This window comes from Haliotis rubra, unplaced genomic scaffold (genome assembly GCF_003918875.1).
Source record: "Haliotis rubra isolate DU_JTF1 unplaced genomic scaffold, ASM391887v1 Scf1806, whole genome shotgun sequence".
In the NCBI taxonomy this organism is placed as follows: domain Eukaryota; kingdom Metazoa; phylum Mollusca; class Gastropoda; order Lepetellida; family Haliotidae; genus Haliotis; species Haliotis rubra.
The window spans coordinates 40,456-109,360 of NW_025765788.1; the positions used below are offsets into that span (position 1 = coordinate 40,456).

General features: G+C 42.4%; 3 protein-coding genes and 2 long non-coding RNA genes across 5 annotated transcripts; 2 read left to right on the forward strand and 3 right to left on the reverse strand.

Moving 5' to 3' along the window:
* Positions 1 to 15,980: 15,980 nt before the first annotated feature.
* On the forward strand, positions 15,981 to 18,100 carry LOC124273467. The gene is made up of 4 exons (XR_006897659.1): positions 15,981 to 16,023; positions 16,337 to 16,558; positions 17,344 to 17,385; positions 17,915 to 18,100. It is a non-coding gene; the product is annotated as an uncharacterized LOC124273467 (long non-coding RNA).
* Positions 18,101 to 18,557: 457 nt separating this feature from the next.
* On the forward strand, positions 18,558 to 21,505 carry LOC124273466. Its single transcript, XR_006897658.1, has 3 exons — positions 18,558 to 18,735; positions 18,968 to 19,159; positions 21,429 to 21,505. It is a non-coding gene; the product is annotated as an uncharacterized LOC124273466 (long non-coding RNA).
* Positions 21,506 to 30,714: 9,209 nt separating this feature from the next.
* On the reverse strand, positions 30,715 to 45,452 carry LOC124273468 (flocculation protein FLO11-like; the record flags this gene model as incomplete). Its single annotated transcript, XM_046708739.1, has 7 exons — positions 30,715 to 30,732; positions 42,539 to 42,942; positions 43,362 to 43,447; positions 43,806 to 43,831; positions 44,160 to 44,305; positions 44,526 to 44,581; positions 44,713 to 45,452. Coding segments are annotated over 7 exons (1,476 nt in total), but the record flags the coding sequence as incomplete, so codon positions are not given.
* Positions 45,453 to 45,879: 427 nt separating this feature from the next.
* Positions 45,880 to 48,673, reverse strand: LOC124273469 (integumentary mucin C.1-like; the record flags this gene model as incomplete). Its single annotated transcript, XM_046708740.1, has 3 exons — positions 45,880 to 45,958; positions 47,194 to 47,513; positions 48,593 to 48,673. Coding segments are annotated over 3 exons (480 nt in total), but the record flags the coding sequence as incomplete, so codon positions are not given.
* Positions 48,674 to 50,494: 1,821 nt separating this feature from the next.
* Positions 50,495 to 52,936, reverse strand: LOC124273470 (cell wall protein DAN4-like). Its single transcript, XM_046708741.1, has 5 exons — positions 52,785 to 52,936; positions 52,536 to 52,728; positions 52,115 to 52,363; positions 51,209 to 51,772; positions 50,495 to 50,677 (listed from the first exon to the last, which is right to left on the reverse strand). The coding sequence occupies exons 1-5, from the start codon at positions 52,934 to 52,936 to the stop codon at positions 50,495 to 50,497; spliced, it is 1,341 nt and encodes a 446-aa protein (XP_046564697.1).
* Between the last annotated feature and the right edge of the window lie 15,969 nt (positions 52,937 to 68,905).

A 68,905-nucleotide genomic window follows, 5' to 3' on the forward strand; every position in this document is an offset into this window, starting at 1 on the left:
CATCCTCATCCTCCTCACACCACCACCACACCACACATAATACTGACACACAAAGACACAGACACACATGGAGGACACACAGAACACACTGGAGGTGAGCACAGCTGAAACAGACAGGAAACGAAAAGACCGAGAGGCACACATAAACACAACACACAGAGCTGGAGACCACACAGACAGACACACACAGGAAACACACACACGAGACACACATCACACACACACACACACAGACACAGACACACACAACACGCACCACACAGACACACAGAACACACAGACAGCCCACAGACACCACAGAGGACCACAGACACACACACACAGACAAAGAAAGGACACACGAACAGAGACACATGGCCACACACACAGACAGACCACAGACACACACACGAGAAAGGACAGACAGACAGCACAGACAGAGACACACACAAGGAAAGGACATGACAGACAGTGAACGGACCACACACACCACATATGGAGGTGAACCACACACAGAGACAACAAAGAAATGACAGCCACATGGACACAGAGACAGAAAGAAATGACACACAGACAGAACCACACACACCCAGACACAAACATAGACACCCCACAGAGCCACATGGAGACACAGACACATACAGGGAAACAGTGGACGCACGGAGACAAATGGACCACAGTCTGGACTGTGGCCAGGGACTTGGAGACAAGGAACACCAGAGCCCAGCAAATAGAACATAATGGAATGGAAAGAAATGGATAGAAAGAAGGAACAGAATGGAAACTTGGAACACATCTGAAGAAGGACACACACACAAATATAAAGGAAATGAACATACAGGAAAAGGAAAGACAGGAAAGCCAGTGGAAATGGAGACACGAAATGAGACAGTGAAAATAATGGAATGAAGAAAAGAGAAAGAAACAGGAAGTGAAGAAATGGAAATGGAATAAAAAGGGACGAAGACATAAAGATGAATAGATTATGAAGGATATTAAGAAAGATGGAAAGAAATAGAAGGAAGGATGGAAAGGAGGGACAGGAAGAGAAGAAAGAAAGGAAAAGAGAATGGACACATGGATAATAGAAAGAATATATAGAGAAGAATATGGACAGGAATATGGAAGAGTATGGATAAGAGGACATGAAGAAAGAAGGAGGAGGGACAAGGAAAGAAAGGAAGAAGGAAGGAATGGAAGGAAGAAGGGTGGACAAATAGGAAAATAGACACAGGAAGGAAAGAATGGATGGATAAGAAAGGAAGGACATGGAAGAGGTAGTGGAGGAAAGAGTGGTGGAAGATGGCCTGAAGGATGGGGCTGAAAGGAAGGGATGGAGGGAAGGGACAGTATTTAGCAATTCGATCCCCGATTTAGCATGAGCATTAACAATAACGTGAATGAATACAACCGAATAAAAATCTGAAACCATCACGACCGAAACAGTTTATCCGTGACATTTTCGAAAATATGAGAACGCATACTCCAGTCAATCGATGATGAGTCTTCAGCAAGCAGAGAGAGTTTTCAGGTGTTCCATGTATGCCGTTCAGTTCGACGTTCCGAATTGGTGTCAAAGCTCGATAGCCCGATGGCAGAGGAGCAGTGGAGTCGAAACAACGAAAACATCAAACATTAGCGCACGACGTCTATCAAAGCCACTCGTTAAAACAAGGTAAAAATTTAAACACTTAAACGCTATTGCAATGTTTAACGATACGCTTCGCGTTAATATCAATACTATGGGGTTGTCACGGTAAAAGCCGGTTAATATACGACCAGCAGCATCTATGATTGTGACAGAAATATATACCGTTTGTAATGTTTGCTCAATCACGACCGTCATCCGAATAGCATGTTCATCGTGCGACCACCATCGTTTCACCGTGATCCAGCCACTGCGACCAATGCAAATTCCACCACAACAGCATCAAGAGGTAACAGCAGGGTATCACAGACTTCAGCCAGCAGATAGACCGAATCCGTCCATCAGCCTGAAGAAATTTTGATCCAGAAGAACCATTACACCAATAATAAATAATTGAAGCCGCAGCTGAAATCATCATTGCGTTCAATACATCGGGTCTGGTCGGCGTTCGTGAATATCGGTCATCAACGTCAGCAGTACGGAAGCTGGCGAACAAAGATGTATTCGCGGTTGAACTGGCAACGTCATTTTACTGGTTAGCGACAGCGTTGTTACCGAAGCAGCTTCAGATCAACTTCGGGAATAATGAATATCTATGTGAATTTCTTCCAGCAGCGAAATGAACACGACAGTTGATATCCATTCATAATCAACGAATCGGTCTCGAGCCGTCAGAAGGAAACCCGAACGAAAAGATGCCATGATTTCGACCTTGTTCTGTTCGTTATTATTTCAGACGCAATAATGTAGAAGTTAGCGCGTACGATCGACGCCTGACCATCAAGATAGAGACTCGAGGTTTCGATTGGCGACGATTGTTCTCAAGACGACCAGCGACTCAGTCAAGAAGCCGAACGAATTATACATAATGACATAGTATATCGCACAAACATTGCCATAGCCATATCAGTGATATGCCGATTTAGGACAGGGATGAGTCATCCGTTGAGCCCAGACCTATCGGTCTTCGCCGTCAGATTAAAATGACGCATGTTCATCAGCAGTGGAGGGCGATTTAAGCGGTTATATTTGCCTTCAGCTTTACAATATTCCGTTAATGGCGACGACGAAACGGGTTTTCGTCAGTTATGCCACGTACGAGTCATCGTCAGTAACCCCACCATATCCTTCACACGATAGGCAAAATGATGTAATGATAAACCAACGTGATTGTGACTTAGACAAACAGCGCGATAGTTTGATCGGTAGAATTTTATTAAACTTAGGCTTCGGTTAAGACGAAGTGCGCTCGCAACATTATTTATGGTTACGTATCATTGACGAAGTTTGAAGTCTGGCGCGGCATTAGGTCGTCTATAAGACTTTTGAGAAACTGAAAATGACCGAGCCTATCCTCAATACGCAAAGTTTCATCGCCCTCTCAGTCCTTCATACATCGTCTTCGATCCTTCGCTGATTTCGGCTTCGAACACCTTCATCCGTCGTCCAACCCGATTTAGCACCGTAAAGTTTAATGCAATAACATATTGAGTCTTCGAAAAGTCTCCTCAGAATTGCAAAATGACTATGGGCTTATCGTCTTCAAAGCCGAACGGTAAGCCGGTGAAGACGTCAACACGCCGTACAACGGTCTTCGACGGCGTTCAACAGCCAGCAGCGTTACTCCATCGTTATCAGGTAATGGCGAGAAATATTTGCGACCACGTTTGTTCTTAAAACACGACAGAAAGCGGAACATGCGATTTACGTCGTTCGTAAACATTATTGCGCACGTCAATTTATTCGTTATTGATGCGTAAGACCGCAAGAATGAAGAATTCGCCCAGCCGCTGTACCACACCGGTGATGATCATTAAACGGTTTCAGTTTGCGACACCAAAGCGTTCACGTTCTGGATCATTATCCAGTCGGAAAGAACCGTTTGACCGGTTATCACGTACCAGATAGCAGAAAGCAAAATCAATCGATGTTCATTTCGCCGAACGAACTTTCATAACAGAGATTACGAAATAACAGCGAACGTTCGAAGATTCGAACGAAACCGGAATCGCTCTTTATCGGACAAACGAATTTCTTATAGAAGAGGGCGATTCATCCTCTGACTCCTTTGAGTCTTGATCGTATAGGGCGTTGATTCATCGCGCCTGTGCCATTTTCATGACGACAGTTTGAATTTGTCCAGAAATACCAGTTGTGTATAACCGGTTCGTGGTCAATTGAAATCAGACAAGAGTCAGCGATCATCGTAATTCGAACAGCCAGTACATTTATTCCGATTTCTCCACCAGCAGAGTCGAAGGGCTCGTCGTCGATTTATATACCGACGTTGAAGATTGGATTCTATATGGCTTGCCGGTTTTTGATGACAACCATATTGATTCGAAGTGAACAACAGCTGTTCGGTGCGATTGCATTGTCGACGAACAGTCGTTTTGCGTCATCATTGAATTGGTTTATCGTTCGAATCGACGCGATGATGAGCTTAGTTAACGCACCGTTAATATTCCGTTATATCAGCAATATCGCAAACACCTCTGAAATCATCTAAATTTTCATTGCAACATGTCGATAATATGAAACACAAGATGACTCATTGAAATTCGTTATGATAAAATAACAGTGATTCTCAACAAATAAACATCATCGTTAACGCATTGATCACGAGGCGTGCTGACGACCACACAAATGCCCAATAAAATATACCGTTCATAGATTGATGCATATTACATAGCCCCTCTGACCATAAGATAAATGCATATTTCAAGCTCTCATTCATACGATAAATGCATATTATACACGGCTCTCATAAGACAAATGCATATTTACACCGGGCCTCTTCGTCTCGAAGATAAATGATTACGACTGCCTTCAAACCATGAAGATGCTTACATCGTTCTCCAAACCATAAGATAAAATGCATTATTTGCCCTCTGTTCTCATAAGATAAATGTATTTAGCTCCATTGCAAGATAAACAATATTTACACGGCCCTCTCTATTCACATACAAATGCTTCCCTGTTCATAAGATAGACGTATATTTACATTTACCTCACAAGATAAATGCATTGTCGCTCCTTCAACCATAAGATAAATGTATATTTCATTACGTTCTTCAATCCTCATAAGATAAATGATGGCTCTTCGTTCATATTTACATCGCCTTCATAAGATAAAATGGGAAGATACCATTAAGTACAAACGTATTTAAAGTCAGGAAACACATTTCGACTCAAATATCCACGAAGGTTAAAATCAGTGACTTTGTAGGATTTATAAAGCTATTGTCAAAACGTATTATGCAATCATATGACGTTCATCATTAATAGCCCAGGTACTGCCCTGCCCCCAACGATGAGGAACAATCTTTGATTGAAGTATGGCGTCTTCAGCAATATTCGATACAATTAAAAGAAACATTAAAATATCCCGTCAGATGAGGAATATTATATCCAGAGTGAAATTTAAGGGCGACATACGAGTGTTTCCCATATTGGTTATTCAGTAACACAGTCGCGGTGCACAAGCAGGATAGTGATCAACCGTAACCATAATGTTAAGACCAGCTAAGGTCGAATTTCGTAATGGTGAGTTCGCTTGGTATTTCGATAATTGAATCATTACCTCATAGCCCGTTCAACAATGCCGTAAGTTGTTCGAGGTGACATAGAGGTTCGAAGCTGCGTGAAAGTTATGAAGACAATATGTACTGGAAGATCACGGCATTGAACGAAGAAATACATTTATCGTCGACTCTGACTGTCATTTTGAACGCAAGATAGATACCTGAGTCCTCGTATTGCGGTCTACGGGGAAACAAGGCTTAACGAAGTCTTAATAGCCGACAATAACAACGTTACCTATAGTTACGTCGCATCTCATTAAGCTTCCAGAGAGCGCATCTTCATGTATCATTGGGGACAAATGAATTAAACAAGCGTGAATGGCCCGAAGAAATACCACAGTGCAGCGCTTCTGGTAAACACGGGTTACTTTCCATAAGGCCTTCGTTTTAACAACAGTTTAATTTGGCGATTCCAAACGCTTCAGATTCAGTGCATCAGCAATGGATTGGCCTGGTCTGAGACCATTTACAGATCGTCGACATATGTTGAATATCGCCGAACGGCGTAACCAAACTGACTGACCACAAAGACGTGACGACTACATCGCTATAGCTCCACACACCGAGTGCTCGTCTAGCATCAAAAGGGCGAACGCTTATCTGGTCAAAACTAAAGCAGACCAGTTTGAACCTGCACAATATACACCATTGGTGATGAACTGATTGAGGCACGATGCAAGCTGGTTATGAGCCGTTACGACAGTTTCGTACGGCGATCAAACCGACTACTGCACCAGGCCTGGTAGGATTCGTCATCATTGGTGACTGTCTTCTCCTCGACCATTGTCCGGCAGTGATTCAATTCGCTCGACCACCATTCGGTGATCAATAAGTTCGCTCGACTGTGTTATCACTGGTCTCGGCAGGATCAATACTGGCCCGTTCATTGTATCATCACTATTCGGCAGGATTCGTTCACCCGACTGTTGTTCATCGTTCGGTAGGGTTCAATGTTCTGTTCGATTCACAGGGCTTATCACTATCCGGCAGGGACTGTTCACTGTTCGGTAGACCAATAAAGCTCACCGACTATTGCATCGACCCGGTGATCACTACCCCAGCAGTATCATCACCACCGGCAGAATAAAGCAAATGTCCAGAATACCATATGTTCAACGAGCGACGCTTTATTTCATGCGCAGGCGACAACCGGAGCTCGTCGGCACACCCCGAATAATCCATCACGCCGCACACCGCGCAGTACCACCACGTTTTCAATATTGATTTCGATTGCCAGTAAGCTTCATCGACATTCCGCGACATTGTGGATATCCCGACAAACGCCGACTGAGCCCCGACCTGCAAGTTCATATTAAAGTCAGTATCATTGAGTTTTATGATATTCGTCATCAGTACGGATGTTCATCAGATAAAGTCGTACGACAAGCTGTGGGTCGCATCAACCAATTTGTTAAGCCATTTATTCATAAATCATGATATTGGTGCTTTCAGTCGGGATGAAAGCACTATTACGTATCAGTTAGGCGGAGGTTATATTAATTATTAGGGCGGATCGAGCAAATCCCACAATGCCGAACATAGCGACTTCATCATCTTCAAATGAAATTGACGTAAGCGAATCAGCCAATCAAGTCGCAAGAAATGGACGATTAGCTCACAAATGAAGGCAACATCCATGTTCAGCAGCTGAAAATGAAAATCATCAAAGCTCGACGATACCAACATAGTTTACCAATAACGAGATTTATCGTCATCAGTAGTTCAGTAGTTCGTGCAGTTCAATAATATGCGAGCCGGGGTTACGCGGTGTTTCCAGAAATCACGGGGAACAACATCACACAACCACTGCGTGCGTGTGTGTGTGTGTGTGCGTACGAGGTATGCGCGCGCGCGCAATATACAACATATATGCATATTGCGAGTACCGCAGTCTTCCGTTCATTTGGCATGAGGTATCGCCATAAGTGGTAGAATATATCAATATCGGGTACAGACAAACAATAACACATATGCACGCTATCACGTTCGTCTTCAATACACACGTCACGCGTCTTCGTCTTCATCAATAATATATATTAAACAGTCTTCAATCTTCAACTTGTTGATGGTACACGTCAAAGTCACATACGAACAATGTTCCTCCTCTTCTCCTCTCTTCTCTTCTTCTTCTTCCTTCTTCTCTTCTCTTCAATATACACGTGTCACACGTATGCCTTCACAGACATAACGCCAATATCATCACGCAAATCTTCCTCTCTTCCTCTCTTCTTCTCTCTCTAATCAATAATAATATAACAATATCATTAGCCACATAGTCAATACGTTACGTCTTCCTTTCAATAAACATATTAATATCAATATCATTGACAACGCGTTCGTTCTTCAATACGCATAAGCGTCAATATTAAACAATACCTTCAACCACGAATAAATGTTTATTATCACGTTCAAATCAATATATATACGTTCGGAGTTCACGCATCATATTTGTCGTTGTAATAATGTCACGTCATTGTCATCATTAGCGCTAGTGTGTTGCTGGCGAGAATGCTGCGACGCGTTATGTTTGCATTATTCGTCAAACTATTGACTGTTATTCTTTCTGTTCGATTTCGTGGTCAGGGTAACCGATGTGACATTGTCCTGGTGCACCAGGTTCATACAAGGGATTGATACAGCTAAAGGGACATGGATTGAAGCTCCAATGAGTAAAATAGCATCCGTGAAGAGCAGGTGCAGAAATATCGAAGGCAGGATGCCTTCGCATGCGTTTGTTGATATAGGTTCGTAGGCGATGCCCGTGCATAACAAAGAAAGCGAGTAAAATGAAGAAAACAGATATTACATCATGTCCAGCCTTCATAAACAGAACAGAGCAAATATAGACGCTCGTTATGAATCAGTTTAAAACTCACCGGAACGTTGTTAAATGATTCCGCGTAATTCTGTGTTACGAAATCGTCTTAGGTTAAAGGGAACTACTGCTTCGAACCGAAGCGAGATCAATCACAGGTTACATCCTGCCACCACGATTCACGTACCAGATCACCGTATTCATTACCAAAATAACAATATCACCGTATTACAGCATCTGTACACAGATCATCGCATTTTCGCAGATGTGTTCTTCATTGAGTCACCGTATCCTTACGATTCGTGCATCACAGATCACCAAAATATCAGATCGTCAAACAGATCGCATAGTAGCCTCGAGTCAAAATCAATACATCACTGCAATCATTGGCATCGTCGTACCGTTTATCAATTTACCACAGGTACCATCACCAGTATCGGTCATATCACTGCAATCAATATAACACGTACCCCCATCTACCGTACCGCCGGTACCACAGATCACGTACCACATACCGTAGTCAATGCATCACGGTACCACGTATCACCAATATCATCGCGTTCACATTACGGTAGTCGTACCAATATCGTCAAAATACCTTCGTTACATCGCCGTATCACAGAACGTTTCTACCGTTACCGTATCGTCATCGTACCGTCGAATCGTCAGATCACCGTATTTTCGCCGAATCACTTCATCATTAGTATCGCATCATATCACTGTACCAATATTAACACTGTAATAAATGTCATCAAGATTGTTTCGCCGAACATTGCGAAGATTCGTCGCATCAATAGCATTCATCATACCAATAGATCAATAAAATTGCCGAACACGTCAATATCATGCGTTTCGCAGACGTATCTACAGATCATTGTATCGCCGCAATTGTTGTTCACCGTACCGCAGATCGCCGCACGCTCTCATCGTCGTACCGCAGACGTCGTACGCAGTATCACGTACCAGATCAATGCATCATCGTAACGCGTAACAATAAGATTCATCAATATATCATCGTGTTTCACAAGATCATCAGCCGCAGACGTACCCGCCGCATATCGTACCGCAGATCACCGTACTTTACAGATCGTATTTTCGCAAGATCATTAATAGCATCACGTCATTATATCAATGTACCGCAGATCGTCGTACCATATCGACGTACCGCCGAATAACAGCATCTATCAAAATTGTCGATACCGAATATCGTTTACGCGATTCGTATCACGATCGAATGGAATACCAATAGCATCGGTACCAATATCACGTACCGTTTCAGCATCGACGGTATTCGCAGCATCACGTATCAATACCGTAACAATAGTATCGTCGTATCATAGTAATCGTCAGTAGTCCAGTTACTAAGTCTCGCCTAGTCTTCACAGAATGCCGAACACGCCATTGCCTTTACAACGGTCCAACAGTCGTCACGGTGCCGATGATAAGCGTATGGAGCAGAATACAATGACACGTATTAATAGCCTTCGTCAGTCGAGATTCATATGGCGACCGAAGACCAATAAAGCAGGCAATGCCCGTTCCGTCAACCGGTAGATGTCCTCTGCGGTTGACAGTCATCAGTGTTTCAGTTCGCCGTCGGGCGGTTGTTCGATAGACCATACAGCCGCAGGCGCTGCGAGAGGGTGATCAGATCGTCAATGCGTCAGTTACGTTCAACCAGTAAGTTCACGATACGCAGAAATTGTTCATGACGAGTTCTCGTCGTCGACATGCTCTCCAAAGCCGAATAGCCTTTGTTCGACAAAACGTAAACATTTCACGCGTCATGGTTCATGGTATCGTTGTACCATATTGGTCAGGGTTAATCTGATATTTCAGTTCAGATCGAAGAAATTGTTGCGGGTTCTGGCGAATTACCGTCCGCGTTTCGACGCTCGAATGACAGGCAGAAGTTTAACTTCAGCGTACTGCGAGAAAGAGACTTCGGTAAGTCGATATTACTCATGGCATTGATGAATCGTTCTGGCCCTGTGTTCATCAGCGAGTTCCGAAGATGCTGTGGAGACCCGGCGATGTTACCGAATCGCGAATTACCAGATATTAAAGTAAAATGAAGATAGCGTTCGTTAGTATGACGCCATACTCGAATCATCGACTTCAATAAACCGGACTGTACCGTTGACGGTGAGGACGTTGCCAGTTGGCATATCTTCCGGTTCAATACGTCGCCAACGTTTTTCTCCATTAACGGAATAGACCACCGACAAATGTTCCCCGAATGCGTAGATTCGCAACGACTGTGGAAGTTGGTAGACAGTCACCACGTTGCGCGAAGCCATTGTCAGAAGCCGACAAAGCCATATATCGATGAATTCAATTATCAACCTTCTCCGAAAAACAAGAACCACCAACTGGTTATCGGCAATGGAACGGTGACAACGCCGGCATCTTCAAGATTTCAGAGCGAAAGCGGGGCACAGTCTTATCAGTCCAATCGCCTCCCGGAGAACTCACGATAAGACTGTGCCGGTTAACGCATCGAAATGGTCGGCATAGTACCGGACAAAGCATCTTACAGCGAACCGCGCATACGAGCATAAAATTATCAACGCAGCGGTCAAGATACACGATGTAATAAAACAACAAGATGAAAGTGCCGAGCATATCCAATATTGGTTACGTGACCACCGATACTACTATCGTTCGTTTTCAAGTCGACAGTTACGAGCGAGTCTAGGACGAACGAAGAATAACAGAACAACAATACATGTTTAGACAGCGCATGTACAGCAGCATTAAACCCATACATCGCGCTCAACAGTCCGATTGGCATGAAGATGCCGACGCAACGAGTATGTCTCGCCCATCATCTAATATATGAAAGCCGACAGATTCCATGACAAACGATCAATATCAGATGTTGATGACCAGCATCAAACATCATGTTCATCATAGGAACTACGGTACTTTGAACGGTTTCACGCGCAACAGCGAGCATGAAAGTATACACGTTTGATCAGTCCGTCATCACGATGTGACAGAAATGGGTCAAAACATTGCACAGCAGAATCGAACCTTCGGTTATTACAAGACGCCAATAATTATCAACTTCGCGAAAACACGCGCGAGCGGTTAAGATGCTTCACATTGCCTACGAATACAATACGGACGCCAGTTTCCAGTCAAAAGGCGTCACCGGTCGCGACGCTGGCGTCGGCGGCTGATTCGTCATTATCATCACTGAATGGCTGGCCAAACATTCCAGTAGCAAACACGTCATCTTCTTCGATAATGTCAAATCATCAGACCGGTGAAACTGGTTTATAACACAGAAAGACTTACTTCCGAGTTCAGTGAGCGTTAAAGCCACCAGTTCGCTTCAACGAGTTCACATCATCGAAGAGTAGTTTGAAGAGGTAACGATGTGCCGACTAAAGACCTTTCGAGGCGTCGTCAGTTCGTCATAGCAGGTGTTCAGCATCTTCACGGCGAATCTAGCGTACAATCGTGAATATCGGCGTAAAAGTTTCTATGACGGCCGGAAGTCAATTCGATATGAAATATCCACGCCGTATAGCGATGCCACCGTACTTAAATCAGTTTAAGAAGCGGCGAATTAAAGATAAACAGCTTTATACCGTTCGTTCCTACGAGTAGTTAAAACCATGAATCGGGCCGACGGACAGCTCAGCCAATTATTAATGCGTATCCGGTACCGAGTCCATGTCGTCATCATCAATACCGCAAATCTTCGGCCTGAGATGACGATGAAAATAAAACAGCATCAGCCATAGTCAGGACACAGCGAAATTTCCTCATGCGCAACAAGAACATATATCGTTTTTACGTCAAAGCAGTGCATGACGCAACATACCGTACACCAATGAGAAGGCAGTACTCATCGGTGCAACAAGCTGATCTATTCGCCGAACACTTAGTGGAACTCCACCATTCGGGAAAAGATACGGGTCCAACATACCAGTTGAACCGCACGCATGTCGGTCATTGTTTTCGAATTCCGGAAGGGGGTTATGCCGAAACGCCAGGTTTATTTACGTTCATTGATGAACATGGTCGCAGTATTGTATCATTGCGTCTGGACCATGCGATTAAGACGATAGCCGTTCGTGTTTAGTTCCTGCCCGTTCAAAGACTTTAATGGTTATTGCAAGATTAAATCATTTGAGACGTCCTTACAGTAATATTAGATGTTCCAGTTGGTTATTGAAAACATAATGTAACGGGCCGAACTCGACAAGATCTGCCAGACTGAGTCATTCGTAGTGGGTATCACCGTCTCGAGCCAACACCTTCGGGGAAAACGAAGCAGTTGGCGATTTCGGCGATGTTATTTTCGGCAGGTCCACGCAATATGTCGACAATGCCGGGAAGCTGTTCAGGTTCAATCGCGCCAGTGATGATCATTCGTTACAGTAAATGACAGCCAGCCTGACTTCATTCGTTCATAATATTTCTTCAGGTTGTCGAGAATAGCGATGGAACAACGACTTCGGTTAATCGCCGACTCGAAATGAATAATAGCTGGTGATTTTCGTAAAGCCCACGAATGACGAAGCCGATGAATGAACATACCGAGTTGAGCAACGAATGCAATGTCACCGGGTTGTTCAGTCGTTTTTTACCTGTCATCAAAGTATCTTTCAAAAAGATATACGATCGCATCTTCTCGACCGACTGGTCGTCCGACAAGTTTTCTCGAAGAACGATAACATAGGCCGAAAATATTGAACTCTGAAGAATATTCAGGTCGGTTTGCCACGCGTATGCCATTAACGATACGACAAATAGCATCGAAACCGAGGACGCAAACAGCTTCGAACCGTAATCATAGTGAAAGAAAGACAGGTTTTGTTTGCGTCAGATATGGTCAACGAATTAAGGCGAAATATTCAAAAATTTAGACACTCACCAGTATTAAAGTTCATTGTTCATATTACGATTCATATCATGGTTTCAACATGAAGCCGCGAGATGTAAAGTTCCTTAACCTTTGCCGATATTAAGCTCAATGGTAATTTTCTGGAATCAAGTACCGAGGGCTGCTTTATCGCTGTTAACGATAGCGGTACCGGTGATGGTACAGAAGATTGTCACGATGTTTGTGTTATTACGCTGAAGTTAATAGTAACATTATATATTAATAAAACGTGGGGATGATGGCAACAGCGAAGACGAATCGAACAATACGAAGAATGTTAAGGATATGGAATTTTATTCAATACATTGAGCGACGTTAAAAGAACAGTGACGTTTGACATTATTGTAAAATTAAGTCACGTCGGCAAATCCCCATCTGTTGGCCAAACAGGCACGGGTCCGACGTGGCATACCTCTGCGAGGCGTCGCAGGTCATTTTGATTGAGAATATTCCACTTTTCTCTTGGCAAATGCAGCAGCAAGTTCTGGATAGTAGTGGGTCGTTGTTGACGTCGTCGTAAGCGCTGTCCAAACATGTCTCAGACATGCTCGATGGGCGAAAGGTCTGGACTTAAGGCTGACCATGGTATCTGGGTGACATCCTGCGGCTGGAAGAACGGACTAACATGTTGTTGCTGGACGTCACAGGTCAGTACTACCGGGACAACATCCTGGCAGCCCGTGTTGTTATATGCTCGATGCCATGGTCAGCCGTTTCATTTTCCGAAGATGATAACGCCAGATGTCACAAGGCCAAGATTGTCACCGAATACCTCCAACCGCAGAATATCGTCGGATTACCATGGTCAGCCTTAAGTCCAGACCTTGCGATTCATCGAGCATGCCTGAGACATGCTTGGACAGCGGCTACGACGACGTCAATAACGACCCACCATTATCCAAGAACTTGTTGCCATGCATTGCAAGAAGATTGGAATATTCTCAATCAAGAATGACTTGGCGACGTCTCATAAGGAGTATGCCAATGCCGGATCCGTGCCTGTTTGGCCAACAGATGGGGATTTACTCCATTATTGACTTGGTTTCTACCGTATGGTAAATTTGCAGCTTGACCCTTGGTGTAGTTTGGATCCCATACCACAGAATGTCCTTGTTTCTTTGGCATTGGGTCAAATGTATTGAATAAAAATTCCATAAGGTCCCTTTTAACATCCTTCATTATTTGTTCCGCTCTCGTCGTTCACTGTTATTCCCCTCATCAAAAGCCATCAAAGTCCGATATCCCCTTACGTTTTTCTTGATAGTATATGTGTATTACTAAGCAACCAACTTCAACATTGATAACACAAAACATCGTATTGTGTAATGCCATGCCAGTTACGTCTATCGTTTGCTTGAAAGGTATGAATTTCGAATACTCGGCTCCGAGTCGAAAGTTAGACCTCCTCGAGTACTTGATTCCAAGAAAAATTGACTCGTTGGAAACCTCTAATACTCAACCAAAAAGTTAAGGAACATCTCATATTTCATATTTAATAATGATATAGATCATAATATGAACTATTAAGGACTTTTACTACTGAAAAATTTGGCTGGTCCCAAATTTTTGGATGCGGCAATGAACTCCCCCATACCGTTAGGGCCTACGTTGACCATATATTCGGCCTCAAACAAAACCTGTCGCTTTTAGCCCACTATGATTACAGTTCAAGTGACGCTATGGACGTGCCTGTTTGTGTGCTGTAGTCGTTCGCTGCTATAATACACGTGTCGGGAAAAGACCGAAAATAGTGACACCTGAATATTCTTAAGAGGTTCAATACTTATTTACGATATGGCCTCATTGCTCGAGAAGGCGTATTGTGGACATTAGTCAGTCAGAGATCAGCGGTCGGTATATATCTTTTAAAGAGAATACTTTGTTGGCAAGGTAAAAAACTGACTAGACATACAGGTGAGCTACATTGCATTCACGACACGCCTCCAACTCGAATATAGGCGAATACATTCATCAGCCTAAAGTAGCGATTCCGTTACTGTCGACTGCTTTTGAAAATCACCAGAATAACTTCTACCAAATATTATTCCTTCAAGTCAACAGTGTAAGTCATTGTAATGACTACACCATGCTATTATATCGGCAACACCATGAAGGAATAGTATGACGAATAGAGAGAGTCAAAGAGTAACACTGTCATTTACTGTAAGCTTTGGGTGAGTCTTATCACAAATACACGATTAGATACAGACAACTGCAACATTGTCGACATATTATATGGACCGTATCACTGTCGAAATGCTGCTTAAACGCCAAGAAATCATAACTGCTTGTTTTCCCAAGGTGTCAACTTCAGAGGTAGTGATACCCACTACAGGTAATAATAGTCTAACCAGTCTGTGTCCTTTGTCAGGTTCAGCTTACGTTGCATATGTATATGTAATAATTACTGCTACAACATCTAATAATTACTGCTAGGACGTCTTAAATGAAATTTAATCTTGCAATAAACCATTAAGTCTTGATTGGTGGGGCATGAAGCAAAACAGACCTTTATCATCTTAATGTTCATAATTCTCAACACACATGTGTATGCATGCGGAGGATCACCATGTTCATGGTGTTCATGACATAAACCAGTAACAGTTTCAACAACCCTATGTCCAGAATTCAAGAAAACATATGTATGCATGCGAGTTCTAACATTTTCATGTTGGACCCATAGCTGTCCTTTTCCCGAAATGGTTAAGGTTCAGTTCTGCTATATTTTCACTATATTTTCTCTTGTTCAGGGCTGTGGGTCGGACACTTATGGACTTCCAACAAATATTACACGAAATCACATGTCCGTCCCATGCAATAATGTGAGATGAGGAATTCCCTTCGTGTTCGAATTGGGTCGTCAAACTTGTTACACAAATTGTGGAAGAGAGTACCTGGTTGCTTCTCAGTCTCTGTTGATATGTACAGTATGACTGCGTCATACGCCTTTGATAAGAAACAAGGAGCGTTTTCCAGGTTAAATAAAACGATACCAAATGTGCAGTGTGCTGTTGCGCATGGGAACTACCATGTTGTCCTGGTTATATGATATGAAGCTGATACTGTTTTTGTCCACTGCTCATCAGTCTCATCTCAGGTGAGGTTTGCAATTGTTCATAAGGATCGGTGTGTGCGGTATAGGCGTGGAGCTCAAGAAATCCTGATGCACATTGGCTATGAATTAGCTGAGCTGTCCCACGTCAGTTTACGATTCATGGTTTTTAATACTCGTAAGAACTATGTTTTGAGCAATACAATTATAAAGCTGTTTATGCTAATTGTTCATGCTTCTTAAGCTGATTTAATTTTACAACAGTAGCATGTATACATGTGGATGTCTCCTCCACTGCATATAGACAACTTCCAGCCATCATAAGAAACTTTTTGCCGATGTTCACATTGTACTCTAGATTCACCATGAAGGTCCTCGTCTTCGTTGCTGTTGCCTTTGTCTGCTGTCTGGAGCCAATGGAGCTGGCTTTCTTGACACCCTCAAGGGTCTTGGGACTAGCATCGGTGACCTCTTCAAAACCTCTTCAACGATCTGAAGACTCCACTAGCAAACGTTACCAACGCCTTAGTGGAAAGCCTGAAGACTGCGGGTACACAGCTGCTAGCCACTGGAGCTCAGAGTGAAGTCCTTTCTGTGTTATAAATACCCAGTTTCACCGTCCACGCTGAGTGGTTGGCATTATCAGAGAAAGATGACGATGTTTATACTTTCGTCTTTGGCCAGCCCCTGATTCAAGGTGTGCTGCTTTAGACCTTGCCAGAGGAAATGTAACAAATCATACACCGTTAAGCATAGCGTCTCCTTGTTCCCAGTACCGAAGTGACTTACCTTTTAACTAAAACTATCATCCATGTTATATGTCCGTAAAACATGTAAAACGTCTAACCATACAAAACGTGTTTTCACTGGAACGGGGTTGTGGAAATGCCTAATTGTTAAAGCGTCTGGCTTGCCAAGCTGAAACCCCGGGTTCGATTCCCCACTTTGTGTACAATGTTTGAAGCCCATTTCTGGTGTCCCGCGTCGTGGTATTGTTGGACTATTGCTGAAGTCGGCGTAAAACCATACTCACTCACCACATACTCACTGGTACGCGTAAATTGTTGTTCAGGAATACCATGGATCCCTATGATGCTAAGACATGATGTTTGATACTTTGAAAGTCATCTTATCTGATGTGAAATCGACTGTCATAGAATCTGTCAACTTCTGTGCCCTTGACAAATGTTATAATAGATGATGACGAGGTCTCTTACAACGATGCATTACTTCGACACGTCAACATCTTCATACCAATCGGATGTTGGAAGCGATATTGATAATATAGGTTTAATATCTGCTGTATACATACACTGGGTCAGGACTAAACATGTACAGTTGTGTTCTGGTTATTCTCGTTCACAGGTCTCCTAGGCTCGCTCGCTAATGTCGGCAAAGGGAAGTGAGGTACCGTCATGAAATATCAGTAGTCACATGCACCAATAATTAAGTCTCTTCAACACTGCATATCTTATATTGACTGTATACATGGTGTATGCTTAATTCCCTTCGATAACGATAATTTTCTATCTCGTATGCACTAACTTGACTGGATCCCAGTTTCACTATAAGATATATATCCAGTATTTCCTTCTCCCCGATATTTCAATGTCCCCGTGCTCAACAGCGTCGCTGGTGGTATCAGCAAGTTCCTCCAGGAAGGGAAACAGGTCTCTCACTTAAATCACCCTCCACGCTAGAATACGAACATGCGTCCCATGCAATCATGTGCGAGGCGACCAAGCGGAAAGGATTGTCATCAGTCTAGATGACTTGGGTGACTCCTTGTCCTCCTGTCCTAAATCAGCAGATTAACTGATGTACGTCCTGTTATTTACGGACTGCCATATAGTAAAGCTTTTCAGAACAAGTCTACATATTTCTGTAAATAACGATGCGATATACCGTACATTAATATTATATATAATTCGTTCAGCCTCTTGACTGGAGTCAGCAAGTTCGTCACTGAGAGGCAAAAGTCTGTCGTCGCCAAGCTGTCGGACCCTCTTGAGCTCCCTGTACCACTCCGCCATGACAGCCCTCACTGGCATCGCCCCAGAGGATCACCAGCATGGACTTCCTCAAGGATGACCTGTCCACGATCCTCACCAGAGCATTGCCGATGATCCTCAGTTGGTGAGTTCTTGTTTTTTTTCAGAGAGAGGTTGATAAGTGGTCATTCATGTTACTTATAGTCTTTATCTATCCTTTTCTAACCAATAGCTTGCTGTATGGTGAGTAACTATCCCCCTGCTCCTAGTCCTATTGGCGGTTGTGATCCCTACACACGACTTTCAGGGAGGCATTTGTGAGTGGATATTCCGCTGACTTCAATCGTTGAGAAAACGTTAGCGCGTGTATCATTGTAACTCCAGCTCGTTCCAGGATATACTAATAACAACATGCACACAGTCCCTCCTGCGTCCAACGGGTACAGTTGGTTTACAACTAAGTCAGTGTTCTTGGAAACACTCGCATCATACTAATGAGCCGTATCTTCATTTTGTATTGTATCTGAAAAGTAAGTACTTGATTCGAGTAATTTTGTTTATGTTGTTCAGGTCTCCACAACATCTTCCAGGACTCACTTCCTGTGGGAGACTCCTTACAAAGAACCCAGGACAGTTCCTCATCAATGCCGCTAAGGGTCTTATCAGCAAACTTGGCTGCAAGAGATCTGCTCTCGCAGACACGCTGGCTTCAATTGTACAGAAGTTCGCCTCCCTCTTCCTGCCTGTCATTCAGGCTGTCAAAGAGGTACGGACAGTAATTCATAGAACCCTGTGAATGCAACCTGATCTAAATGAACTAAATATATCGTCTCTTACAATTAATATATAATTTTAACGATACCATAGATATGTACGTAAATGTGAATTTACGTTGATCCGAACAAAAATATTCAACTTTGGAAACATAATCAGGTGACAGAATGTCCATGAACTATTTCTACATATATCATGAACTATAGTTAGACAACTGTATGTAGCACGTGGCCAATCTAGGATCCACCTCTCCGCCGCTGCCTCTGCGCTGTATGGATCTATCAAACCAACCCTTGACCAACTGAGCACAAGCCTGGTGAGCATATCCAAAGCTCTGAAGGACAGCGCCTCCGAGTTGGTAAAGGACGGGCAGGCGGCCTTGAAGGCACTCGCTGCTGCAGCTGGAGACATGGCTGGTGGGTTCACAGTGCTATATATATGAATCATATATGATCGACTGGCAGAAGAGAAAAGCCCATGTCTCTTCCCCGGTGTCATTGTATTCTACCCAAATACGCTTATATCATCAACACAATTCAGATATACCGCTGTAAACGTGACTATTGTTGGACCATTTTGTAAGCATATTGAAAATGGCGTGATGTACCATTCAGTCTATGAAGATAAATATAAGTGCAGGGTGAACTCAAAACAAATGCTAGTTATTTGTGAGGGTACAGCGATCTGTGAGGGTACATTGATCTGTGAGGGTATGATCTGTGAGGGTATTGATTCATGAGGGTACATACAGTGATCTGACTCCAGAGGAGCACATTGTCTGTGAGGGTACAGTGATCTGTGGAGGGTACAGTGATATCTGGGGTACAGTGGTGAGAGGGTACATATCAGCGGAGGGTACAGTGATCTGTAAGGGTACAGTGATTCCGCGAGGGTACAGTGATCTGTGAGGGTACAGTGATCTGTAAGGGTACAGTGATCTGCGAGGGTACAGTGATCTGCGAGGGTACAGTGATCTGTAAGGGTACAGTGATCTGCGAGGGTACAGTGATCTGTGAGGGTACAGTGATCTGCGAGGGTACAGTGATCTGCGAGGGTACAGTGATCTGCGAGGGTACAGCGATCTGTGAGGTGCTACAGTGATCTGTGAGGGTACAGTGATCTGATCTGTAGGGTACAGTGATCTGTGAGAGGGTACAGTGATCTGTGAGGGTACAGTGATCTGTGAGGGTACAGTGATCTGTGAGGGTACAGTGATCTGCGAGGGTACAGTGATCTGTGAGGGTACAGTGATCTGTGAGGGTACAGTGATCTGTGAGGGTACAGCGATCTGTGAGGGTACAGTGATCTGTGAGGGTACAGTGATCTGTGAGGGTACAGTGATCTGTGAGGGTACAGTGATCTGTGAGGGTACAGTGTTATGTGAGGGTAAGGTATCAGTGAGGGTACAGCGATCTGTGAGGGTACAGTGATCTGTGAGGGTACAGTGTTATGTGAGGGTACAGTGATCTGTGAGGGTACAGTGATCTGTGAGGGTACAGTGATCTGTGAGGGTACAGTGATCTGTGAGGTACAGTGATCTGTGAGGGTACAGTGTTATGTGAAGGTACAGTGATCTGTGAGGGTACAGTGATCTGTGAGGGTACAGTGATCTGTGAGGGTACAGTGTTCTGTGAGGGTACAGTGATCTGTGAGGGTACAGTGATCTGTGAGGGTACAGTGATCTGTGAAGTTACAGTGATCTGTGAGGGTACAGTGTTATGTGAAGGTACAGTGATATGTGAGGGTACAGTGATCTGTGAGGGTACAGTGATCTGTGAGGGTACAGTGATCTGCGAGAGTACAGTGATCTGTGAGGGTACAGTGATCTGTGAGGGTACAGTGATCTGCGAGAGTACCGTGATCTGTGAGGGTACAGTGATATGTGAGGGTACAGTGATCTGTGAGGGTACATAGATCAGCGAGGGTACAGTGATCTGTAAGGGTACAGTGATATGTGAGGGTACAGTGATCTGTGAGGGGACAGCGATCTGTGAGGGTACAGGGATCTGCGAGAGTACAGTGATTAGCGGGGTACAGTGATCTGTGAGGGTACAGTGATCTGCGAGAGTACCGCGATCTGTGAGGAATACAGTGATATGTGAGGTACAGTGATCTGTGAGGGTACACAGATCTGTAGGTACAGTGATCTGTGAGGGTACAGTGATATGTGAGGGGTACAGTGATATGTGAGGGTACAGTGATCTGTGAGGGTACACAGATCTGTAAGGATACAGTGATCTGTGAGGGCACAGTGATCTGCGAGAGTACAGTGATCTGTGATGGTACAAAGATCTGTAAAGATACAGTGATCTGTGAGGGTACAGTTATCTGCGAGAGTACAGTTATCTGCGAGGGTACTGTGATCTGTGAGGATACAGTGATCTGTGAGGGTACAGTGATCTGTGAGGGTACAGTGATCTGTGAGGGTACAGCAGGATGTAACCTGTGAGTTGTAATGAATCACTTCCGGATTCTGAAACAATTAGTTCCCTGTATTCGCTTGATTCGTAACACAGAATTACTTTACGGGGGATATCATTTAACAACGTTCCGATTGGGTTTTAAACTGGTTCATAACGAAACGTCTATATTCTTTATAAAACACGGTTCCCTGTTTATGAAACAGGACTTGAATATATATATCTGTTTTCGCTGTTTTACTCCTTTCTTTTGTTGCTTCTACAGGTCAGACATCACTTCAGCAGACCCTAGAAACTTTGTTGGGCTCTCAATAAATCAACCAATAAACACATACAGGAACATCCTGCCTTCATTTTCTGTATGGCAACACCTGCACCTGCTTCTACTCACGGATACTATTTTTTCTCATTGGAAGCTATTGTATCAATCCCGTGTATTGTATCAATCCTCTGTATGTCCCTGATGCTCTAATACAAGTTTAACAAAGTATCACATTAGTTTATAAGTGAACCAATTCCTGATACAAAAGTCAGAGCTGGAAGATAGCGAAAGTCAATGGATTTGACCAGGATAAGTGCCACCGCTACCAAAACATAACACGTCTGAAAACAAACATTCGCCAGCCAAACACACTGCGGCACTGTGTGAGTGTGTGTGAGAGAGACAGTGACGTGTGACGTGTATGTGTAACGTGCGTATGTGTGCGTGAAAGAGACTCAGACGTGTGTGTGACGTGTATATGTGTGTGAGAGACAGACGTGTGACGTCTGTGTGTGTGACGATGTAAATATTTGTGTGAGAGAGAGACAGAGATGTGTGACGTGTGTGTATGACGTGTATACTAGTATATGTAGAGAGACAGAGACGTGACGTGTGTGTGTGACGTGCATATGCTTCAGTGTGTGAGACAGAGACAGTGTGACGTGCGATAAACATGTATATGTGTGTGTGAGAGAGAGACAGGCGTGATGTGTGACGTTGTGCATGTGTGTGTGTGAGGAGAGAGACAGGTGACGTGTATGGTGTGTATTAGCGAGCTGACGTCTGTATGTTTGATTGATGTGTGTGTGGCGTTGATGTCTGAGGAGAGAGACACGTGCGACAGAGCGGGAGACAAAGAGATATGAGAGAGATATTGTGTGTGCCGTGTGGATCTCTGTATTTGATGTATGGGTCCCGCTCTGTCCACAGAGACGCCTACAGAGCACATGTGTGTTAGAGACCCAAACGCGTAATGCTTCAGTGTGACGAGAGAATTCAAAGATGTCGACGTATGTCTCATGACTGTACGTTCTACACCATGCTATGAGAGAGAGACCCATTCTACCCGCTTTTCAAAAACGATGTCTACCTCATGCCAAATGAAACGGAAAGGCACTCGTACATTGCCTCCACCCAATACCAAGTCTTGCTTGTCACATATATGTATGTGCGCGCGCGCACGCACACACGCATACGCACACACACACGCACACACACACACACACGCACGCACGCACGCACACACACACACGTAGTCTAGTTTGATGTGATCTTCAGTGGTGTTCCCATGATTTCTAAAACCAAAATAGTGTACTGCACTGTAGCCCCAGCTGCCATGTATGTAGACTACTACAGACTACTACAGACTACTACAGTAATGACATCACATCCTCGTTATTGAGTTAAACTATATATGTTGTATCAGTCCAAACTTACAATGAATGTCATTTGTACCATTTTTCAAAATATGACATGGATGTTGCCTTCATTTTGTAAAGGCTAATCGTCCATTTCAACTACGGCACGGTTAACAAGTGGGTGATTGCTTACGTCTATTTCCCCACATACAGGCAGAGGTGACAACATATTGTTAGGATCACTATGTGTCAGCATTGTGGGAGTTTGCTTATAGATCCACCCTATAATGAATAATATAACCTCCACCCTGCTTAGGTACATAATAGGCATGGTGCTTCATCCCACATTTTCTGAACTAAAGCACAAAGAATATCATATGAACATAATTAAACTATTAACTAACTCAGTGGACTGTTCATTACAAGTCATGTTTCTGGCTTGTCATGCCTTTGACTTATCTGAGTAGACATATATTTCTCCATACTAATTGTAGGTCTCCATATAAAACAGAGGTCAGCGCGTTCAAGTGGAGCTGTTGGCCTTTGATGCAACTAGTATATGTGACTTACTAAGGTCAGAACAAGTCAACGTTTATCGGATAATACAATGTCACTTGAAGAATGTCGATAAACTACTATGTCAAAATCAAATATTGAAAACATGTAGTGAACGTCAGAATGAACACTTTGTACACTTGAATAAATACCTTAACACGTCAGTAGTTATTCCAGAGACATTTATTCGACAAATACACAGTTGTCGCCACGGTGTTCCTGCATGTACATATAGGAAATAAAAGCGTCCTTTCCACAGTCCAGAACATATAAAATAGTATTCTGGACATTTGCTTATTGAATCCCTACCAGATAGTGATGATACTATAAATCGGGTAGACTTATTGAATCCCTACCAGATAGTGATGATACAATGAATCGGGTAGGCTTATTGAGTCCCTACCAGATAGTGATGATACTATAAATCGGGTAGACTTATTGAATCCCTACCAGATAGTGATAATACAATGAATCGGGTAGACTTATTGAACCCCTACCAGATAGTGATGATACAATGAATCGGGTAGACGTATTGAATCCCTACCAGATAGTGATGATACAATGAAACGGGTAGACTTATTGAATCCCTACCAGATAGTGATAATACAATGAATCCGGTAGACTTATTGAATCCCTACCAGATAGTGATGATACAATGAATCGGGTAGACTTATTGAATCCCTACCAGATAGTGATGATACAATGAATCGGGAAGACTTATTGAATCCCTACCAGATAGTGATGATACAATGAATCGTTTAGACTTATTGAATCCCTACCAGATAGTGATGATACAATGAATCGGTTTGATATACATGCAAACTGTCATGGTAACCATAACCAACATTACGTAGCGGCACCTCAATAGTTCATCACAAATATGGGTGTATATTGTACAAGTTCAAAACTGAGTCTCTTTGAAAGTTTTGGGGAAAGAAACAGGTCGTTTGATTGTACCTGTGCTAAGACATAGGCACGAACGTCTGGGGCTGTTGGAACACTCGGTGTGAGTATAGGCCTATAGCGATGCTGAAGTCATCCACCTGTCCACGCTCTTTGTGAGTGAGTGAGTTTAGTTTTACGCCGCATTCAGCGATATTCCAGCTATATGTCGGCGGTCTGTAAATAATCGAGTCTGGACCAGACAATCCGGGGATCAACAGTACCATGCTCTTTGTCACACTGAATCCTTAAGAAGGCGTTTGGAACAATCCCTTCTCAAATTAAATATTTGTTAAAACATGAATATAGATATACAATGGTTGGGTTTACCCTAAACACTGCACGTGATAGGTAATTTCCATAGGTATTTCTTGGAGCCGTTCACGCTTGATTTAAATTCATTTGTCTCTCTAGTGAGTACATGAAGGTCACTCTGGAGCTAATGAAGTGCAGCTGTGTTGTGGAAAATTAACATCATACAGTTAACCACACAGTGTAACATTTCTATCCAAGCTAAGGTGCTTGTTGACAATTGTCAACTATTAAGACTTCATTTAAGAATATGACTCCCATGGACCCTCAAATACAGGACTCAAGGTATATATCTGCGTTCAAAAATGACAATTAGAGTCGACTGTCGTATGTCTTCTTGTTCAAATGCCGTGATCGCCAGTCGCTGACAGCCCAGTACACTATCTTCATAGTGATTCTTCCCTTGCCCTGCTTTCACACACAGCTGGACAATCCCTCTATGTCACCTCGGATTAACACAGCATTGTTGGACGTAGTTTATAAGTATGAATTCAAATTATCCAAATACAAGCGAACTTCACCATTGCCACAAGGGAAGTGTTGCCAAAGCTGGAGTCTTGCTGTATTATGAACACAGTTGGTCTTTCTATCCTGCTGGTACTTACATTATTCTCGTTCACGGTAGTGTTAACCTGAGATAGTAATATGGGAAACACTTCAGCCCGTATCCGCCCTTAAATTTCACTCTAGTCAAATCATATCACCTGATTATATATTCCTCATCTGATAAGGATGAGTTTTAACATGTTTCTTTAATTGTATCTGAATGTACTGAAAGACATGTCCTACTTCTGAAAATGACTCTCAAAGGAATTGTTCCTCATCGTTAAAATTTAGGGGGATAAGGGCGGAAGTCTTACCCGTAAAACGTGTATATTATAATGATGAAGACGTCATATGGTGCACTTAATACAAGCAATACGTTTTGACTTTACAGAGCCTATATAATTTTAATACTTTATAAATCCACGACACACAAAGTCACTGAGTTTGTACTTCATGGATATTTGGAATCCAGGATGTGTGACCTGTTTGAAAGAGGGAGCCGTGTAAATATACGTTTATCTTATGAGACAGAGGGAGCAGTGTAAATATACATTTATCTTATGAGACAGAGGGAGCAGTGTAAATATACATTTATCTTATGAGACAGAGGGAGCAGTGTAAATATACATTTATCTTATGAGATAGAGGGAGCCGTGTAAATATACATTTATCTTATGAGACAGAGGGAGCAGTGTAAATATACATTTATCTTATGAGATAGAGGGAGCCGTGTAAATATACATCTATCTTATGAGACAGGGGGAGCAGTGTAAATATACATTTATCTTATGAGATAGAGGGGGCCGTGTAAATATACATTTATCTTATGAGATAGAGGGGGCCGTGTAAATATACATTTATCTTATGAGATAGAGGGAGCCGTGTAAATATACATTTATCTTATGAGACAGAGGGAGCAGTGTAAATATACATTTATCTTATGAGACAGAGGGAGCAGTGTAAATATACATTTATCTTATGAGACAGAGGGAGCAGTGTAAATATACATTTATCTTATGAGACAGAGGGAGCCGTGTAAATATACATTTATCGTATGAGACAGAGGGAGCAGTGTAAATATACATTTATCTTATGAGATAGAGGGGGCCGTGTAAATATACATCAATCTTGAGATGAGACATGTGTCGTCTATGAGCAGTGTAAATAATTTATTAGGCATTTATCTTATGAGTCGTGCTTACACGCCTCAGTAAGAATCAATACACGTTGCTGTGGATGTTTAGTTTGTTGAAATCCTGGTGATGCAAATATCATAACAGATTTCAATGGAATAATCTTGTGTTTCAAAAGAGTGTCTTAATGACATATTGCAATATGAAGGAGTTAGATGAGCTCAAGTGGATGACGCCATTGCAACCTTTGTAAAGTATGCTCCATTATGTTCCGTACTTGGTCCCGCCATATAACTGGAATATTGCTGAGTGCGTTGAAAACTAAACTCACTCACTCCGTACTTGGTCACGTCCGATTCAGACTTGTCATGAATAATGAGAGACTTGGTACAAAAAAACAATATTCGTGTAGTAAAATTTATCACACCAGACATGTATTTATTCCGCGAATGTATAGGATATTCACATCAAAGCCAGCATAAGAAGCCCTCTCACATACTATCTGCGGAATTAATCTTCAACAATCAGTACTTCTCGTAAAATCGACCGACGGGAACATGTTGTCAGGCTCGCTCACCTGGTTGATGGAGTCATCGTACCCCAGCTGTTCAGATTGATGGTCATACTGTCAGTCACTGGATTGTCTGGTTTCAATTATTTACAGACCGGGACATACATATAACTGGAATATTTCTGGACAAACAAGCTGTCACGTCATGAAAAATGTGAGATAACAAGAGGCGCGATGGACATGTAACGGCACCCTACAGCTGGCCACGATTAAAGGTCAAAGATAAGGGTAAGGATCATGAAAGGTGCCACTCTTCCCACCAGTTTTCCCTTATAAAAGAAATTCGTTTGTCCATGCAGAGCCATTCCGAACGCGTTCGAATCAGGTAAGCATCTCTTGAACGTTCACTGTTCTTCATGAGTCTCTGTTGTAGAAAGTTCCTATCAGAATGGACATGTTGTTTTTGCCTCTGTATATCTGAAGAATCCCCTTATCCTTTGTATTGACACAAGGAACCAGTGTAAAATGGTTCTTTCCATTTTTGGATGGATAATTAGAACGTAGTTGCTTTGGGTGACAAATCGCAAACCCAAATAGAATTGTATTATGATTCACAAAAACTCTATGTCCGAAATCACCGAATTGAAAACAGCTGTAGGCAATAACTTGGTAACACCTGGGCGAATTCATACATTCTTGCAATTCTTACACATCCCAATAACAGATCATTGACGTGCAAATGTGTTTACAAGACGGCATAAATCATATGTTCTACACTTTCCTGTCGTGAACTAGAATAAACATGAAGGTCCTCGTCTTCGTCGCCATTGCCTGTCTGCTGTCTGGAGCCAACGCTGCTGGCTTTGTTGACACCATCAAAGGTGTTGCAAGCAGCGTCGGTAACGTCTTCACCAGCCTGTTCAACGACCTGAAGACCCCCCTGAAGACAGTCGCTAACACCCTCGTCGACAATCTGAAGACTGCAGGAACCCAACTGTTGGCCACTGGAGCTCAAAGTATGTGTACATTAAACACAGTCACTTAAATAAGTTGGTTTAATGACTGGATGAAGAGTGTTTCAAGCCAAATGTATAAACGAAAGTCGGGCGTTATCATGAAGGACTAGAGGGCACATCCGATAGAAGCTTTGCACATTGGACCTGTGTGGAGGATAAATCCCAGTCGTTTTCCAGTTTCATAAAAGTGTCTTATAGACAACATCTAATAATCACACACCAGACAAACCTAGATCAATGATACATGAAAACACAATGCCATAAATAATATTTTTGAGCACACTTCCTGTCTGCTTAAACTTGAAGCCTTCGTTTTAATGTAAATTCTACAATCTTGTAAACTGTATCACTTCTTTGTTTTCAGGTCTTCTAGGGTCCCTGTCCCACGTTGGTGCCCCCGCCACCAGAGACACCGAGTATGTTTTACTTATGTTAATATCGATGTATTTCAGAAGGATATGAGAATTCAGGGTTTGCAACGTGGCTCAGTACCGTCGTCAACTCAATGCCGGATTAATGTTAAGCAAAGCCCATTTCCGGTGTCACCAGCCGTGATATTGCTGGAATATTGCTAAAAGCTGCGTAAAACTAAACTCTCTCTCACTTAAATCACCCTCCACGCTAGAATACGAACATGCGTCCCATGCAATCTGTGCGAGACGACCAAGCGGAAAGGATTGTCAGTCTAGATGACTTGGATGACTCCTTGTCCTCCTGTCCTAAATCAGCAGATTAACTGATGTACGTCCTGTTATTTACGGACTGCCATAGTAAAGCCAGAACAAGTCTACATATTTCTGTAAATAACGATACGATATACCGTATTAATATTATATATAATTCGTTCAGCCTCTTGACTGGAGTCAGCAAGTTCGTCACTGAGGGCAAGTCTGTCGTCGCCAAGCTGTCCGAGACCCTCGGGTCCCTGTACCACTCCGCCATGACCTCCCTCACCAACATCGCCCAGAGAATCTCCAGCATGGACTTCCTCAAGGAGCCCCTCGACAAGATCCTGTCTGAGATCAAGAACGTCGTCAGTACGTACACGTAACTCTACATTATTACGTCCCGAAATAATACAACAAATCAGATCAGATCATAACATCTTTGTTCAGGTTTCCTTCCCCCTGACGAAGTAAGTTGATTCATTTGATTGTGTCGTTATGCTAATGCATGTTCCATTTCACTGCTAAGAAGATCCACATAGATATTCATTATTCCAAAGTTGAATCTAAACTTTACTTTATACGTACTTTGTTATGTCCTTGTAAATTACAAAATATTTGACCTTAGTTCAATACAAATATACACGACCAGGACATCTTTGTTCATAGCTTCCATACCTTGTGACGAAGTTAGTCAGACCAGGTATATTCACAGGCGCGATAATGAGATTGACGTCGTAAGTAGTAGACGTTACGAAAAATCCCAACTGGTGGATATGTATCAGTTCAGAACTTCTTCTGTCACAGGCTCCATGACATACATTGACCTTCATTGCTCATATATTGAACGTGTATATTCATCGTGATGTTCTTAATAATATTTTTTTCTTTTCTTTAAGATGGTTCTCCTTCTTTCTTCCAGATCTTCACGACCTTTTCCAGAATTCCCTTTTGGAGACCCTCATTAAGAACCCAGGACAGTTCCTCATTAAGGCTGCCGAGGGTCTTATCAGCAAACTTGGCAACAAGAGATCTGCCCTGACCGACACCCTTTCCTCTGTTGGACAGCAGTTTGCCTCCCTCTTCAAGCCAGTTGTTGATGCTGTCAAGCAGGTAGGAACTGCATTGGATCACACAGTGAAACACTGGATCACACAGTGAAACATTAGATCAAACAGTGAAACATTGGGATCACACAGTGAAACATATATTCAAGGACATATTCCAGTCATGATTGAAACAAGCATTACAAAACGAAGTATAACTGTTCCTATCACAATCCTTAGAATATACTGGTCATATGATAACCAGCACACTTGCCGTGACATGCAAGCTATAAATGTGTCATGCTGCAAACGTATCATTAAACATTGCAATAAAGATTTAAATTGTTCAGTACACATGACAACGAAATGGACAATGGACGTGTTGTGCATAATGACAATGTTTTCATTTGTCAGCACGTCTCCACCCTCGGCTCCACACTCTCCTCCACCGCCACCGCTCTCTTCGGAGCTGTCAAGCCAACCCTTGACCAACTGAGCACCCAGCTCTCCGGACATGTCCAGGCCCTGAAGGACAGCGCCACTGAGCTTCTCGGACACGGACAGAATGCCCTGAAGGCTCTCTCTCTGCTGCTGCTGGAGACATCATGAGTAAGTTGACTGGGAATTGTGTTCTCCATAATTTTCAAAAGAGTATGTCACGTTCTTAAACAACCAGTCGGGAACATGGTTTCGTTTTTATTCAATTTGTATTCATTTCACATTTAATTATTTAATTTCAAAACAGTACTCATGCACTAAATGGAATCAAATTTCATCTTAAAGTTTTACTTGTTAAAAACAATAAAACCCAGTCGTGAGCACAGTTTCCTTTTATATTCCTTTTTGCAATGACTTCAAATCGGTCACTTGATATTAGATTCGGTTAAATTTAGTTGTATTCTTGCTTCAGCCCAGACCATGGGAAACATGCAGGCCCCCCTCCAGAAGATCGTCGACACCGGCAAGGATGCCGTCCAGACTATCACCAACACCCTCGGCTCCAACTAAATGCTTCGACTGTATGCATTAAAAACAAATAAAATCACAAAGAAGAACATATGGGTATATTTTGTCAATTTCACACAGTCATTTTCAAACTTATATAAATTATCATTCAACTGCCAGGAAAAGACAGTATCCATCCATGTTTGATTTGGCTGAACAAGACATGGTTACTTGATACTGATGTATTTGATCTATATTTGTCACAACACAAGCTGTACCTGAGGGAAAAAGTGTGAGAATCTTATAAAGGACGTCCAAACACAGGCTAACGGTGTGAATTTTTAGTTGCATAGGTAGCAAGAGAGGTAACGACATCCTGCAGTACACAAAGCAATAACGTGAGATAACATGCTAAAAACATGATACATCTTTCACATACAATTACATATTCACATTCACATATAAATATCTTTGACAATGAGGCATAAGATCATTGTCTGGATTACATAAATAATTTATCAAGGGCGATAACTCATATACACGTACTATACATGAGGTATACAATGAACAAGGGTAATTGTTATAAATTACATTGAATGTGTTCAATACAATAATCTTTTACCACTTTATGGTATCCATGATACGAATTGCAATCAGTGAACATATCTGTTATAATATATTATCTACAATATATACAGAGAGTAATAGTTAATATTAAAATTATCCGTACCCTGTGGGTGACACTCGGGTGCTCATTCTCCTAGGACTGCCACCTATGTCTTACAGTGTCTGACTCTTCTTGAAACGGGGGCGGTAGGTGTAGCCTAATGGTTAAAGCGTTGGCTCGTCACGCCGAAGACCCGGGTTCGAATCCCCACAAGGGTACAATGTGCGAAGCCCATTTCTGGTGTCCCCCGCAGTGATGTTGATGGAATATTGCTAAAAGCGGCGTAAAACCGAACTCAGTCAGTCTTCTTGAAACAATGGTAATCGACCGTTTCAAGTAGTCATTGATCACACCAGTCTGTAAGTCAACGTGGTGTCAAGTGCAAGACGGATGAAAAAGTGCACAGTTTAAACTGTCCAAAGGACACAAGGCTTGAGCTAGAACAAAAAGGAGACAATGACTTAAACATGGACTAAGCTGAAACCCCTTGTATCTTTATAGACTGTTCCAAAAGCATAGTAAGGAGAAGTTGAGAAACTACTGTCCTAACAACTTTAAATTCCTAGAACATAAAAGCACTTGAATAAGATGAAACTTTTGACATCAAACTAGCTGATTATAAGAACTGGTGTCTTCCACAGTTTGGCCACGTTTCCTTTGATGCAGGCGAGGCTGCAGCGATGTATTAAATTCACCAGAAGACCGAAAACAGCCTTTGGGATAGTTTTCCAAGATCAAGCAAAAGCTTGGCCCATGTTTAATTTGGGTGAACATGGAACAAGAAACACATGATTATTTGATAGTGATAGTGATTCATTTGACAAAACACATACCTGGTAACAGGGGGCACGGGAAGCGAGAGAGACGTAATACTGGATGTGACCAGGTTTCCACTGATGCGGACAAAGCTGCGTCACCAGAAGACTGAAAGCAGCCTGTCGGATAGTTTTACACGTACTCAATTCAAATTGCTAACAACAAATTGATGTTCTGATGACACCCTATCCAATGCTATTACAACACACAGCGGGGGCGGATGCAAGAGGAAGTGACAAACACACCGCCCGCACCCCTCACCCCCACCCCCACCCCACCCAACACACGCATCTCAAATCCTGGACCAGCCCTGATCGGACTGATGGGGTCACTTTGCTGGGACACCTATCGTTTCCAAAACTCCCATCTTCAGGTGCGTCCACTTGCAACCTGAACGTATATGTAAGCAGCATATTGTACCAGTGTCACCTTAAGGTGGTCTCACATGCACCGTGAATTAGGGGGAGACCATAACGGGGTAGAGAACATTGTACTGTAGGTGTACTAGTTCTTCCTGTGGCAGTTTGGTTATGATGCAGATTGAGCAAGCGACTTGTTGATGTGAAGTTTAACGTCGCTAACCGGCCCATGGCATTGCATGGATGTTGCCCCGTTGTAGACACGCTGCTCACAAACAGACTATTGTGTTTCAAAGAAAACGTAACTCTTTGATATCGTAATAGGTTATCAATATTTAGTACTGAAGACAGTTGTAATGAAAGTACACGAATGTTGTTTCGTGGTTTCAGCATTTAATGGACAACACAGTTTGAATATATTTAAGTGTACCGTTATACAGCCATACCACTGATGACCATGAAGTGACAGGTACCAACAAAGAGGTCGTTATACCTGTGAGTTCGCTATAAGCCGCCTGGGTATCAAGTCCCCTAATGTGTTAATAGTGATTAACGCCAAACATGTCAGATGTATTGCTTAGTGATGGATCAGATGTCGTTAAGGTGACGTCATATTCGCTCAAATATGTCGCGAATCTGATAAACATGTACTTCATAATGAGAATAGAATCCTAACCATGGTACATTGTTCGAGAGCTCGAGGTTACTATGATCAGGTCTGTCCAAAGCGATGTCCCGATATAAGCTTTGTTTCACATCCTGTTAGCAATAGGCACATCCTAGATCCTAGATCGTTTTAGGGTACAACACGTGAAGCGTCTATGTGTTCCCCGCCGTGATATTGGTGGAATATTGCTAGAAGCGCTGTAAAACGTCAAGACTCACTCTTTGCAGCTTTCCTAGTCACTCTTTCATTGGTGTTAAATGTAAGATATGAATTTATTCACCATAATTGGTATAGCTGCTGAGCACCAATTCAGACACATCGTGACCGACCTGCATAATCTCAATCTCAGCGTCACAGCAAGTCCTTTGCTGAGTCAAAGATAATGACATGGACGTTAATGCCCTCTGTATGTGGCGTAGCTGCTACGACATTCCCAATTTTTTATGAGAGTGTGTTTTTTGTAATTTTTATTATCATTGATTAAGTGATAGTTATTATAGGTCATAATGTTTAAAGTTTTGAGTGTGGGTTGTGGGTCACATCTCGCATCATACAGGTTCAATGGCAATAGTATTTTTAGCGGTACGCCTTTTTCAGAGTTGCCTCCCTTGGCTGGCTTTAATTTGTTTTGTATGTTCGAGAAAATCGCCTAGTTCTGAGTGGATAATGGTACAGCCCAGCTTTGCTAGAATGCTCGAGAACTGTGTAAGAGCTATATGAAGTCTGGTTGTTGCGTTGTGCGATGGACTTTTCATATCACTGGATTAATGTAGACCTGAATGCCAATATCTGCTCCCACTGTAAATGTCAAGACTCTAGTGTCTTAATATCTTATATTTGTGACCCAATATTTTAGAATTTTGACTCAATTGCATTGTACTAGAAATCTGTATTGTCATTCATTGTAGTTTGCTCATTGTTTGTTCAATATATTATTGAATATTTTAGACTTGTCTGTGTTCTATTTTGCTGGTTCAAAGGGGACTCTTAAACCTTTTGCCAGGGCAATTTATTAACCGTGGCAAAAATATCACCTTGTGTTTGGCATCTACCTCTATTGCTATTTGGTAATGGAAACCCGATGTTGCCAAGGTAACGGTAATCCTGAAGTGACTGTCTGATAACATCCGGCCAGTTGCATGTATGGGTCTTGATGTTGAAAAGAAGAAGACGTGTTGACCTTCATCCACAGTCAATATTCGTGCTGGGATGGATCCTCGCAGTCCTGTAAGGACAGCTTTGTCGTGACCAGAGGAGAAAATACTATATGGCCTTGAAATCAACACTCTTCGTGGCAAAGGCTCTTTGGTTACTTACAATACATTGGATATATTCAGACAAGGATATGCCATCATGTCAATTACTTCGGACGCTCATTTGTCACAAATGTGGATACGTGGTAAACGACTGCATCCTGGTTCTTTCATCCGAGTTGAGTGCTTGATATGACACATAGTGAATGACGTTGAAGCTGATGATGTTGTTGAAGGTGGTGCTTTTGATGACGTTGACGCCGACAGACACATAGAGTTATTATCCAATGCATCAAGTTTGGTGTTTAATTTCTTGCGAACTTCTGCTGCCTTGTAACCGACATTTCCTCCTTGCTGTATAGGTCGGTGGGGTTTGGACGGAATGGCACTTGGGACCTTATTGGGGTGACCCGGCAAACCTCCACGAACACAACACCTCATCTCATTCTTACGTCGACTAGACACAGGTTATGACGGAAAATCAATCCATTGTTATGTACATGAATGAACTGTAAACAAAGGGAAAAAGCAATGCTTCACGCACAAATATGTGCTTCTGAGCTTCAGGTCAATTGTGTTTTATAAGTGTGACTCTTTCCAATAACACAAAAATATACACTTGTCAGTGAAAAATTGGCCTCCGCGTTCCAGATAAATATTTTCCTATCATGGCATCCAGCATACTGACAATTGGCATCCAGAATGTCACTGAACAGTTCTGAGCATCTGGCTTAACTGAAGGTGGTCTGATCAGCTCAAGTGGAAACATTCTTTATGAAGAGAATCATGTTCTCTTGTGTCTCGATTACAACCAAACGTAAACACACTAGATATTCGTCTCACATCACTCCCGTTCTTCGGTCACTGCATTGGATTCCCGTCCAGTACCGGATAGGATATAAAACTCTGCTCCTTGTTTTCAAAATTATGCACGGTCTAGCTCAGTACCTCCTAGATCTGTTCCACCGTTATACCCCTGCACGTTCCCTCCGATCGGATGACCAGTGTCTTTTGACAATTCCTGTGACTAGGACAAAAACACATGGTCACAGGTCACTCGAGACGGCTTGCCCTCATCTCTGGAATAAACTTCCATCTCACCCCAGAACACCATCAGACTTAGCTCTTTTTAAATCAAATCTAAAGACTTGTCTCACCACTGAAGCAGTTGTGATATCTATCTATCTGATATCAATGTCATCTTTGAGCCAGAAGCGTCCATGAGCAGTATACGTATATTGGCGCTATACAAGTATTTGTTTGTATACTGGGTCAAAATAAACTTCACAATTCATGTGGCAAACAAATATATGAATTGTATAGTGGACAGTTTTCGGGTATCATAATATTAATCACCAAGTATCGACTCAAGAAAAAGCTCAACACCGATATTGAAGTCAATCCAAACATCGTGGCCCCCACAGTAGTCTTAAAAAGTGTATTTCACGTGCCAATGGTCACGTGATCTTATCATTGCACGCGCATTCGCTCACACATGATCCCATCAACTGTACAAAGTGGAAAAACACATTTTAAAAGACTATTCAGAACAGCCAATGATTATGCCGCATCTCTCAAATGTGACTTTGCAAGGTCTCCACTGCAACGAACTGGCATCAATGCCAGGTCGACAACGTGTGACGTTACAGGCGGAGAACCGTCAATTAGTGTTACGTCACCCCTGTAACCGTTTGTTGACGGATACAGGAACCTGAAATGAGCTGTTTAGGGGTCGGTTGTCGGCACAAACCATTCCAAAGCGGCTTCGAGCTGCTCACCTTCGTGTTCGACGACCATATCGCGGAACCATTTCGACGCCATTTAGCGTTTGCTGTGGGCCCGACGGACACCTCCGATGGACTCAGAAAGATTGGAATCGAGTTGTCCTTAGTGATGAATCAAGCTTTACCCTCATTTCGTTGATAGTAGGATGAAAGTGTGGAGGCGACACCGTGGACGTAATGCTCAGTGTTGTGTGCAGGAAGTTTGGGGTCGGAAGTGTCATGGTTTGGGGTGCTTTCTGTGGCATTGCTCGTTCCCGACTTCTGGTTATCCGTGGGAACCTTAATGCTGCAGGTTACAGCGACCAGGTGCTAGCCCCCGAACTTATTTCATGGCAGCACATTTTCCAGGTCTGCACTTTCAAAATAACAATGCCAGACCCCATAGAGCCAACCTGACCAGGATATACTTGCAGAACGCAGGAATAAAGGTTCTTGACTGGCAGTCAAGGTCCCCTGATCTCAATCCGATCGAGCACATCTGGGATGCTCTTGGTAGAGGTCTGCGCACTCTCAGGAATCAATCCCATAATTTGCAGGATCTTGGTGCTGCTTTACAGGAACTATAGCACCGACTCCCCAATAATGTGTTTGCATGCATCAGACAGTCCATGAGAGGACGTTACTTTGCAGTTGTGAGAGCACGGCCATTGATGCTACTGACCGTTTCAAACAACAGATATAATTTCTTGTGACTTGACCCAAGGTCATCCCATTTACCCAACTCGGGATTGTTTCAGTAGAAGAAATCACTGGGGTGTGATAATTCCCTTTAATCCTTTATTTTGTTCCCTGTGAAATAATATCCGGGACCAAATGTAATTAAATATCAACAACTTTTGACTCAATGTATATCTGTATTTATTAATGAAATATATACAAGTTATCCAGTGATACAAGTTAATACAAAAGAAATACTTTGAAATACAAGAAATGAAATGATATCACATATAACATGAATAAAACATCAATATTTCACCGCAAATTCACCCTGCACAATCCGTAACTGTTAATCTATTTTAACACACCACACCCCCCTCCTCCCCAGTATTTTTGGGTAAGCTGGAATGAGCCCTTGACACTTTGTGTACGCCTTTTAAACCACATGGAACCGATATTGATCATTGTCATTATTCCCAGTTCATCCTGTCGACCTTAACAAATATTTGATCACCTCCTTTCTTTAATATGATATTTTATATATGATTGTGAGGTTTCCAGTTTGACTCAGTATATGTACTATGTATACAAGTGCCATATATATTTCGTGATGAAGGCATTAGTCTCATGTAGGCTGTAAACTATGTTGAGGAAGACCGTTCCACTTTGAGCAACGTGTTTGCTAAAATAATTGGCTTTAAGACTTATAAAATTCTATTTGGGTAGATATGAAATTCGTCCATAAATCTAAACACAGTTCAGGAGTGAGTGAGTGAGTGAGTTAATATTTAACGTCACATCGGCAATAATTCAGCCATATCGTGACGAGAACATTCGATATTGAAATGAAATATATGTATGTTATAAAAAACCTGCCGACGAAGGGCAGTAAACACAGTTCAGGATGTATCAACGACCCAGTAGTTGCTTTTAACCGCCGAACCGAAGACTTCCGATAACAACTGGGATGGAAGTATACGGAAACATTCTTCACATTGAGCAACGTGTTTGTTTTCATAACCTCGAGCTGCAAACTGATATTATTTTATTCAGGTACTAAGGTGGACATCGATCTTCAATTGGGTTGACATGGAAAAGGTTCTATCTACAAGATTTAAGTAGATCTATTTTAAGATCTACAAGAATTGAAATCAAACGAAGGAATTGTGGCAGAGTTTTTCAGAGAAAAAGTAGTGTCGGAGCTTCATTGTAACAGACAAGGACCTTTGAAATCCGATAAATAATCACACTTAACCGTCACACACTGTGAGCACATGTGATTATACATTTGCAACGTTCAACTTGATTATAACAGCTTAAGATGAAATCTTGATTGGAGGTGCTTCTGTGAGGTATATTAGGTGTGACACTTGTATCGAACACTTCGATCTGGGACAGTCAAGCACAAACCCCGTATAAGGATAACACGGTATTTCGTGTTTCTTAATGGTTTCATTTCAGTGACATGAGTATCCTGTCAAAACCTGTATGACTTGGGCATGTTTGATGCATCAGTTCACATAGCGTGACGGTTCACCCCACCTCAGACCAAACCAAGTATTAGCCAGCTTATGAAGACCTACCATCGTCATGTTAAATATGAATTACTGGAGTTTGCATGAATGAGTTCAAGCAATCAACCTGGTGGCTATTAACTGAACCATGAGACTCTGACAGGATGTCACGCCCCGGAGATCTAGGGCGGAATCTCAAACACTTTGTATGTAGGATGCGATATCAAACACTTGGTTAGAATGACACACCTGGTGGTATCTAGCAATTTGCAAACAAACCTTATGTATCGATAAAGGCATGGGATAGAGACAGGCAGATGTTCTAATCTTTGCTTGCCTATAATGCATACGGAATTTTACCATGCATATGTATGTGCTTGCACAGAAGAAGGGGTTCCACATTTGCGACTGATATGGTCTTTGCTCTTCTGTGTCGTCTAACACAATGACAAAATATTTCCTCTATAAATTTGTCTCACATATCTACTGGACTGAATCAGAGTTTGTTCACAGCTACCTTTTTGTTTAGAGAATGTGTTCCACCTGAGTTGTTGTGTTAAATTTATCACGAAATCAGCAGTCACTCCTGTTAGCAATGTCAACCGTGTGCAGATCCATTAAATGCTAATGTTATTATAATCACAGTCATGGGAAATCAAAAATAAGTCTTTACAAGACCGTTTTGTGAACAGAAGCGACATAAATATTACACTATATCTTCTTGGAAAGGTCATATATCGGAGGTTTGCAAAACAAATGTACTCGCATACTTAGATATGATAATTAGGAAACGACCGAGAAACAGACCCAAACTTCATTTCACATAAGGCTGCATGAAGGTTGATATGAGTTGATACGATACTAACTGTGTCGATGTTTAAGATGCATCATTGATTCAAAGTGTGTTTTTTATTGTTCCCAATGTGATGAGTACAAAAACATGATGAGTACAAGCATATAGAGGAATGTGTGCACATACAAGCTAGTGGGCTCAATAGCGATATAGTACACTAAGTGCATTGAATATCAATGTTAGTGATATGTTCTTTGTTTAATAGTCATTCAGGGTTAAATTCAGGGATGAGAGGAAACCATTTGACTAAAAAGCTTTCAACATTATTATTTCTTCTGGCAATGAATGATTCAGTGGTAAATATGTCTTTCAATATCCTTAAGTAATTATCAACTTTTGGAATTGTTTTTGTCAAAGAGCAAGTGTAAATATATCTCTTAGCAGATAAGATTATGTGGTTCAATAATGGGTTCTTACCTAAAAAGCCAAACCAAATCAAAGATTTTGTCAAATTAAGTGTTTGGATACGTTTCGTAATCCACTGTTCAAGTTTCTTCCAGAAAGTTTTGGTTTCATCACATTCCCAATATACATGGCATAAAGTTTCAACAGAATCATTACACAAAGAACATATTGTATTGTCCACCAGATTCATTCTAAAAAGTTCTTTTTTGGTATAAACAATTCCGTGCAGAAATTTATATTGAAAATCTAACAGTTTCACATCTCTTAAATTTTTTCTACAAGTATGAAAAATCAAATGCCAATCAAAATCAATACAGTCAAATAATGTTTCCCATTTTTGGCACATGTGAGGTTTAACATTTTCAGATAACAATTTATCATAAAATAATCTTGAACCTTTTCTTGGGGATATGAAATCCTTTTGGAGTGAATTTATTGTGAGGTCATTAATGTTTATATATCTATATTCCTTTAAAGTCTTTTTCCAAGGTTCAGGTAAAATATATATAACATATCCAAGATCTAAGTGAGTACCTTTTATATCAAATTTAAGCTTCAATTGATCAAAGGATATAAACCCATGTTCATCACAAAGATCTTTGATCGTCAAGATTCCACTTTTAGCCCAGTGACTAATGATGTGATTTGAGTTTTTAAAATTGTTATTCAACCATAAAGGTTGGGCTAAGATTTCGTTAATGTTCTCTGCATCTATGGTATTTTTGATACAATATAATTTCCATGCTTTTAATACGTCTTTCCAAAAAGGATTATCAACTGCAACTATATTCTGAAAATTTGCTCCATATTTTAGCATATCCTTAAAAGGAAAATTGCATGGGTTATCCGGATTTGTTTTTTAAGTATAGTTTGAGTGTAGATAATTTCATGGCGTTAACAAAGGTTTTAATATCAATCATCCGTAGCCCCCCCATTTTGTAATCTTTTTTTAAAGTGCTCCGTTTGATTTTGTCATTTTTGTCATTCCAGATGAATTTAAAAAATACTCTCTCAAGCGCGGTGAGAAAATCATCTGGAGGGTTAGGTAAAGTGTTAAAAATATGAACTAATTTTGAAAGAGCCAATGTCTTAATAACAGTAATTTTCCCTATCAGCGTCAAATGTCTTTTTCTCCAAGTTGCTAGTAATCTATTAATTTCTTCTAGTCTTTTCTTTGTGTTAATAACCCATAAATCATTCAAATCCGGAGTAAATTTAATTCCTAATACTTCAAATTGTTTTCTTTGCCATTGTATATTCAAATCTTCACATAGTATATCCCTGCTACCAGCTTTTGAGCCAATCCAGATTGCTTTAGTCTTATCTATGTTTATCTTTAGTCCTGACATGTTGTAAAATGTATTAAGTGTGTCTATAGCAGAATACAAGTTTTCATCTGAGCCATCAAAAAATAATTCAGTATCATCTGCACCTAATTTGTATTCTTGATCATCAATTACAATACCCTTTATAGTTTCATGTTGCCTTATCATACATCCTAGGATTTCAGCAACAAAAAGAAATAGATATGGAGATATGGGATCCCCTTGCCTACAACCCCGTTGATTTTGGAAGAAATCAGAGAGATGCCCATTCTGAATAACACATGAAGTTGTGTCATATGTTAAGACGTTAATCCAACATATAATCTTTGGACCAAAACCAAATTTTATTAGGACAGAATTGATCAAATCTTTAGAAACTGTGTCAAATGCTTTTTCGAAATCGATCAAAATTAATAAACCTGCCATGTCTCTTTTCTTAGTTTCAAACATAATGTCATATAAAAGTCCTGTGTTTTCACTTAATGTTCTGCCGGGTATGAATCCAGTCTGGTTGTTATGTATCAGGGAATCAAGGGTAGTTTTTAACCGATTTGAGATACATGCGCTTATTAATTTATACAGAGCATTTAATAAAGTAGTGGTCTCCAATTCTTCAATAAGTTCCTATTTTATTAGCTTTAGGTATACAAGTGATAACTCCTCTCTTCATGGTAAGAGACATCTTATTTCGTTTTGATACATCTTTGATAAATCTGAAAATCGAGACCTTTAGTTCTTTCCAGAAGAATTTAAAGAAATCAATTGGGAAATCCATCTATACCTGGGCTTTTGTTATTTTTCATACTTTTTATTGCCAATGATATTTCGTTTATGTCTAATTCTTTTTCCAATTTGTCTCTCTGTTGGTGACTCAAGGTTGGAGTTATCACATTTTCTAAACATGCATCAGTCCCATAGTTCTCAGCAGACAAAACACATGCGTACACAAGGACAAGTGCCTCAAGCAAAACGTTACCTACAACAAGTCTTAATGAATGAAAGCAGTGGTCATTGTGGTCATTCCAACTGTAAAACACACGTAAAGCGTCTCAGTGTTCCAAACACTGACACCATGACAAACGGTTCATATCACTTTCGACAAAACAATGCGGGAATAATTCAAAAGAAACTCAAATCACTGTGCTACTAGTAAGTATTTCAATGGTTTTTCCTTCATTTGTTAAGACAAATTGACAGTTTCCTGCCACTGGTTAGCAAAAGCAAGGTGTCACAGATGGCACGGTACTTGTTGTTGCCGGAGATGTCACAGACGACGTTGCCTGCGTGGAAGATGGTAAAGGTGATGTGGCAGTTGTGGCAGTCGTCGATTGAGTAGTAGTTGTTGCAGGAGGTGTCAGTGTTGACGATGACTGCGTAGAAGTATCTGTTGAAGAGGTGGTTGCAGCAGTCGTCGATCGGGCAGTTGTTGTTGCAGGAGGTGTCACTGTTGACGATGACTGCGTAGAAGACGCTGATTATGGGGGGAATGTGGCAGTTGTCGTTTCAGTAGTAGTTGTAGCCGGAGGTGTCACTGTTGATGATGACTGCGTAGAAGTAGCTGATGATGTGGCGGTTGTGGCAGTCGTCGATTGTGTAGTAGTTGTTGCCGGAGTTGCCACTGTTGATGATGACTGTGTGGAAGATGGTAAAGATGATGCAGGGGTTGTGGCAGTGGTAGATTGCGTAGTAGTTGTTGCCGGAGGTGTCATCATTGACGATGACTGCGTAGAAGTAGCTGATGAAGCGGCAGTTGTGGCAGTCGTCGATTGTGTAGTAGTCGTTGCCGGAGGTGTCACTGTTGACGATGATTGCGTGGAAGATGGTAAAGAAGACGGTAAAGTTGATGCAACGGTTGTAGCAGTCGTCGATTGGGCAGTGGTTGTTGCAGGAGGTGTCAGTGTTGACGATGACTGCGTAGAAGTCATTGGTGATGCAGGGGTTGTGGCAGTGGCCGATTGGGAAGTAGTTGTTGCCGCAGGTGTTTCTGTTGATGATGACTGCGTAGAAGACACTGATGATGCAGCTGTTGTGGCCGTCGTCGATTGGGTAGTAGTTGTTGCCGGAGGTGTCACTGTTGATGATGATTGTGTTGAAGATGGTAAGGATGATGAAGGGGTCATGGCAGTGGTCGATTGCGTAGTAGTTGTTGCCGGAGGTGTCACCATTGACGATGACATCATAGAAGTAGCTGATGATGCGGCAGTTGTGGTAGTCGTCGATTGGGTTGTAGTTGTTGCCGGAGGTGTCACTGTTGACGATGATTGCGTGGAAGATGGTAAAGACGCTGCAGGGGTTGTGGCAGTCGTCGATTGGGTAGTAGTTGTTGCCGGAGGTGTCACTGTTGATGATGATTGTGTTGAAGATGGTAAGGATGATTCAGGGGTCATGGCAGTGGTCGATTGCGTAGTAGTTGTTGCCGGAGGTGTCACCATTGTCGATGACAGCATAGAAGTAGCTGATGATGCGCAGCAGTTGTGGCAGTCGTCGATGGGTTGTAGTTGTTGCCGGAGGTGTCACTGTTGACGATGATTGCGTGGAAGATGGTAAAAGACGCTGCAGGGTTGTGGCAGTCGTCGATTGGGTAGTAGTTGTTGCAGGAGGTGTCACTGTTGATGATGACTGCGTAGAAGTAGCTGATGATGCGGGGGTTGTGGTAGTCGTCGATTGGGTTGTAGTTGTTGCCGGAGGTGTCACTGTTGACGATGATTGCGTGGAAGATGGTAAAGACGCTGCAGGGGTTGTGGCAGTCGTCGATTGGGTAGTAGTTGTTGCCGGAGGTGTCACTGTTGATGATGATTGTGTTGAAGATGGTAAGGATGATTCAGGGGTCATGGCAGTGGTCGATTGCGTAGTAGTTGTTGCCGGAGGTGTCACCATTGTCGATGACAGCATAGAAGTAGCTGATGATGCGGCAGTTGTGGCAGTCGTCGATTGGGTTGTAGTTGTTGCCGGAGGTGTCACTGTTGACGATGATTGCGTGGAAGATGGTAAAGACGCTGCAGGGGTTGTGGCAGTCGTCGATTGGGTAGTAGTTGTTGCAGGAGGTGTCACTGTTGATGATGACTGCGTAGAAGTAGCTGATGATGCGGGGGTTGTGGTAGTCGTCGATTGGGTTGTAGTTGTTGCCGGAGGTGTCACTGTTGACGATGATTGCGTGGAAGATGGTAAAGACGCTGCAGGGGTTGTGGCAGTCGTCGATTGGGTAGTAGTTGTTGCCGGAGGTGTCACTGTTGATGATGATTGTGTTGAAGATGGTAAGGATGATTCAGGGGTCATGGCAGTGGTCGATTGCGTAGTAGTTGTTGCCGGAGGTGTCACCATTGACGATGACAGCATAGAAGTAGCTGATGATGCGGCAGTTGTGGCAGTCGTCGATTGGGTTGTAGTTGTTGCCGGAGGTGTCACTGTTGACGATGATTGCGTGGAAGATGGTAAAGACGCTGCAGGGGTTGTGGCAGTCGTCGATTGGGTAGTAGTTGTTGCAGGAGGTGTCACTGTTGATGATGACTGCGTAGAAGTAGCTGATGATGCGGGGGTTGTGGTAGTCGTGGCTTGTGTAGTAGTTGTTGCCGGAGGTGTCACTGTTGACGATGATTGCGTGGAAGATGGTAAAGAAGACGGTAAAGTTGATGTAGGGGTTGTAGCAGTCGTCGATTGGGCAGTGGTTGTTCCAGGAGGTGTCACTGATAACGATGACTGCGTTGAAGACACTGATGATGCAGCTGTTGTGGCAGTCGTCGATTGGGTAGTAGTTGTTGCCGGAGGTGTCACTGTTGATGATGACTGCGTAGAAGCAACTGATGATGCAGGGGTTGTGGCCGTCGTGGCTTGTGTAGTAGTTGTTGCCGGAGGTGTCACTGTTGACGATGACAGCGTAGAAGTAGCTGATGATGTGGCGGTTGTGGCAGTCGTCGATTGGGTAGTAGTTGTAGCCGGAGGTGTCAGGGATGATGATGACTGCGTAGAAGAGGCTGATGATGTTGGGGTTGTGGTAGTCGTGGCTTGGGTAGTAGTTGTTGAAGGAGGTGTCACTGATGATGATGACTGCGTAGAAGTAGCTGATGATGCGGGGCTTGTGGTAGTCGTAGCTTGGGTAGTAGTTGTTGCCGGAGGTGACACTGTTGATGATGACTGCGTAGAAGTAGGTGATGATGTGGCACTTGTGGCAGTTGTCGATTGGGTGGTAGTTGTTGCCGGGGGTGTCACTGTTGATGATGACTGTGTAGAAGTAGCTGATGATACGGGGGTTGTGGTATTCGTGGCTTGGGTAGTAGTTGTTGCTGGAGGTGACACTGTTGATGATGACTGCGCAGAAGTAACTGATGATGTGGCGGTTGTGGCAGTCGTCGATTGGGTAGTAGTTGTTGCAGGAGGTGACACTGTCGACAATGACTGCGTGGAAGATGGTAAAGATGATGCAGTGGTTGTGGCAGTCGTCGATTGGGTAGTAGGTGTTGCCGGAGGTGTCACTGTTGATGATGACTGCGTAGAAGTAGCTGATGATGCGGGGGTTGTGGTAGTCGTGGCTTTGGTAGTAGTTGTTGCAGGAGGTGTCACTGTTGATGATGACTGCGTAGAAGTAGATGATGATGTGGAAGTTGTGGCAGTTGTCGATTGGGTAGTAGTTGTTGCCGGAGGTGTCACTGTTGATGATGTCTGCGTGGAAGATGGTAAAGATGATGCAGGGGTTGTGTCAGTCGTCGATTGGGTAGTACTTGTTGCCGGAGGTGTCACTGATGATGATGACTGTGTAGAAGTAGCTGATGCTGCGGGGGTTGTGGCAGTCGTGGCTTGGGTAGTAGTTATTGCCGGAGATGTCACTGTTGACGATGACTGCGTGGAAGATGGTAAAGATGATGCAGGGGTTGTGGCAGTCGTCGATTGGGTAGTAGTTGTTGCAGGAGGTGTCACTGTTGATGATGACTGCGTAGAAGTAGCTGATGATGCGGGGGTTGTGGTAGTCGTCGATTGGGTTGTAGTTGTTGCCGGAGGTGTCACTGTTGACGATGATTGCGTGGAAGATGGTAAAGACGCTGCAGGGGTTGTGGCAGTCGTCGATTGGGTAGTAGTTGTTGCCGGAGGTGTCACTGTTGATGATGATTGTGTTGAAGATGGTAAGGATGATTCAGGGGTCATGGCAGTGGTCGATTGCGTAGTAGTTGTTGCCGGAGGTGTCACCATTGACGATGACAGCATAGAAGTAGCTGATGATGCGGCAGTTGTGGCAGTCGTCGATTGGGTTGTAGTTGTTGCCGGAGATGTCACTGTTGACGATGATTGCGTGGAAGATGGTAAAGACGCTGCAGGGGTTGTGGCAGTCGTCGATTGGGTAGTAGTTGTTGCAGGAGGTGTCACTGTTGATGATGACTGCGTAGAAGTAGCTGATGATGCGGGAGTTGTGGTAGTCGTGGCATTGTGTAGTAGTTGTTGCCGGAGGTGTCACTGTTGACGATGATTGCGTGGAAGATGGTAAAGACGACGGTAAAGTTGATGTAGGGTTGGTAGCAGTCGTCGATTGGGCAGTGGTTGTTGCAGGAGGTGTCACTGATAACGATGACTGCGTTGAAGAGGCTGATGATGCAGCTGTTGTGGCAGTCGTCGATTGGGTAGTAGTTGTTGCCGGAGGTGTCACTGTTGATGATGACTGCGTAGAAGTAACTGATGATGCAGGGGTTGTGGCCGTCGTGGCTTGTGTAGTAGTTGTTGCCGGAGGTGTCACTGTTGACGATGACAGCGTAGAAGTAGCTGATGATGTGGCGGTTGTGGCAGTCGTCGTCGGTGGGTAGTAGGTGTTGCTGGAGGTGTCACTGTTGACGATGACTGTGTAGAAGTAGCTAATGATGCGGGGGTTGTGGTAGTCGTGGCTTGGGTAGTAGTTGTTGCCGGAGGTGTCACTGATGATGATGACTGCGTGGAAGATGGTAAAGATGATGCAGGGGTTGTGGCAGTCGTCGATTGGGTAGTAGTTGTTGCCGGAGATGTCACTGTTGACGATGACTGCGTGGAAGATGGTAAAGATGATGCAGGGGTTGTGGCAGTCGTCGATTGGGTAGTAGTTGTTGCAGGAGGTGTCACTGTTGATGATGACTGCAGAGAAGTAGCTGATGATGCGGGGGTTGTGGCAGTCGTCGATTGGGTAGTAGTTGTTGCAGGAGGTGTCACTGTTGATGATGACTGCGTAGAAGTAGCTGATGATGCGGGGGTTGTGGCAGTCGTCGATTGGGTAGTAGTTGTTGCCGGAGGTGTCACTGTTGATGATGACTGCGTAGAAGTAGATGATGATGTGGAAGTTGTGGCAGTTGTCGATTGGGTAGTAGTTGTTGCCGGAGGTGTCACTGTTGATGATGTCTGCGTGGAAGATGGTAAAGATGATGCAGGGGTTGTGTCAGTCGTCGATTGGGTAGTACTTGTTGCCGGAGGTGTCACTGATGATGATGACTGTGTAGAAGTAGCTGATGCTGCGGGGGTTGTGGCAGTCGTGGCTTGGGTAGTAGTTATTGCCGGAGATGTCACTGTTGACGATGACTGCGTGGAAGATGGTAAAGATGATGCAGGGGTTGTGGCAGTCGTCGATTGGGTAGTAGTTGTTGCAGGAGGTGTCACTGTTGATGATGACTGCGTAGAAGTAGCTGATGATGCGGGGGTTGTGGTAGTCGTCGATTGGGTTGTAGTTGTTGCCGGAGGTGTCACTGTTGACGATGATTGCGTGAAGATGGTAAAGACGCTGCAGGGGTTGTGGCAGTCGTCGATTGGGTAGTAGTTGTTGCCGGAGGTGTCACTGTTGATGATGATTGTGTTGAAGATGGTAAGGATGATTCAGGGGTCATGGCAGTGGTCGATTGCGTAGTAGTTGTTGCCGGAGGTGTCACCATTGACGATGACAGCATAGAAGTAGCTGATGATGCGGCAGTTGTGGCAGTCGTCGATTGGGTTGTAGTTGTTGCCGGAGATGTCACTGTTGACGATGATTGCGTGGAAGATGGTAAAGACGCTGCAGGGGTTGTGGCAGTCGTCGATTGGGTAGTAGTTGTTGCAGGAGGTGTCACTGTTGATGATGACTGCGTAGAAGTAGCTGATGATGCGGGAGTTGTGGTAGTCGTGGCTTGTGTAGTAGTTGTTGCCGGAGGTGTCACTGTTGACGATGATTGCGTGGAAGATGGTAAAGAAGACGGTAAAGTTGATGTAGGGGTTGTAGCAGTCGTCGATTGGGCAGTGGTTGTTGCAGGAGGTGTCACTGATAACGATGACTGCGTTGAAGAGGCTGATGATGCAGCTGTTGTGGCAGTCGTCGATTGGGTAGTAGTTGTTGCCGGAGGTGTCACTGTTGATGATGACTGCGTAGAAGTAACTGATGATGCAGGGGTTGTGGCCGTCGTGGCTTGTGTAGTAGTTGTTGCCGGAGGTGTCACTGTTGACGATGACAGCGTAGAAGTAGCTGATGATGTGGCGGTTGTGGCAGTCGTCGATTGGGTAGTAGGTGTTGCTGGAGGTGTCACTGTTGACGATGACTGTGTAGAAGTAGCTAATGATGCGGGGGTTGTGGTAGTCGTGGCTTGGGTAGTAGTTGTTGCCGGAGGTGTCACTGATGATGATGACTGCGTGGAAGATGGTAAAGATGATGCAGGGGTTGTGGCAGTCGTCGATTGGGTAGTAGTTGTTGCCGGAGATGTCACTGTTGACGATGACTGCGTGGAAGATGGTAAAGATGATGCAGGGGTTGTGGCAGTCGTCGATTGGGTAGTAGTTGTTGCAGGAGGTGTCACTGTTGATGATGACTGCAGAGAAGTAGCTGATGATGCGGGGGTTGTGGCAGTCGTCGATTGGGTAGTAGTTGTTGCAGGAGGTGTCACTGTTGATGATGACTGCGTAGAAGTAGCTGATGATGCGGGGGTTGTGGCAGTCGTCGATTGGGTAGTAGTTGTTGCTGGAGGTGTCACTGTTGATGATGACAGCGTAGAAGTAGCCGATGATGTAGTAGTTGTTGTCGGAGTTGTCAGTGTTGATGATGACTGCGTAGAAGAGGCTGATGATGGGGGTGTTGTGGCAGTCGTCGATTGGGTAGTAGTTGTTGCTGGAGGTGTCACTGATGATGATGACTGTGTAGAAGTAGCTAAAGATGCGGGGTTTGTGGTAGTCGTGGCTTGGGTAGTAGTTGTTGAAGGAGGTGTCACTGATGATGATGACTGCGTAGAAGTAGCTGATGATGCGGGGGTTGTGGTAGTCGTGGCTTGGGTAGTAGTTGTTGCCGGAGATGTCACTGTTGACGATGACTGCGTGGAAGATGGTAAAGATGATGCAGGGGTTGTGGCAGTCGTCGATTGGGTAGTAGTTGTTGCAGGAGGTGTCACTGTTGATGATGACTGCAGAGAAGTAGCTGATGATGCGGGGGTTGTGGCAGTCGTCGATTGGGTAGTAGTTGTTGCAGGAGGTGTCACTGTTGATGATGACTGCGTAGAAGTAGCTGATGATGCGGGGGTTGTGGTAGTCGTGGCTTGGGTAGTAGTTGTTGCCGGAGGTGTCATTGTTGATGATGACTGCGTAGAAGTAGCTGATGATGTCGTGGTTGTGGCAGTGGTCGATTGGGTAGTAGTTGTTGCCGGAGGTGTCACTGTTGACGATGACTGCGTGGAAGATGGTAATGATGATGCGGCTGTTGTGGCAGTCGTCGATTGGGTAGTAGTTGTTGCTGGTGGTGTCACTGTTGACGTTGATTGCATAGATGACGCTGATGATGCAGTGGTTGTAGCAATCGTCGATTGGGTAGTAGGTGTTGTGGCAGGTGGCACTGTTGACGATGACTGCGTAGATAACGCTGATGATGCAGTGGTTGTGGCCGGAGGTGTCACTGTTGACGATGACTGCGTGGAAGATGGTAAAGATGAAGCAGTGCTTGTGGCCGTCGTCGATACGGTAGTAGTTGTTGCAGGAGGTGTCAGTGTTGAAGATGACTGCGTAGAAGACTCTGATGATGCGGGGGTTGTGGCAGTTGTCGATTGGGTGGTAGTTGTTGATGGGGTATTGGTAGTTGATGCTGTAGTAGCTGGTTTCGGGGGACAGAGTTCAGGAGAAGATGTATCGCTCAATCTAAGTAACACCCCACATTCTCTTGTTGAGTCCACGTTTAGAGTTCCGATTTTTCCAGCTTTCGATTCCTCAATTATAAAATTCGCCATGAGTGCACTCAACAGTTCTGCCAAGATAGATCCTTGCTGTGTCAATACTATCTCGTAGATAAAGATCAAACTGCCGTTTCTGGAAAGAAAGTATTGACTAGTTACATGTCGATTATCTCAACATTACATCACATATATGTAAGCATTAAAAAACTGGTCAGTGTTAATAATCTTTTAACTCATGGTTAATCTATGATGGAACGCAAGGGAGGTATGTTTTTACTATTTCCGCCTTGTCTTTTCTGATGTTTCGTGTGATATGTAGAATGCTGAGAGACATTTTGTACAAGGCGTAACCATTCAAAACTTGTACGGTTTTGATATTGTCAAAACATTGGCATTTAAGAGACCACCCTTCCGACTGTCGGGACAATACAAACAGTCTAAATTGCTGTTGACATTACCTTATCTCCAGTACTGTACAGGAAGCGTATTGGTCCTTCAAAGGGGATCTGTCAGCGACTAACGTCTCGTTTATCTGTAAGAGAAACGCAGATGCCATTACCACACGGGTCATCCCTGTGAACTATGAAACTAATATTGCTGCTTGGGGGTTTGATTAATTCATCATACCTGGTTGCAGAATTCTGCAGCTTCCTCCTGAAACTGAGGACTCGAGGGGTTGGAGAGTTCAGGCGTGTACGTCTTATCCGTCACCCGCAGACTGGACTGTAGGCGACCTTGAAACACGAGGTTAGAGGTTAACACTTGGTTAGTAGTTGTTGCCGCAGGTGTCACGGTTGACAATGACTGCGTAGAAGAGGGTAAAGATGCTGCAGTTGTTGTGGCAGCCGTCGATTGGGTAGTAGTTGTTGCCGGAGGTGTCACTGTTGACGATGATTGCGTGGAAGATGGTAAAGAAGACGGTAAAGTTGATGCAGCGGTTGTAGCAGTCGTCGATTGGGCAGTGGTTGTTGCAGGAGGTGTCACTGTTGATGATGACTGCGTTGAAGTAGCTGATGATGCAGGGGTTGTGGTAGTCGTGGCTTGGGTAGTAGTTGTTGCCGGAGGTGTCACTGATGATGATGACTGCGTGGAAGATGGTAAAGATGATGCAGGGGTTGTGGCAGTCGTCGATTGGGTAGTAGTTGTTGCAGGAGGTGTCACTGTTGATGATGACTGCGTAGAAGTAGCTGATGATGCGGGGGTTGTGGTAGTCGTGGCTTGGGTAGTAGTTGATGCCGGAGGTGTCACTGTTGATGATGACTGCGTAGAAGTAGATGATGATGTAGCAGTTGTGGCAGTTGTCGATTGGGTAGTAGTTGTTGCTGGAGGTGTCACTGTTGATGATGACTGCGTAGAAGTAGCTGATGATGCGGGGGTTGTGGTAGTCGTGGCTTGGGTAGTAGTTGATGCCGGAGGTGTCACTGTTGATGATGACTGCGTAGAAGTAGATGATGATGTAGCAGTTGTGGCAGTTGTCGATTGGGTAGTAGTTGTTGCTGGAGGTGTCACTGTTGATGATGTCTGCGTGGAAGATTGTAAAGATGATTCAGGGGTTGTGGCAGTCGTCGTTTGGGTAGTAGGTGTTGCTGGCGGTGTCACTGATGATGATGACTGCGTTGAAGTAGCTGATGATGCAGGGGTTGTGGTAGTCGTGGCTTGGGTAGTAGTTGTTGCCGGAGGTGTCACTGTTGATGATGACTGCGTAGAAGTAGCTGATGATGCGGGGGTTGTGGTAGTCGTGGATTGGGTAGTAGTTGTTGCCGGAGGTGTCACTGTTGATGATGACTGTGTAGAAGTAGATGATGATGTGGCAGTTGTGGTAGTTGTCGATTGGGTAGTAGTTGTTGCCGGAGGTGTCACTGTTGATGATGTCTGCGTGGAAGATGGTAAAGATGATGCAGGGGTTGTGGCAGTCGTCGATTGGGCAGTGGTTGTTGCTGGCGGTGTCACTGTTGATGATGACTGCGTAGAAGTAGATGATGATGTGGCAGTTGTGGCAGTCGTGGCTTGGGTAGTAGTTGTGGCCGGAGGTGTCACTGTTGACGATGACAGCGTGGAAGATGGTAAAGATGATGTCGTGGTTGTGGCAGTCGTCGATTGGGTAGTAGTTGTTGCAGGAGGTGTCACTGATGATGATGACTGCGTAGAAGTAGCTGATGATGCGGGGATTGTGGTAGACGTCGATTGGGTAGTAGTTGTTGCCGGAGGTGTCAGTGTTGATGATGACTGCGTAGAAGTAGATGATGATGTGGTGGTTGTGGCAGTTGTTGATTGGGTAGTAGTTGTTACCGGAGGTGTCACTGTCGACGATGACTGCGTGGAAGATGGTAAAGATGATGCAGGGGTTGTGGCAGTCGTCGATTGGGTAGTAGTTGTTGCCGGAGGTGTCACTGTTGATGATGACTGCGTAGAAGTAGCTGATGATGCGGGGGTTGTGGTAGTCGTGGCTTGGGTAGTATTTGTTGCAAGAGGTGTCACTGTTGATGATGACTGCGTAGAAGTAGATGATGATGTAGCAGTTGTTGGAGTTGTCGATTGGGTAGTAGTTGTTGCCGGAGGTGTCACTGTTGATGATGTCTGCGTGGAAGATGGTAAAGATGATGGAGGGGTTGTGGTAGTCGTCGATTGGGTAGTAGTTGTTGTAGGAGGTGTCACTGTTGACGTTGTTTGCGTAGATGATGCTGATGATGGGGGGGTTGTGGCAGTTGTCGATTGGGTAGTAGTTGTTGCTGAAGGTGTTATTGTTGATGCTGACAGCGTAGAAGACGCTGATGATTTGGCAGTTGTTGTACTCATCGTGTGGGTAGTAGTTGTTGATGGAGGTGTCACTGTTGACGATGATTGCGTAGATGACGCTGATGATGCAGTGGTTGTGGCAGTTGTCGATTGAGTAGTTGTTGTTAGTAATGACTGAATTGAAGATGCTGCTGAAATTGTGATGGAGGCAGATGTCGTCTTGGTAACAAGAGTTGTAAATGTTGCTGAAGGAGCGATTGTGGCAGACGTCGACTCGGCAATGGGTGTTGAAGATAATGCTGAATCGGCTATTGTGGCAGATGTCATCTGGGCAACAGGCGTCGAATCTATCGCTGAATTTGTGATTGTGGCAGATGGCACAGTGGCTGTTGACGATGACTCTGTTGATGTAGATGATGTTTGTAATGAAGCCGAAACTGTGGCTGAGGACGACTGAGCTGTTGATGATGATGGAGTATTGGTGGTTGATGCTGTGGTAGCTGGTTTAGGTGGACAGGGTACAGCAGACGATGTGTCGCTCGATGCCGTAAGTACCACGCCACATTCTCTTCTTGAGTCGACATTTAAAGTTCCGATTTTTCCATCTTTCGATTGCTCAATGATAAACTGCGCCAAGAGGTCACTGAACAGTTCTCCTAAGCTGGATGCTGCTTGTGGCACTACAATCTCGTAGATAAAGATTAAACTGCCGTTTCTGGAAAGATGGTATTAGAAAATTAAATGTCGATTTTCTCAACATAGCATCACATCACATCAGCATTTAATAAGATATACAAATAGATTAAAATCAACACTCAATTATGTTCATTATAACCCAATGTCAAAACTATAGCTGAAAATAAGCAATGTTTAAAACCTTGAGGATTAATTGGTTAAGTCATGGTTAATCAGTGATAGAACACAAGGGCGGCATTTGTCAATGTCCGCCTTGTCTTGTCTGATGTGTCGTGTGATATGTAGAATGCTGAGAGATATTCTGTGCAACATCACGACCACTCAAAACTTGTATGGTGTTGATATTGACAATCACCATGGCCTTCAAGAGACAGGACAAACAGTCTGATTTGCTGTTGATATTACCTTATCTCCAGTACTTTACAGGAAGAGTCCTTGTCCTTCAATGGGGAGCTGTCAATGACTAACGCCTCCTTAATCTGTAAGAAGAACGCGCCATTGTTACACGGGCCATTACTGTGAACTATCCAGCTAACATTGGTGCGTCTTCAGTATGTAAGATAGCTTACTCTTTAAATAAGATATTCGTTCACTTTTTCTATACGTCATAATTCGATAATTATTATATTGCTTGTTTGTTTGATTAATTCATCATACCTGGTTGCAGAATTCTGCAGCCTCCGCCTTAAACTGAGGACTTAAGGGATCGGCGAGTTCAGGCGTGTACGTCTTATCCGTCACTCGGAGACTGGACTGTAGGCGTGCTGGAAACAAGAGGTCAGAGGGGGGTGACGCAAGGTCATGGTATATGTGGAGAAACTTTAACAACCAGCTATCTCAGTCCATTGTTATGCCATACAGCTAGATAGTTGTACTGTCCTGGGGCCCACCTAAGGCCTTCAGTTTTCTAATGCTTGCCCTAAGAAGCGACTGAATTAGATCAGCCTCGGACAGAGCGATCATATTGTCCATCACTTGTCTGCCGGGACGTTTCATGCAAACCTCCGTGGTAACATGAACATCCGCTCGCTGGTTTTATTTAAAGTGTCAGTGTTGGCTAGGTGCCGTTGCTGAAGTCAAGGTGTCATTATTTTCTGGGTATTTTGTAGATTCAGTTTGTATTGGGACTTTCACTTTCGAATGGGGTGGGCCTGAGGTTTCATTTATTTTTCTTATCGTCTTATGTACTTACCAACTGGAATTACTTCGGATGGCTTCTGTGTACCTGAAATGTTCATCACAGCTTGAGTTACATAGTATTTTACTGTAGGCCACACCATGCATAATACAAACTTGAGTATGTTAAGTTCTGATTGACACAATTGCATTCTTAAACACTATGAGTGATACTTTAACTTTCAGTCCAGTGAGAAGGATACTAGTACTTCATGACAACAGCTGTCATAGATCTGTATTTTCTATGTATTATAACATCGTTACAAGTGACCAGGCGCGTAGCAAGCCAAATTTTTCGTGTAAGCTCCAAAGGCTGCAACGTTCTATATTGAGATAGTTGTGAGGGCTTCCCCAACCTTTTCGGCAACACTCAATTGTATTCTTAAACACTATGAGTGATACTTGAACTTTCAGTGCAGTGAGAAGGATACTTCATGGCAACAACTTCTGTACTACAACACCGTTACAGGTGACTGTCGATGTACACTCACGGATGACGGATACAATGATGGCACTGACGACGCTACCGACGAGGAGAAAAAGGAGGACAACGAAAACACAGAATTTCCAATTATATCTCCTCTTGGCTGAGTCGTCACTGGAGGAGTCGTGGATGCTGACATCCTCTTCATTGGAGTGATACTTGGACACACCACTCCGAGGGGTGAAGTGGAACCTGTAGGCACCTTGAAGTTCCTGGTAGTCCACATCGTTATCGTATGCCAAGATAGGGTTGAAGTACCTGTCCTCCTGTGTGTCGAGGTCCTCAGAGGTTGAATTGAGGCCCGACAGATGTGGCCACTGAAAATTATAGAGCGAGGTAATGAGTTTAACTTGATCTACGAGCCAAATCCATAGCTTGAGCGACTGTTGCGTCATAAACTATTAGGGCAACTCGGAGAAGACAATTATGTTTTCAGCGACGCCTAATTTTCTTATCAATATCAAAATAATGAATACACGCATAGTTTTTTTTCAAAATAAAAGCGAGAAAAGCATTTATATATCCATAGGAGAAATGGATATAGAAAAAGGTTTTCTCGCTTTTTTACAAGAAACATGTATACATTCATATTGATATAGAAAGCGATTTCTCGTTTCAATTGATGAGAAATGCACCAGATACAACAATAGGAAACATGCCATAGTGTAACTCTCTGCAGCATTCCTCGACTTTGGCAATTGGAATGCCATATATGCCAGCCACCTCGATATATTATTGTACACATCTGTGTGTTTGAATCGTAAGATTCCAACAACATTTAGTCCACAAAATTCTATGAGCATGTCGACATGAATCCCTTTAAAATAGTGTTGATCGCCACATCGACAATAAAATGACTCACTGACTGACTGAGTTTGGTTTTACGCCGCTTTTAGCAATATTCCAGCAACATCACAGCGGGGGACACCAGAAATGGGCTTCACACATTGTGCCCATGTGGGGATTCGAACCCGGGTCTTTGGCGTGACGAGCCATCGCTTTAACCATTAGGCTACCCCACCGCCCCGACAATAAAATGAAAGAACAAAAATTCACATTAATAACTTTTAGTTATTGCGGGTCACAAAAGCGCTGAACATGGATTTGAACTCGCATCTTGAACTTAGGCTATGTAATGTCACCTGTTAAGAGTGGGCTGCGGAGTTGCCTCCCTTTGTGTCTTTTGCTTCCGGTCTGATTCTGAAAGCGCTGAGAAGTTGGTCGGGTAGTATGGGTTTTGTTACAAAAAAATGTCTAGAGCTGTATAGTAGGTACGTAAGGGACGTTTGTTGAGATGTATGAGAAAACGACTTTGGATTTGCGCTCATCGGTCTGCTGACATCGACGTTTCAAGACCTACAACTCAGGAGGCTTCGGCTACATTGAACTTTAAACAGCTGTCAATAAACTTCAATCAGCATATCTACAATGATCAAGAATTAGGTGACTATAGACCTTTAGTTAATATATTAGATTTGTGACCCAATCGAATTACAATAAAAAACTGGACTGTCATTCATTGTAACATTGGGGACTTACATTGCATTGGATTCCTGCATGGACCCTAGCTGGGTTTTCACCATCCCTTCAATGTTAGCAATCTTTGACATTCAAGCTACAAATTAAAATAACCTATGCTGCAGTTTAAAATAGTAATACGTTTAAATTTACTATAATTGTTTTGGGACTTACGTTCCGTCTCTGGAGGACAATAATTTTACAGTGATTTAACTCCTTTCGAGAATACAACCATTAACAATATCAGTTGTTAATTTAAATTACTAATCATAAAATATTTATATATTTACACAACTGCCATAAAAAATGTATCTAACAAATCTATTTATTTTAAACAGTAAATGATTAAATGATAATTAATATTAGTAAAAAGGTCTTCAATTGTTGTCACTTTGACATAGTTATCCCTTGTGATGGAAAAATGAATACAGTCAAGCAGGACATGCTTGACTGTGGTTCTTTCATCACAAGGGATACAAAACGGAGGATCCTCATCTTTTAACAGGTATTCATGAGTAAATCTAGTATGGCCAATACAACATCGTCGCATGATGACCTCTTCAAATTTTGACTGACAACCCAAGTAGGTGTAACCGATAGTTGGCTGTATATGATTTTTTTTAACACATACTTGTGTGTCCCACTTCTTTTGCGTATCAAGATTATGGGTAATAGTTGTTCGATGGCATGCAATTTAATAATACTACTTGAGCGTTCCACATCTTCTACAACAGATCACAGATATAAGATCTGATGATTGCTTTAATAATCAGAGTATGCAATAAGAAGTGGCGTCACAGATGTGTTGAGATATGCCTTAGCTGCAAGATCGACCATTGTGTTTCCAGAAACGCCAACGTAGCTAGGTAACCAACAAAAGACGATGACGCATTGGCCAGTAGCAAGATCATTATATAATTCGCTTATTTAGATTTAAAGATTTGCAAGAAAGCGTTTTAATAGTCTGAAGGCACGAAAGATTTGAATATATTTTAAGGCTATTAATATGACTTTTGCTTCGACTGTGAAAATTGAGCTGTTATGTGGTAATTGTTCTGGATCCAATGACAGTGACACAAGCCACTGCGCCACCATCCTTGAATCCATCTGTAAATAAGGATTTGTAAGTATTATATTTACATATTCTTGTTTATATTGTAATTCATTAGTTTCTGATTTCGTAAATGTAAGGTCGACTTGAGGCCTAACCAATTGCCAAAGAGGAGAAGAAAGAAGTCGGGAATGAGATACATTAACAAGCTCAATGCCGGCAGCAGTAATGAATGGCATAATTCTTAGCCCCCAAGAGGCGGAACAAGAGACGATTTCTTGTTGTACAAATCCCTCTTTTAAGACAGTCAAATGCAGGATTATACTCGTTAGAATATAGTTTGGTAATATACTATCCAAAAAAAAGAAACGCATAGGCTTTCTGAATTTTACAAAATCTATTAATTATCTATTGTGTTCAAACAATCCTCAAGATATGTAACAAAAGTGTTGATAACATGATTTTACACAATTGCACAAGTAAATAAAAATCGACATTACTTGTGAAACTGTTGATTTTGATGAGCTTTCTTACAAGGATTAAAAAGGCATCGCCACAACGCAACAGAAATCACCCTCCCGTTGAAATTGTGCAGCAAAGAGCATGCACTGTCTGGCTATAAAAATCCAGTTAACTTCCGGAAATCGTCATTCGTTTCAAGGTCAAATCACTACGCCACGACACGGAACATCGCCATTGAAAGAATGCACGCTGGAGATTACCAATCTTCTTTCGCCAGGCGTCTGAATGTTAGTCTGAGCACGATATCACGGCTTGCAGCTCGTTACAACCAAACAGGTATAACAAATGACCGTCCCCGTACAGGAATCAGACCTTGAGTCACCACTGCAGCCCAAGATCGGTACATCCGGGTACTACATTTTGCGTGGTACCGGGTGAGAGTACAGCAGCCAGGGTGCCTGGACTTCGGAGGATATCCGGTCAAACTGTACGGAACAGGTTAATAGAGATTGGACTGAGAGCCAGGAGACCCGACGTTGGGACCGTGCTACGTCGTCATCATCGCACTCAACGTCTCTGTTATCTGAAATTATCCACTTGGTTGTATAGACATTGCCTTCTTCTAAACTGATGTAAAAATTCATGTACCGACGGCTATCTGTGGACGAGTTATACATGTTTGAAAATACAACATTTTCGCAACAGATTTCTGGGTTATGCGTTTCTTTTTATAAATAGTATATGTTGTAAATAAAATTTCTACGGCGTCGTGTAAGAGATGGCTGATCTGCCTCTAGGTAGAGACTGTCAACAGGAGAAGTTCTAAAAGACCCAAGACAAAGTCTTATGCCTTGTTTGTGGGCGCCATCAGGTAGCACGGGAGGGCGTAAAGGACATGTATAAAACATGCAGTGAGAAAAGTTCAACACCCCTATCTTTCTTCAGATCCGAGCACATCCTAGAGGATGTAGTAGTTAGTGCAAGGTGATATCTAAAGTAAAGCACAATCTCATATTTATTAAGATAACTTTCTCTATTGTTGCATTTAAACGATACACAGCTGATTGTCCGATGTAGGTAACTGGGCATAGCAAAGAGTACATGATCTCAATAAGCTCGCTGACTTGGTTTAGTTTCATTTCCTGGCGCCTGTCCGAATTCCACTAACAGTTTACATATCCTAAAATCGACTTGTAAAAGCATGATTTCTTTCCGTCCATTTTATGCTCGGAAAAACTCGGAATGTTTCCGGACACTTTCTGGGCGCTCACCAATTTGATTTTTGAAGGTTTTCCGTCATTTTTCATCCATCTCATGTTTTCTTGCTTGCAGAACATGATTCAGAGATAAATACTTGGTCAAAATGTACATTTGTAATAGCTATGGTATGGGTCGCGGTTGGAGAGCTGGCTAAAGCGCCAGGCCAGTGATCCAGCGAGGCTGAGGTGAGTCCACATGTGACCGGGTGTAAAAAACCTTGGAGTCAACCTTTTGTGCAGACTCATTCGGTGTTTTGCATTTAAAAGAACCAACACATCCGTTGGTGTATGACCAGATGGTGGCTACACGAATACGTGCAAACACCTAGTTGCAACGTGCAGTAAACTTGGACAATGTACTGTGACTATATGTCCCAGTCCACCCAGCTGAAAATGGGTACCTCTTTAGGATGAGAAAGCCACAAGAACTCGGTACGCCCAGTGGCTGCCAGAGTTGTTTGATCCCCAGGAGTTGAGATTAATAATACGATGTGCCGTTGAGATTGACATCCTATGATCGAGAGCGTCTTGGGCATGCACTTGTTGACTGGATATGTGCGCTACATAAATATCCTTTAATAATTAATAAGATCTATTCCTAAGCCTCATGAGCCACAAGATTAACGACACAAACATCACACAAATTGTATGTCTGATGTTTCGAGTTACATAAACTAGCTCACATGATAAATAAGAAAATGTTGAGAGGTAGTCGTTTAATATAAGATAGTGATTGTGTAGGTATGTTTACGATACGTTTCATGTTAACCTAGCCAGTGGTTGTATCATTGAAGAAGAATACGAGAGGATTGCAATAACTTGCTGGGTGACAGATAAAGTCATCAGAAACCTATTCCCAAATTTTCAATTAAAATATGTATAAGTATGTTTTAATCTCGAAAACAGTTTCTGTTATCTGAGCTTCGGTCATTATGCATATTTCGCTGGAACCCACGTGACCTTTCCAGTCGTGACGTCAAATGTGCCTAGAGTCCGCCATATTGCCAAAGATCAAGCGCTACAATGGTACAAATCGTGCTGTTTCTGTCGTTTTTGTAAATGGTACGATGGTGTATTGCGTTTCCTGGGGATGAACGGCATCATCGAACAATGGAAATAACCGCTATTTCTTCCGTTTGCCAAGTGAAAGGACAGATTTAGGCAGGAGAAATTTTCCGATCAAGTCGGGCCTATATGAAGGAGACATGCACACATTATCAAAAGAACTAAATGTTACTGCAGGGGTTACTCAAGGATCTGTCCTTGGTCCATTTGTGATTCTTGTATATATCAATGATTTACCTGGAAATTATCAAATATCACAAAAATGTTTGCCGGTGACGCATCAATCGGTGTTGCAGGAAAAGGTGTAAAATGCTTACAAGCTGCTCTCAACTGTGATTTAGCCCAATTGAATAAATGGGCAGAAAAGTGGTTAGTAAAGTTTTACCCTAATAAGACTAAATGTATGCTTTTCAACCATGGACATTGGGTGGGGTGTTCTAACGGTTATATCTAACATACTTAAAGACATAGAGGGGGCGGTGGTGGTTCTAACGGGTATATCTCAAATGCATGTAGAGTGGCTAGGTCTAAGGGGGTATATCTAACATACAACAATAAAAATTATCATGTATTTATGACCCACATTTTCGAACCTTTTATCAACCCCTAAAAAAAGTTAGCGATGGATTTTTAATGAGCTTCGTCCTTCAAGCCTGAAAACATTTTGATTTGGTTGATTAACCTTTGTCATTTATTAAACAATTAGTGAGGTTGTGCATTTTTATTATAGATTCTAAAATCTATCGACACTATTGGGACGTTGGTAACTGTTATACGACATTATTTGACGACATTTCTCATGGTTGGAATATATCCGACATTATAGAAGATAAATATAAATGTCCTTATCACGACACAACTGCCTATATCTTGGTATTCTCTGAACCAGAGCAAGCGGTATATTACCGATATTTAGGTCGTTAACATAGTGTGCTATGGTCACGAATATAATTTTCTATTATTATCGAAGTCTTTAATTGAAAAATTATGCGATAATCTATCTCCAGCAAAGGCAGGCTCTCCTTGTTCATTGTATTTAGAAGGCGGCTTCTTAGAAGCAGGTGACATCATAACATTATTCATGATGTCATTTCACCATGACAAAGTGATATCGGTGCATATCGTATGAAAACAAATGGCCCCGTATATTATAAGCATTGTTATTATCATTCTTTGAGGTGAATGTCACCCGTTGATGTCTTTGTTGTATTTTGGGCTGTGAAACTAATGTTATCCTTAGTATACCCATAACAATGAAGGGTCAACAAACATTGTATATCTTACAGAAAGTTTTACTTTACTTTGATAGCTAGTACATATAATCGATTCCTTGAAACAAATTGATACAATTCAATAGCATTTCTACATTTTATTTTAAATGCATCAATCAATTACAGCAAATGAGTAGGCAGATTGACTGCTATAATGTATGTGGCAAGGAATAACCAGGCGCCAGCGATTCCTGATATCCTTTGCAAATTTAAAATCAAATTCCCTGTCATAAAGAATACAGTAATATGTAGTAATATCATGAAGAAAATAATACGAACCTGGTTAAACTGTGACAACGCAATAGATAAATTCTATCAATCAGCTTGCCGCTGCGTCCACGGCACGGAAACGGCATTTGTCACAGGTATTGACATGGGTATTGACACAGACGGTGCTTCCATTCTTGTTTTGTTTGTGAAGCCCATTTCTGGTGTCCCCCCGCCGTGATATTGTTGGAATATTGCTAAAAGCGGCGTAAAACCATACTCACTCACTCTTTCACTTGTTTTGTTGGACCTTTCGGCCGCTGTCGGCACGACTGACCACAGTGTTCTTCTAGTCCCTCTAGAAGGAAGATTCAATCTACATCCTACATCTCAGACAGGAAACAATCAGTGGTTATTCAATGTCAGATGTCGCTGCCTAGTGAGTTAGACTTTGGGGCACCACAAGGCTCAGTTCTCAGCTTTTTACTGCCTACAGAACCCCTCTTCGTGATATCGACAGGCCCTTCAACCTCTGTATGCAGATGACACACAGGTTAACGTGTCCTTCAATCCACTCGATTCTGCCTCAACATCTTTCACAATCACAGCAGTCCAGGAATGTGTTGATTGTATCAAAATTTGGATGTCAATGCACTGGTTGAAATTAAGCGATGACAAAACCGAGCTCATCGTTTTCAGACCCCAGCGGCCCCAGACAAAACTTGATCTTCCCACTTTCTCTATTGGACACTGTGAAATCACACCAAGTTCTCAAGTTCGGAATCTTGGTGTAGTATTTGACTCATCTCTCTGCATGTCAACCACACGTCAACAGTGTTTGTTACAGCACTTTTTTCAACATTCGGAACATCGACCTGATCCGCAGGTACCTTGATGAGAAAACAACGAGTGCTCTGGTGCAGGCCAGTTTTAAAAGCCAGTTAAAGACCCATCTGTTTACCATAGCTTACTTTTAGCTCCAAAGTGAACTCAGACAGAGCCTTTGGCCGGATTCTGGTGCTATAGAAGTGTTGTGTGAATGTATGACTCAAATAAATCACATATGATCAAAACATCAAATTAACTTCAAATATGTCCTTGCGTCAATATTAAAAATAATTCCAAAATGATGAAGAATAAACGTACTTTTCAAAGCGTAAACAAACAATATCCAGTTATTTTTGGATATGCCACGAAGAACTTCAAAATGTAATAGAATTAGCATTAAAATACTCAAAGATATTGCTCGTAAAATATGTCCTTGCGTCAACAGTGAAAAGAACTCCATAATGAAAAAACAATTAACTTTAATATTCAAAACAAACACAAATAATCTCTGGTAGTTTTAAGACGTGTCACAAATAACTTCACAGCTGGTAGAATTACCCTGAAATTATAGAAACCAATTGCTAATCGAAAATTCATACTGAAAAGGATTTTGTCACAAACACAGCAATTACCCCTACCACTTCGTGACCCAGAAAATTATCTAAACGTTACCGAAACTGTCATTGGATGCCTTGATACAAAATGCGAACAAATTCCATCCATTAAGTTGGGGGATATCGCAGGAATACTCGCTGTGACCGTGAAAATTACCCGAAGATCACTGAATTCGACTGGCGTTAGGCGATACTCCCTACACATTTTGGAACTACTTTTAAGCGGAATATATTAATTCTTTCTCGTGTTTCCGTACTTAAAAGTTAGGCATGTGCAAAACAATTCAATTTTCGCTGTGAACTTAAAATGAGCACAATTTCCCCAATGAACCAGTGTAGGGGGAATCTCGCCAATACACCTTGATATAAAATTGGATCAAAATCTATTAATTCTTTCTTGCGTGATCGCGCTAACAATCTTTATGTTGGCAAAACCCTCAGCTTTTTGCTGTGACCTTGCACGTTATCTCAAGGTCACTAAATTCAACTGTGGCGTGTTCAACAGAACGAATACCCGCGAGTATTCGCGAATATCCTCTACTGAACGAAAACGAGGTCTCGCGTACCCTCTAATACACGCGTGACCACTTTAGAGCAGTCACGCCTAGCGAGCCAAGATGGCGTCCAGTGTTGTAAATCTTGAACCTGTCCAGCTGCAAATGGAAGATAATTTCAAGATGTGTCGATCTGGCGGGCTATTTTGTGAATGAAATTCGACCGCCTTTAGCGTTAGGTTAACAAGTGGTATTTTAGCGGAGAAAACGACACTTTCGTCTCGTATGCGGTTGTTGTTTAACGCCGTACAGCAATATTCCAGCTATATGGCGGCGGTCTGTAAATAATCGAGTCGGGACCAGATAATACAGTGATCAACAGCATGAGCATCGATCTCCGCAACTGTGAACCGACGACATGTGTCAACCAAGTCAGCGAGTCTAACCACCCGATTCCGTTAGTCGCCTCTTACGACAAGCATTGGTTGCTGGAAAGCAGTTGTAACCCGGATCTTCACGGTTCAGAATATATAGGATATAGAAACGAAACACATGCGATAAAAGAATATGCATGCGTGTATGTGTCCGTACTCTGTACGTGTGATTTTATTTTAGTGCATGGTGTGTATTACAATCATCGATTAATAATCGGTTAAATTAAATCACAAGAATACCCTCTAAATAATAAATATATAACGCAAGGTCATGTGTTTGTTGTTGTCTCAGACTCCTGATTGTAAGCAAGTACAGTTCAAAGACAGATGGTTGAACATGTATAGGTACACAAAAGAAAATATTTTTTTGTTCTTTTATGGTTTATTATTTACTATCAACAGCATCAATTACCAACCATTCAACAAACAACAGATCTTGTCAGATGCCATCAAAACACTACATGACTAAACTGCGCCTTGAAATGAAGTGTAGTTGACAGAAACTGGATGACGAGGCGGTAATCAGTTTTTGAGAATAATGTTACAATTGGTGCTATCACGGTTGGAGCGAAAAGCGTACCCCCATGAACATGGTAAGCTGATGTTGTATGCGCATGGAATGAGGTGAAATACATATGACAGTTTGTTGTGATCGCAAGCTCAAATAAATATGACATTTAGCAAAACAAAATATATGTATGTATCCATTTTCTGTCAACTACACTTCATTTCGAGGCGTGAGTAGACGCAATATGATTGTGATTTCTGTGAATAATGCAGATGGGAGTTGTGATTATAGGTAACTGCCAGTTGTCGTGTGGTGTGAGTTGTGTATTCATTACTGTTTTCGTAAAAATTATTACTGACAATCGATTATGAAATTTTGCAATCGATTGTCGCGTCTGGAAATGGTAACCAATCAATTTTCGATTATAATCGATCATCGGAACACCATTAACGAGCGCCCATAAATCAAGAATTAACTCGATTATAAGTAGTTTTTTGTTTTAAAATACTTCATGCAATATATTGCAATACATATCGCAATACATGCTTTCGCATCGCAATATATGGCAATATAAAAATTCTCTGCAATACCGGTACCCACCCCTACAAATTACATATATATTTATTACATTTTACCGCAACTAAAATTATTACAATTTACGTCAATGTTTATTACAATTTACGGTTTGTTACAATTTACGTCAAGGGTTATTACAATTTACTGCAAGTATTACAATTTACGTTTTTATTACAATTTATTTACGTCGTAACACAGCGCCTTGAGTTTGCACTAGTTGCTTGGATATGTGCGCTATATAAATATCCTATAATAATAGAATGAGCGACGCGACCTGTACGCTTAGAGACAGTTAAGCAGTATAGCCTTCACCTTCACCGATAACGTTCGCGCTGGTGCATGGACAGTTTATCTGTTCCCTGAAATGATGATATGTCAATTGATATGTCCTCAAATCTTCGTTCCATGATACCTAGATACATCATGGATCACCACGATTGCTCATATTGCAATAATGCTTCACGAGACGTTCGAAGCGAGGCGGTGGAGTCATCTGATCGTTCATTTCAGGTCATGTTTTGTTATTTGGTTGACGTTTTGCATCGGTGATTTAAGTCATGCACTAGATATCTAGATATGATAAGAGTATAAATAGTCCACTTGTAACGCGCTGAATCCAGGCACAGAACATACTCTAAGAGCACACTTTTAAACCTGGAGTGAATTTCCATTGTATACGTACTCAAACCTGTTTCGCATTATGGCTGACAAGGCTATTATGCATGCAATTTGGCTGATAAGCGAAGCGGTAAACGAAAACGTGAAGGTCCTTTATGCAACGTTTGGATTTGTGTCGCCCCGTACACATTTGGGTTTTTAACAACAAATATTTAGCAGGTATATAACTGCACTGCAAAGAAGTGAAGGTTAGGTCCCGTAAGTCTGTAGATGGTTGTAAAAAATAAACTGGTCGATTTGCAAGGGTATGTCGTCGACAAGTTCTAGACAAAGGGCAGTCAATGGCTTTACATCGGTACGGTTAATGCTAAAATGTTCACCGGAAAATAACTGAACAAGGATCACGCTGTAAAGTGTCATTTTTATTTATGCATTCAATGGGACAGTAAATTCTATTAAGTACAATGAGAAAATATGTTCAAGTAATTGTAAAACAAACAGTCACTGTGGAAATCACTTAAATCGCTTTTGGTATCTGTAAGGGTTGATGGTTTATAAAATGGTCGTGTAGATGAATGGTGGATACAATGACTGCATTTTAATTAAGAATAGATATTAAAATGGCATTTTAAAAATTTTGAAGAGAAGGAAATAATATCTTTAGAGACTCAGAAGAGTCTATACTAGTTTCACTACATATTCAAGGGTATTTTCCAACTCCCAGTTTCATGATGCACTCTAAAAAACAAAATGCATAGGTAATTTTGAGCTACTCATGTACCTGCCGCAAAGAAAAACAAATAATGGAAACAAGTTATTTCTTTCCAAACGTCATCTTTGTGTCATTGTGAACAGCGGCCGTCCAAGGGTTACCAACCAAGCACAGGACCGTTACATCCCTTCCAGGATACAGTCTCTGATCATCTAATAAGTTGCAACTTAAACTCTACCAATATTAAAATCAACTATCTACACAATACGTTTGCTGAGACATATCTCTGTAATTTTTTGCTACTGATATCAAGAGCTATAAAGTAATAGTATCAAACTTTGAAAATGGTAAATAAATTAACATATATAAGACTGACTGTTGGACACATTTAATGCGGGACAGAATATAGTGGTTAGATCTTTTAGTTCAATCTATGTTGACTGGTATCTCTGCTGCAACCGACTTACTGCTTGCCAATTGGATGATAGATATACTATACATTAAGTATGCTTTGAAAATATAGTGTCAACATTTAAAAATAGATATACTATACATTAAGTATACTTTGAAAATATAGTATCAACATTTAAAAATAGATATACTATACATTATGTATACTTTGAAAATATTGTGTCAACATTTAAAAATAGATTTACTATACATTAAGTATACTTTGAAAATATAGTTTCAACATTAAAAATAGATATACTATACATTAAGTATACTTTGATGTCAACATTGAAAAACAAAATTAAATCGATGTGTGAGGAACTGCTTATCAAAATGTAGCATGTATATTTAAAGCGAACTCTTAATTCTGTACGGTATTTCTTCAGTTATCAATAGCGATGTATATACTATACATTAAGTATGCTTTGAAAATATAGTGTCAACATTTAAAAATAGATATACTATACATTAAGTATACTTTGAAAATATAGTACCAACATTTAAAAATAGATATACTATACATTATGTATACTTTGAAAATATTGTGTCAACATTTAAAAATAGATTTACTATACATTAAGTATACTTTGAAAATATAGTTTCAACATTAAAAATAGATATACTATACATTAAGTATACTTTGATGTCAACATTGAAAAACAAAATTAAATCGATGTGTGAGGAACTGCTTATCAAAATGTAGCATGTATATTTAAAGCGAACTCTTAATTCTGTACGGTATTTCTTCAGTTATCAATAGCGATAAACGCCTGTCAGAGGGGGCCCGTTGGCTGCAGACGTAGGCATATCTCCGATTTAAATACAAATAGGGGCCTTTGGGTAGCGTAGTGGTTAAAGCGTTAGCTCGTCACGCCGAAGACCCGGGTTCGATTCCCCACATGGGCACAATGTGTGAAGCCAATTTCTGGTGTCCTCAGCCGTGTTATAGCTTGAATATTGCTGAAGGCGGCGCAAAACCCAACTCACCCAATATAACAAAGAGCTCAGTGGTATTATGAGAACAATTTGTTAGATTACATTGAGGAATACTAAAGGCTGATAAGCGACTTTATTTAATCAATGCTATAGTACCCGGGGCTTACACCATTCGTGACCAACTCGTGTTATTCCGGGACAAACCGAACAGCAAGGTTACGGAAAGGGACGAGTGGGGCTGACAAATGACATTGCCTCGTGTTCCGACGTAGGAAATGCTGTGACAAGTAACGATTTTTCATGGCGTTTTCTATGGTGGCTGATTAGGGCCATCGTTGTCTCGCCTTAAAATTCGGTAGCGAGAAAGCGATATCACGAGACGAGAAAGCGATAACACGAGACGAGAAAGCGATAGCACGGGGACGAGAAAGCGATAACGCGGGACGAGAAAGCGATAACGCGGGACGAGAAAGCGATAACGCAAGACGAGAAAGCAATAGCACGAGACGAGAAAGCGATAACGCGGGACGAGAAAGCGATAACGCGAGACGAAAAAGCGATAGCACGAGACGAGAAAGCGATAGCACGAGACGAGAAAGCGATAACGCGGGACGAGAAAGCGATAACGCGAGACGAGAAAGCGATAGCACGAGACGAGAAAGCGATAGAGCGAGAAAGCGATATTACCCACAATTCAGTGCTGTCTGCGCATGATCGACTCCAAACGGGAGCTCAGTCGCCATTCGTAATTTCTGGATAGTATTAAATGGTTTTCAGTAATGTTCTTGCCCATGAATGGCGTTGTATGACTTGACGTTTAAAGAATATCTAATACAGATGTAGACTTTCCTTCCCGGCATGCAATTTGTACGTATGCAATAGTCATATCGTCAAATAACGGAAACGTTCATTTTGTGATGTGACTAAAGGGAATTAC

Bases quoted from the DNA above. Each gene is read 5' to 3' on its own strand.
- LOC124273470 (XM_046708741.1), bottom strand. From the start codon at position 52,936: ATGACATCTGCCACAATAGCCGATTCAGCATTATCTTCAACACCCATT. The intron at 52,364-52,535 runs GTCAACAGTGAC...ACTTCTACGCAG, and splicing joins GCATCATCTACGCAAACAAC to TCATCATCAACAGTGACACC. The intron at 50,678-51,208 runs GTGACACCTCCA...TCTTCTACGCAG, and splicing joins CTACGCAGTCATCATCAACA to TCATTGTCAACCGTGACACC.